Source organism: Empidonax traillii, unplaced genomic scaffold (assembly GCF_003031625.1).
Source record: "Empidonax traillii isolate 1590-97213 ecotype Southwest subspecies unplaced genomic scaffold, ASM303162v1 scaffold626:size867168, whole genome shotgun sequence".
Classification (NCBI taxonomy): Eukaryota; Metazoa; Chordata; class Aves; order Passeriformes; family Tyrannidae; genus Empidonax; species Empidonax traillii.
Genome location: NW_020955819.1, coordinates 427,051 through 497,659, shown reverse-complemented (window position 1 = coordinate 497,659; position 70,609 = coordinate 427,051). Strand labels below are relative to the sequence as shown.

The 70,609-nt window shown below is 39.0% G+C and overlaps 1 protein-coding gene and 2 long non-coding RNA genes across 7 annotated transcripts in view; 2 read left to right on the top strand and 1 right to left on the bottom strand.

Annotated features, from left to right (window-relative positions):
- Positions 1–4,171, top strand: part of LOC114065180 — a 21,887-nt gene extending 17,716 nt beyond the window's left edge. Inside the window, exon 3 of the long non-coding RNA XR_003572886.1 lies at positions 4,159–4,171. This is a non-coding gene — a long non-coding RNA (uncharacterized LOC114065180). The remainder of the gene's footprint in view (positions 1–4,158) is intronic.
- An 11,943-nt stretch (positions 4,172–16,114) lies between these two features.
- On the bottom strand, positions 16,115–21,022 carry LOC114065184. Of its 2 annotated transcripts, none has more exons than XR_003572888.1 (3): positions 20,984–21,022; positions 18,822–18,943; positions 16,115–16,556 (listed from the first exon to the last, which is right to left on the bottom strand). It is a non-coding gene; the product is annotated as an uncharacterized LOC114065184 (long non-coding RNA). The 2 variants fall into 2 exon arrangements; XR_003572889.1 differs by lacking the exon at positions 20,984–21,022 and adding an exon at positions 20,270–20,310.
- Positions 20,569–65,924, top strand: RMDN2 (regulator of microtubule dynamics 2). Of its 4 annotated transcripts, XR_003572887.1 has the most exons (12): positions 20,910–20,975; positions 21,478–21,944; positions 28,312–28,507; positions 29,529–29,631; positions 31,708–31,768; positions 42,634–42,709; positions 44,405–44,482; positions 53,006–53,104; positions 54,849–54,902; positions 54,991–55,071; positions 55,439–55,527; positions 64,777–65,924. XR_003572887.1 is itself a non-coding variant. In XM_027898868.1 (11 exons), the coding sequence occupies exons 2-11, from the start codon at positions 21,490–21,492 to the stop codon at positions 64,828–64,830; spliced, it is 1,257 nt and encodes a 418-aa protein (XP_027754669.1). In that variant the 5' UTR covers positions 20,569–20,685; positions 21,478–21,489; the 3' UTR covers positions 64,831–65,924. The 4 variants fall into 4 exon arrangements, 3 of the variants coding, with proteins under 3 accessions (XP_027754669.1, XP_027754668.1, XP_027754667.1); XM_027898868.1 differs by lacking the exons at positions 20,910–20,975; positions 55,439–55,527 and adding an exon at positions 20,569–20,685; XM_027898867.1 differs by lacking the exon at positions 55,439–55,527 and having other exon boundaries at positions 20,908–20,971.
- Positions 65,925–70,609: the final 4,685 nt, after the last annotated feature.

Below are 70,609 nucleotides of genomic sequence, written 5' to 3'. Positions count from 1 at the left end.
CCAATCTCTACCAACCATGACAAAATGACTTAGGTACCCCTCATGCAGTGCTTTGGAAACTACAAGCCAGCAGAAGGATGGCAGAAGGATGGGCTGAAGCATATCCATTTTCCTTGCCTCTTCTGGGTCTTTGTGCCAGAAAATAGCACTGCAGAGGTCTGGAGAAAAGAAACTGGCCAGGATTGACATACACCTCCTGCATGACCTTCCCATGTGGTAGCTTAAAGAAAGGAGTGAGATACCACTCCATCAGAGATCCAGGTATTTTCAGCTCCCTGTCTAATTATCAGTGGACTGTGCCTATAGCTATATTCCTCCACTGGGGAAGCACACGTGCTTGCTTTGTTTATAGTTGGGATAAGGGAATTGCTTCGCTGCTCTGCCAGGAGCTTGACTCGGACAGTCTGTGAACACATTTTCTAGACCTTCATCTTGCCTTCAAACACCCCAGCTTCAGTTAACAGACATGCCTTTAACTGGCATCAGAAGGTAACTTCAGGTGTTGACTGCCTTCAGCTCATTCAAGCTGTCAATACAGACCCTGTTCATGAGTTTGTCTCACCACTGTGGTTTCTGTTCGCCATCCAGTTTTGTCTTCCCAGTACAAGTAAAAGCTGCTGGCAGAGAATAATGTGTGGAGAAATAAGAGGTTCAGAGTAGACAGCCCTTCCTACAAGGCACATCATTTCATTAGGCAAAGGGCCCAGTCAGGCTGAGCAAATACAGTGTAATTAAGCTGCTTTAGCCTAATTTTTATGTTAAAGGGACTCATCTCTGCTAAAATGGCAGCAATTGGAGAAACCTCAAGTTTTGCCTAAAAGAAACCATGCTGAGGTCATGAGCAGAAATACAAAGTGTGGTGAGCAGGTCAGATCTCTGCCTGGGCACACAAAACACTGCACATAGTTCATCTTCAGAGCACATAAGGGTATCAGCACGTATCACCAAACATGGCTGTGGTTTAAACACTGGTAATTATGATTCTCAGACTTATGAGCCAGATCTACAGCTTTAATAAAGTAGCACACTTTCCTTCAGGTCATAGTGTGAACCCATGCCTGATTCTGATAAAAGTTCTGATACTTTATTTTTTTGCTGATCACAAGTATGAAGAATTTTGGTAATAATGGTCAAACAGTCACACTGGCCAAAAGCACAGCTAGCAAATCCTTTATGCAGTCCATTTTTTCTCAGTATTATTAGTAAAACTATTTGAAGTTTAATCTGTCTTTTCAGTTCTTGGCTAGGCTCTCATGCTGATGTCTGAATGAAAATAAAATTAAAAAACTCTAATGAAAAATTCCCTGCAGACATTTTGTGCCACTAAGCTGATACAGGTGCAATACACTGTCTCGCTAAAGTAAATTACTCTGGCTTTGAAAACCTGAGACTTTTATTCTTAAGTCCAGATTTAAAAATGTTTAAAAACCAAATGTTAGAAGGAGAAACCTGGGAGTAAAGTAAACCAAAGTCTGCATAAGTTAGTTTTGGCTAAATTAGTAAAGAAAACATAACAAAATAAAAAATGATCAAGGAAGGGGAAACCTGAGAACAGAAAGGCACTCACAGTGTAATTTTTTCACAGTGGATTTTCACCAAAACTTGTACATAAACTGAAAACTTCATTAAAACATAAAGTTTAAAAGAGTTTAGTGGACAGGGCTCTTGTTTATTATGTGAGACTGTGATGTCAGTCCAGGTGGAGGCTGTAATGAAAATAGTTACATGATTTCAGTCCGGTTTCTTTGAAGGTTAACCTAACATCACAAACCCATCATGTCATATAACACCCAGGGGCAAGGCCAGGGTTCCTTCCATCCAAAAAGCCATAAGAATGTATGGACAGAACATACATAATAATTTGTGAGACTGTGGCTCAGTAAATAAATTAAAATCTTTTGATGCATATTATCAATGGTTGGGAAAAGATGAAAGGTCAGATTTTTTCAGAAACATGCATGTGTCTGTTTTGAGAGTGAAGAATATTCTCTAGGTGTGAATGGACTCAATATTTGCATAAAAAAATACCTGAGGGCACCTGATTTGCAGGTTAGTCCTGAGCGCTGTGCACACTCATGTCACACATGATGCAGACCATTTAAAGAGTAAAGCAAACAGAACCTCTGTAGGAATATGCTATAAACTGAGAATGGAGAAGGTGGAAAGAGGAGAATTAATCTGAGACAGGAAACTCACCCACATACCAAAAGCTTGACAAGAGTTTTATGAGATGCTGAAGAGAAACTCCTTTCATGAGGCCCCACCATGGGCCTGAACCAGGCTCCACAATCCAAACGTGTCACAAACTTCTTTGCATGAGCCTGTTCCTAAAGAAGATAAAGGAGGGAGAAAGAAAGAAAGGCCCAACTTTGATTTGGAAAAAAGGGAGCATTTTCTTTCAAGACAGAAGATTTGTGATATGCTGCCTCTGTCTGTTGCTGCAGAGAAGTTCACTATTAACTGGCTGTTATAACTTTACCTGGCTTAAGAGAATTACACTGGGCCTTTATTGAGGCTCAGCCACTGTGAGCTGAGGTAACTGTCACACACATGCACATAAAAGGCTGCCTTTATTTATTATGTGAACCACAGCCTTAGCAAAGTACCTGGACTAAATGCAATGCCTTGCTAAGGAGCTCTTTATTCCAATGTTTGAGGAAGCACACCTGTCTCTTGCAAAGCATGCATTTCAGATTTCTAACTCAGGCTGTCAGATGGGCTCAGAGGGGTGCTCTGTGCTCCCACAGAGCACATTTCCTCTTATGTCCTGCACTAAAAGCTAACAGGAGAGTGGGTGCACTGCTCCCAGTTAGTGCCTGGATACCTTGTCAGACACTGTGTAAAGAGTTCTGGGAGTCTCCTGGAAGTTGAAATGCTAGTTGTGAAGCCAGTGGAAGGTGCTGAGGGTCAGAGCAAGACTCTGGGGCAGGTGGGAACCTATGTTGGCTGGATGCAGCGTTCATCACCATGTGCCTTTTCCTCAGAACAGGTACCGAAAGCAAATCAGCCCCTTTTCATGAGAAGAGGGCAGTGCCATTCTTTGTTCTACATATCCTGAATGTCCCTTTTCGGGGAGGTGGGGGTTAGGTTCTCCTGTCTTCCACAGGTTTCAGTGGTTAGATGAATCATGAGGAAACACCTCTGACACTGTGTGTGAGACCCTATGACAGCACAAACAGAAAATGCCTGAGAAGCAGACCTGCAGGCAACATAGATCTGCTAATAGCTTATTTAAGAAGGGCTTAAACATGTAACAGCATGGGCATATCCTCACTTCAATACTTATGACATGCTAAGAGGCAGTAATTTAGGCAGGCAGACAGATCCAGTGCCTCCCTGGGCAGGTGCATTGGAAAAGCTGCTTGGGGATTTGAGGGCTGAATTCAAGTAGCCAAAGTGGCCTCAGCCCCTCTGGGACCTGATCCTCCCATGGTTCCTAAATACAGAGTAGGAAACTGATATTTTTCTGCATCAGTTCAAGAGAAATTGTGCTGTTAGTGAAAAAACCCCATACTGTTACAAGTCTTCATGATTTCTGCAAGGGAGACATTGTCCCAAGCCCAGGCAGCTGTATCCCAGTGCAGCCTTTAGGGACAGATTTATTCAGCTCTACCACTGCCCTCCAGTGCACATGAGCTCTCCAAGTGCCTGTGTAGTACTGTGGAGCACATTTGGACTCCAGCTAGGCCCCTAATACCCAACTCTAGATGTATTTTCCTCACCCACATTTCTCATCACTGTGGCAGTCTTTGGCTCTGGTTTGTAAAAGCTAGCATCAGAAGAAACCATGTATTATTTTTTCTCTTTTCTGAATTTGTTGGATATTTTCCCATCTGTCAACACCAGTCCCCCTGCAAAGCGGCAAGTTAGAAAGACTTCTGCTAAATGCTGCCACCTAAATAAGTAACCACTAAATTCCGCTGACTGAGCATTTTTGCATGATGTATGAGCAATCCAGACGTGCCTGGTGGCTGGAATTGACAGTCCAGGTTTCCAGGCAAGTGCCGACTGCCTGGGCCGTGGTCCAGGCCTGAGTACTAAGTCAGGCCTAGGCTGAAATAGTCAGGAGACCACATGATGTTGTGGTGCTTTGTTTTGGGTACACACAGATTCAGCAAGTCCAGGGACACAAGGAACATGCCCTAATAACAAATGCAGAAGAGCACAAGTCCTGAGGTCTTCCATAATTCAACAGCTCTGTAAACATAAGGACCATTGATAAGCTGTATAGACATTCCTTGAATTTTATTTAGAATTAGAAATTTTCATGGACTTAGAATTTGGTTGGTTAGGACCTTCAAAGACCATGAGTAAAAGGATTTACATTTGAAAGCAAATGCCATAAACCATATGCTAATCCATCAAATCATCTTCTCTGGAGATAAGTAGCAAAAGTATCTGCGGTTCTAAGACAAAGGAGAAATGTATGCTATTTTCAAATTACTATTTTATGATTTATAAACCAAGAATGATGGCAGAATGTCACTTGTGTCATGCAAGTGGAAAGGAGTGATTGCCCTGTGCAGCATACCTCTACCTCAGAAGTTCTCTGAGTCTTGAGAAGGCCCCCAGAGCTCTCCTTCTCCTAAAACAATAATTAGTTTGTTGGTATTGTCATGTATTTAGTTTTTCTGAGCATCCAATAGCAGGTATACATTTGCTATTACACCTTTGTTGGAAATTTAATCACTGCTGTTCTGAGACTGAACTATTGTTTCAGTTCCAAATAAATAGCCTTAAGAAAGAAAGTATCTTTTTAGCAAGATTATTTTTTAATAGAAAACAAATACAGTTTTTAAAATATTCTCTACGCTTCTAACCTCATTTTTATGTTTCCTGTCTTTGAACCAATTGCTCACTCCTGACCAGTTCTGTTTCCCAGTGTCCCATCTGAAAATCATTACACTGTGGATATATTCAACCACCTTTTTACTATCTCAGAAGGAGGGGCTGATAACAGACAACTTTCTTGAGCTTACTTTTATTCAGAGAAAAGTAATATATTACTATAGGGACCAACTTTCTTTTATTCTGGCTATTGATACTATCATCTCATATCCATCAATGAAGGTTTTTTTATTCTGTATATATCCATATATAATACAATTGTCTGGAGAATCAATGTGAACTTTTAAAAATAATTAAAACACTGTAAAATCTCCTTTCTATGTGATAGCAAGTGAAAACCTTGTGCGATTAAAGTATCAGTATTGGTTTGGTTTAGTTCCCAGATGTGCATATTCCACTTCTCCCACAGCTCTCTGAAGACCCATTTGGCTCAGTATAGCAAGCCTATTAAGCAAGACTCCCCAGTGAAATCCATGTTAGTGCAGAACTTCTTGGCTGCTAGAAGGATTCTGGAGTGTGAATGTATTCCTGTTGGATGCTAGGCTGTGACATCATCTTGTCCCAAATCCTATCTTTATGGTTTCAACTCCTCTGCTTTCCCATGCTTACAGCAGTTTAAACTCCTCCAGCAGCTTTTTGGTTCAGTGGAGAAATTTTTGACTCTTTCATCCAAAGTCTAACAAGCAAACTTTGGTGATGGAGCATGAGAGGAGGGCTTTATTTGCTGAAGTCTGCCTCTCAGGGGGAGTTTATTGGCATATTTAAAAAAATGAGGATGTTTCTGTAGTACAGAAGTCAAGTTGACCGCGGTAAGACCCTATGGGGTGAAACTCCAGGGTATTTTCTGTGTTTAGTTAAACTCTCATATCTGTGAGTAATTTAAAATGCTGATTAGATTTTATTGAAGACTTGTGATTCCATTTTCTCAAGAGGTCTATAAACATGAGGGTCATCTTAGTCTACGAGCAACCCATATTCCAATGCCAAGATCTAAAAGAAACAAACAAAAAACTCCAAAATCTCTCCTAAGATAATAGTAGAGATTCTAAAGACCTATAAATTAAAAAGCTTTCCAAAAGGAAGAGAGGGTGAAGTCTAGGAGAGTCAATGATTTCCCAAAATAATGTGCTAAGCAGGCCAGAGCCTGAGCCCAGGCTTGTTGAAAGCAGTGAAGGGGTGCCTTTCACACCAGCATGAGTCCAAGGACACCGTCACATCCAATAGAACCATGAAATAATGGGAATTATGACTCAAATGTTATGACACACTATGGTCACTTGGTCACAGGACCTGTGAGAGGAGTTACTTATGGACAAGAATAATAGAGGTTGAATTTTATACATGTGAGACTAACTTATAAATCTGTGGGCTAGTTGAAGTTACTAGTGCAATATTTGGTTGAGCAGGAATAGGAATCCTTGCTTTAGTTTGTCTCATCAACACAAAGAACCCACAAATATATAGGGCAAAACTACTTCCAAATTCCTGTCTTTCCTTGCTGAGCTGATGTTTGTATGGTGTGTGCAATGGGTGCAGCAGCATGTTGAGCACATCAACCAACCATTGTGTTGTGACTGCTACCCTGTGGAAACTTCCTTTTCAGTATATAGCTATCATATAGCTAAGAAATATTCATGCTAAACATTACTCCTGTTGGAAACAACCTTCCAACAAACCAGTGTTTATGATAGTCACCGGAAGAACTACAAATGCACAACAATTCCGTACGCTTTGAATCTGAAATACTCCAGAACTTACCGGGAAACCTGCCCTGCTGTTTCCCATTGGCTGACATGACTGACTTTCATTTCCCAACTAACCCAGACTGTTTTCTGGTGACACAGCGAGCAGGCAAACACAGAAACCTCTCTACTTTCTGTAGCAGAGATTGTAATCATCTACGTGCATAAACTATGAAAATACAAATGAAATAACTTACATAATACTTTGCTAGTTGTATGTTTGACCTTTTCCTGTGCTAAGCTTCTCTGCTTCTGTAGGACCATAGTTTCACACCAGCTGTGTATCTGCTTTAAACAGCCACATAAGTAGAGATCCTCTGCAGAGAAGAAGATTGGACTGTTGCAGTTGATGTGATTTTGCCCATCTACGGTGAAGAAAGAATTGCATGTGGTTATGACAAAACAGGATAAATTTGTGGGTTAGATTTGTAGTATTAGTCTAAAAACCTTTTTCCAATTAAGATTGCTTTAAAAAGCAACCTATACAAAGTCTTACTTTTGCAACATCTTCCTCAAAACAAAAATTTGAAACCTAGATATCTAAAGATGCACTTCTAGTTTTCACATATTTGTATCTAAATTCATGAGCACCCATCTGCTACTCTTGAGTATTAACTAAAAATAAGTAATGGTATTAAGAAAAAGCAATTATTTCTCAGTTGTTTTTTTTTTTGAAAATTAAACTTTTATAGTATTCTGAGGGGTTTTTGCTGCATATGCTGTGTGAAGGACTATGAGAAATATAACTTCAAGCATCAGGTTTTTTTCAGTTCTAGAGCTGAGGGATGAAGCCGCCAGCCAAGAAACACCACAGAGGAATGTGTTGAGGGAATAGCAGTTCAGGTAGATGGTTTGGCATGTTTCCTTCTATTGCAGTGTTAAATTCCGGAGGCCTGAGCTTGCCAGGACTCAGTGCAGCCTTCTGCATAAGTTACAGCCCGATGGGGCTCCCAGACTCACTAGATACACATACCAGAAAACTGCCAGCAATGCTGCAGAAAACGTAACTCTTTGAAAACCAGATGCAAGCTGCAGCAGTAGAGAGGCTGGTATTGATATGCTCACAATATGTCCAGAAAATCCCACCTCATCAGCCCCTTGCCATCTTGCCATTTTAAGAAACCTTTCCAGAGTCTGCTATAAATTACTATTTTTCTACAATAGTATGCCTTTCATGGAGTTACATAGTTTTTGTCACAAAAACACAACCCCTAAGAAGTTTTAATTCTCTTTTAAAATGCTTTAGAAATTCTGCAGTAGTTTGCTCAGGTTTTTGATTGCTTTCTGTCTTTATATCCTTATTTAATTTTGTGAAACATTTTCATAAAGGAAATAATTCATTAATGGTGGTAGCCCTTAGCACTGGCCTAAATGAGGAAGGGAAGTCTGGGTTCCCTGTTGCTGGTGATGGCAGTACATAGGAAATCCTTGCCCAATCCTCCCACCCTGTACTTGGCACAGGACACGGTGAGAGCAAAAGGTCAGAGTCTGGGGAAGCGCTATATTGAAAGTGATTACGATTTATTAGGGCTATACACAAACAAATCCTCTGCACTAATTAGGGAGACTGGCAGAGAAGGGAGTAAATTGCAGCTGAAAAGGAGGACAGGAAGGTGAACTGATAAGAGCCTCCCTGACCAGCAGCCTGCAGGCACTGCTGTCAGTGCTGTCCCGTTCTCAGTTCCACACTGAACTAAATGCCAAATTAAAATCAGTGCCACCCATTGCGGGCCATGGTCTCAACAGGGCCCTGGTTTCAACTATCATCTCCACAGACTTTATTCAAGAGGAATGAACTTGAGCAATAGAAAGACAGAGGAACAACAGGGAGATTCCTTAGAGCTCTCAAAAAGTTTATCCAGGGAAGAAAATACAGGCTACATGGCTTTGAAGTACTTGTAGGTTACCTCTGTAAAGAACTGCTTCGAGGAAGAACCAAGACTTCTCAAAAGAGTGAAAAAAAAAAAATCCTTTCTCAGACTCTTTCATTTGTCATCTAAATATTACTCTGTCTTTTGTTTGGAGTGACAGAATCAGGTTTTCCTACTTTCACTGAACCTCAAAGCTCTCTGTGATGGAAAATTGTCTTGTTTAATCTTTTCACAGTGGCTTATTTGGTCTTTGGCTTTACTATTTCACTTCTGATTCTACAGTCTCCATCTGTAAAGCACACTCAGTGTAGCACTGTCTTGAATTTTGTCTGCTGTTCTTGTTACAAGGAGAGTGATTTCAGTGATGAATGTTTATAACACAGCTTGAGGAATTTCATCCTCCCCTGGTAAACTGTGTAGGAGATTGCCTTAATGGACAAAGAAAAATGTCCACTGGACTTTAGCCAGAAGTTTGGACTTGCTTATAAAGAAGAAAATACAAGAATAACCTTTTGGTACGGTGTATAGAAGGCACATTTAAAAAAATACTCATCTCTCTTCTCACAACCTAAAATGGAACTAATGCAATATTAATGTATTTTTCACTATTTTATGGAAAATCACTTGGTTGTGACAAGTTTAATTCTCCCTCTTGATCAGATCTTACAAGGCTGTGCTGCCTTATTTTTTTCTACAAATACCTCTAACTGAGAAAATAAATTACAGATGGCTGTGGAAAACTGAACTTAGAATTATGAGAAGAGAAAGTGATAATTGCCTTTATTCACAGGTGTAAGGAGTCTGATTTGAAACAGCAAATTGAAAGCTGCAGCCCAGTTTTAACTTCCTCGAATAGTTTACTTGAGTGAGACTCGGGACATAAATTCAGCAAAGCCATGATGTTAGTTTGACTTATACTTGTGCAGTTTGTTTAATCGGGGCCTGAATAAAGGATTTGAGCTGTTCTGAAGGCTACGTGAGACAGGGTGTTCCTGTGCTGAAGTTAAATTCCCTGTAGACGAGTTTCTATCCTACAGTGAAGAGAAGCAGAATCACCCCTGCATTGTCTGGCTAATCTGTTGTGTTGCATTTATTGTAAAGGACATGTACACACTCAGAGCTGTATTGAAGAATGGCCACTAACAGACAGAAGCATAAACGTATTCATGCCAAATAGCTGATGAGCATTTCACTGCTTGCTTAAATAGCCTGTAGATGCCTGGCACTTACAAAGGAGAGTTTCAAATAGGGTGTAAGCATCGCTGAGCTAGCAGCCAGAGCGCACTACTGCCTTTCTCGGCCTGAGAACAGTAATTGAAAAGTATGAATCATCCTCTGTGTTTCTTCCCCTCACTCCCTAGTCTAGGTTAAGTGTCCATTAACATGATCCCCGTAGAAAATGTTACATGCTAAGAATGGAAAAGCATAGCAACAATAGTCCCATGTAGCTGATGGGGTGATTAAAAGTTGATGGGTCCCTTCTGCCACTGCCTCTCAAAAAGGGAAGAGAGGATGCCTCTTTTTCTTTAAAGCACCTTATCCCTGCTTCTGATTCTGGGTTGGGGAAGGATGGATGCTCTTTCTGCCGTTGGCATTGCCTGAGGTTCTCTGGAATAAGAGATTGACTGTACTTCATTGGAGCCCTGGAGAACCAGATTTTCTATCCCATATTTCTAGAAAAGACTATCCATCCAAAGCAAGATTAGAATGGAAATGTGGTCTTGAGCCTGACCCCTCCCCTCAGGATCACAGGCTCCCTGACTCATGGTACCTTCCCTATTGAGCTGTCAGGAAGCCCAGAAAGCATGTGAACTGCTGATAGAGAAAGCCAAGTAAGCCTGCAAGGGAAGCAGGCAGCTTGCCATCCTGCCTGGCTTCTGTCTCAGCCAATGTGCTGCTCAGAAACCTGCCAATTACAGTTTTGAAAGTTTTTTCTCCCCAGTGGAGAAATTTGCTGTCAGAAATTTCCAGCCATCTCTGCTCTGTGTTGCTACTGCTGCTCCAAATGAGAAAGACAAAATGGCCTAGAGAGCCTCACACAGGGAAGGTGTAGGGCCTTGGGAGACCCGGCATTACAGCCTGCCTTGCAGTCCTGGCTGCCACAACCCAACCATGAATGCACTTCCAAAATGCCAGATATTCCCTCCAGAATTACACATGCATCTTCACTCTAGTGTGATCACTAAAACAGTGCATGTACCTTGCCAGGGACTTCAAAGGGTTTTTGTGCAACACTGTAGTCTCCTGATAAAAAGTTCTGCTTCTTTTTGGAGTCAGTCCTGGTCAATATTCTTTGAATTTATCATGGATAAAGACTACCATTGCCTCAGTGCTATTAAAGTATTAAAAAAAAAAAATGCAGATAAGAAAAAATGCACCAAGAAATGTGTGTTTGTTTATAAATACTGGCCAAGCTTGTTTGCTGCATGAGTCTGGTGTTCAGTACAACTCCTGAGGAGAAGGCAGCCAAAATAAGCAGGGAAGTCACCACAGCTTCGTGATATTCTGCTCATCTTCCTGTTTTAGTTCAAAATAGATTGCAGGACATCTTGCCAAAGGTTGAAAATAAAGTCACCCTTTTCAAGACCAAAGAGATAATGAGGATCACATGAGCTGGCCTCCCATACAATGCATTCCAATATCTGTCTCAAATAATTTCCATGACAAAGTTGTCTTGCAAGTGGCAGAGGTCAGTATACCCTAGGCACGTAAGAGCAAGACTGCAGTTCTACAGCCTGAAGCAGTTGGACAACTATTGATATCCAGCTTGAAGATTTTTTTCCCCTTTTAAGGGGCCTTTCTCTCCACAGAAGTTACAGAAAACCTATACCTATGTAACCTGGTTACAAATTTAAATTCAGGAGGAAGGAATCCAGGTCATGACCACCTTTGTTGCAGAGACAAGCTCTCTTGGCATTTAAAATCTTACAGAGATTTACTTCACCTTCCTTTATATCTTATTTGTTTCTTTCTCCAGTTTTTAATTGTGATTATTCTACTTCTCTTCTGAGCATCTGTTCTGCTGCTTCCATTTTTCTTTGATTTTTTTTATTTATTTAAGACTTGAAGGACATAACACTGAACTGAATTTTTCTTACCAAGGGTCAGTTTACACAGAACACCCATGAGAATTACTCTAATTTAGATCTACACTAGAAACAAGAACATCCACCACAAAGATCTCTGCTGCTCTCAACTAATTCTGAGATATCTGATATTCTCCCTCTGGTACAGGTACAGGATACAAGGCGTTGTCTTTCCTTTCTGTATTTGTACCTTGTACCCTTTCTCCTACAACAATAGCAATTAGTGGTGCGCTTCCATGAGATGAGCCACATCAGTCGCCTTTCTCCTTCAGCTTCTGGCCGAATGCTCCTGCTTTTTTCTCACAAAGGGCTTTTCCTCAAGCAAATTCAACCCACCAGCCTTGCAGAATAGTAACAACAAAAAACGTGGTTTTTTTCAGCCAAGTCAATGAGTCGAGCGACCCAATGAACACGGGATTGAGCACAAGGGAGGGTGTAATTGTGCTGCTTTAGGTGGCGGCGGCAACTCGTGGCAGGCCGGTGCCATTTGCTCCCTAGAAATGCATCGCGAACACCCGGGCGAGAGAGGAACACCGGGCGATGGGAGTGTGTGAGGACCTTTCCCTCAGGCTCTTTTCCAGCGCCGCCGCCGGGCTCCGGGAGGGAGGGAGGGAGCGCGGCAGGCAGCGCGGTGGCGCTCGGGCGCCGCCCAGTGGCGCCACTGCGGTGCGGCCGCGTCTGAGGGCGCCCAGGGGAGACGGAGGTGGGATGGAAATCCCTCAGGAACAATAAACCGTGTGTCTGCTGGGCGTTTCCCTGGTGTGTGGGCAGAGACTCGGGAACGTGATGGGCTCCGCGCCCCTCCTGCCCTGGGAGCACTCACGCTGTCCCCGGCTGGCTCAGGGCGGCACATCGCCTGCCCCTGCTCTCACACGGGTCACGCCCGCCCTTAAACCAGGCAGCGATGCTGCGTCTCACAACTTCATTGCAAGGCTGTTGTGTGACCCGGCTCCTCTGACGGTTCTGGTCCCCAGGCTGTGCCTGCCCGTGGCTAGCACGGACCGATTTGCTTTTGTGGCAGGTAGAATCGCAGAATCATAGAATCAGATGGGTTGGAAAGGACCTCTGAGATCACCAAGTCCAACCCTTGATCCACTACCACCACATTTACTAGACTATGGCACTAAGTGCCACATCCCGTCTCTTCTTAAATACCTCCAGGGATGGAGAATCCACCACCTCCCCGGGCAGCCCATTCCAATGCCTGGTTACCTTCTCTGTAAAGAATGTCTTCCTAACATCCAACCTAAACCTCCTCTGGCAGAGCTTAAGACCATGTCCTCTTGTCTTACTGATAGCTGCCTGGGAGAAGAAACCGACCCCCACCTGGCTACAACCTCTCAGGGAGTTGTTGAGAGTGATGAGGTCACCCCTGAGCCTTCTCTTCTCCAGGCTAAACAACCCCAGCTCCCTCAGCCTCTCCTCATAGGACTTGTGTTCCAGTCCCTTCACCAGCCTGGTTGCTCTTCTCTGGACCTGCTTCAGCACCTCAATATCCTTCCTGAACTGAGGGGCCCAGAACTGGACTCAGGTGTGTGCTTTGGCACGGCTACCCCTTCTCCCGGCCTCCCCCAGTGCATGTGCGAGCGGCAGCTGTGCCGCAGCTGGGGTGCCAGCATCCCTTGGCAGGAGGGGACTGTTGTGCATTTAGTGTTGGCAGAGTTTGGGATGAAGAGACCCTGGCAAATGGCAGGGTATGGTGTGATTGTGACACAGATATTGTCTCCAGGGTGGTGGCCTTGGGGAAATGATGTGGGCCATGTGTGCCTCAAACTACCCCTGCAAAAACTTTGCTGGTTATGGGGAGGCATTTGGATCGTGGCTTGCCTTGGAGTCAGCCTGTACCTGACTTGTGCCCTGAGCTCCTCAGCCCGGTGCTGCTGGTTGCTTGCTCTCCAACCTCTCGCTTGCAAGCCCTGCATTGGCAGTTCCAAACATCATGGTACAGAGACATAACTGCATCACGACACTTATACTGATGTGATGATGTTTTTGACAAAAATATTGAGGAAGATCTAAATGTTATTGCCTAACATTAGTTTGCAGCCTAACACAAATGAGTAGAAAGTGTCCTGAAATTAAACAGATTTCTTATTCTACACATTTACAAATTCTGCTTGGATGCTCATTTGTGAGAACACTGCACTAACTTTAAAAACAAAAAGAACATTTTTTAAAGCATTCTTTCTGCATTTTGGGACCAGAATCTGATTCAAAATAGTGAAATGGATAACTTATCTACATCATTTGCTGCCTCACACACTGTTGGCACTTCAGAGTAACTCTTGATGAGTCTCAGACTTGTTCAGACTTGTTCAGAATGTAGTGCTAGATTTTATGCTTATTTCAAACTTTTTGATCAGTAGGACTTGTGGGAGGAATGAAGATCTGTAGACACTCTCAAAGGCATTTGAATTTCTTTTTTTTATATAAAATAGAAATAAAAGAAAGGATTGGTTTGCAACTGGAAGATATACCATATTTTGGTATATATGACATATATGCCACAATACTTTTGGAAATTATTTTCTTGCCTTTGAAATAACTGTAAGACCAAACCAACCTTTACATTCCCATTCTATTTACAAAGTGACAGACACAATTCAATTGAAATAAACACAGCTTAATCAAATTGCTTTGACATTAGCTTTTCATTTTTTTACAAATCTGGGACAAGCCTTTCCATTTCTGTATTTGATTTTTCTAGGTGTTTTTGTTGCTTAAGTCATGCTTTCCCAATCAAAGACCATTGGGTAAAATATAAAGTGCCTCCTTTAGGAACACAGATGATCTTGAAAAGCTGCTTAGTAACTTGCTAAAGTGGATTATATCAGTATGCAATAGAAGTGTGTCAAGTATTCTACGTATTTGTTGACATATAAATCTGTATTTGCATGTGCATTCGAAAACAAACCAAGAAAACAGAAAAACATGTTTTGGTTGTTGGTACAATTTCTTCTTAAAGCTGGAATCGTACTCAGAAATAACTGGTATTTCAGTTTGACTGAATTTTCACATGCCAGTGAAAATGCTTTGAAAACAACTGCTCTGGCCAAAAATCTGCCTGTTTCAGAGTAATAGTGCAATATTGCCTGAGATGCTTTTCTAGTTGTTTATTAAATTTGGATTTTTGAAACTTCATATTGAGTAACCATGCAGTAGTTTTAAACAGTCTATAAGAAGCGGCAATAGAAGAAACAGTTTCACTGCTTTCACAGGCAAGAGTAGTGCTTATACATCAGAATGTACCGGGAGGGATCATGTTACTTCTGCAAAAATGAATTACAAAATTCTGGGCATTCAAAACAACCCAAATTATAATCTGGATCACAATGAATAATGATTCCCCATATCATCCACTGGATATTAATCACACTAACACAGTTTTTCTAAATTAGAAAAAATATGCGAACATTCCAAAGGTCATAATTACCATTCTTGACAATGAATCTTAATACCATCTTTTACAAGTGTTGCAGTTGCTGCAGCCATTTTTTTCCACAAGATAGCAGCACTGGAACTACGAATGAGCAAGGGGCTTGTAAGCCCATCTTGCCAAAATTCAGAAAGGCCACCTGGTTTATTTACTCTTTAGCTTTCAGGATTCTGAAGGTCAGAATCAGAGGAAAAGCTTCTTAAACACCAGGACTGAGTGCAAACACCAATTGAACTAATAAAATCTACATTTACATTTTTCTTTAACAGACTCATCTCTTTCTGAAAAAGCACATCACAGGACTTAAAACAATCTGCAAAATTAAAACACTGTGTATATAAATATATTTGTGTGAGTGTATATGTATGTATGTATGTATGTGTGCATTGAATACAGCTATGTATGTATGTATGTATGTGTGCATTGAATACAGCAGAAATCTTGTATATAGCAAAAGAAATCTTGTCTTGCTTCTGAGTTTGTTTATGCTTCCCCTTAACTCACCTAATTTCACCACTTTTCCTCATACTTTTAGCTGCAATTATTGATTGTCATTGTCCTTGTCCAAAAGTGATTCTACAATGAGGGAGGAACCCCTTTACCAGCACGCAGCAATTGGCAAGGGGAGGTGAGCTCCCTCCCTGTATTCACTCTGTCCTAACTGAATGACTGTGTAAGCCTCACCAAAACCTCCTAGTATAATTTTTTGTAATTTCTTTTTATAAGCTCACAAGTTGTAGTACAGAAGAGGGGCAAAAATGATGGAAGAACAGACCACATCACCTGGAGGGTGATTTTTTTTTTTTTTTAATGTGAAATTGCAGACATCCTAGGGCCATGTAGTAGTTGATATTTACTGGAGGGATTGATCTGTGGAGTTCAGGAAAGAGCACACTGCCATTTGCAGATGGAAACAGCTCTTTAAAATACTTTAATATGCTCTGAAATAACATATTGATAGGGAATCTGAAAAAAAAAAAAGACACTCATTCAAATGCAGCATGGAATATGTGTGTGTATATACACATATATTTATAAAAAGTTTGACTCTTTTTGACTTTTGACTCCCAAGGAGCATAAAAAAATACTGTAAAATATACATTTATGCACACATATTGTTTTGGTTTTTACAACTATTCATATGTTTTTTGTCTTTGGAGTATACCCAGGCACTCCCAGGACCATTTCTCTTTGTGAAGAAATCAGACAGCACTGTGGAATTACATCAGATGTAGCCTCGACTATTTATTTCTATTGTTGTCAACACAACATATGCAAATTCTTTTGGGCTGCCAACTCTCATTTCTAACATCAAGGAAACTGAATCATGTACCTTGGCCTAAAAAGCTAACACAGCTTGCATAAATATAGTTTGATAATGTCCTTGAGCTTCCTGAAGACACAAAGAAGCAGTAACAGCATGTACTTTTTTTTCTTTTTTTTTTTTTCCTTTTTTTTTTTTTTTTTTTTTTTTTTTTTTTTTTTTTTTTTTTCCTTTTTTTTTTTTTTTTCTTTTTGAAACGCTATGCCATCATTGACCATTTGTACTTGGCTGAAACTGCAGCACTGGATGCTATCAACAAAATAAATAAATAAATAGATGGTTTATTTATTAGTGCAGTTCAACTAATGAAGCCAGGTTTCCTATCAGGTTATATCTTGTAGTTCAATTCCCTCACGTCTAATGAAATGTGAGCTCTGCTCCTGACCTTGCAAAATGCTTTTCTCCTATGTGGGTTCTCCGTTGTGCACCAAGGGATATGCAATCTTTCCCACAGTGGTGGCACTAATTCAGGGCTTTCTCCTCTAAAAGATCAACTAACTCAAAGAAATTTGTCAGAAGTTCTCTGTTGAATTTGACTGAGATTGGCCAAAAATCCAAAAATATTGGAGAGGATACGGAAATACGCTTAGATTTTTCTGCCCAGAGACATAAAGGCAGCAGCAGTCTCATCTCCCTGGGAACTGTGCTAAGTAGTATATCTTTATTTCAAGAAAACAGAAAAGGTCAGTGTGCTATTACCTCTCATCTTTTAACTTCAATTGGTTGATTCATTTTTCATTAAGGGCACTGGACAATTGTTCGGGGCAAAAGCAGCAGAGAACATAGACAAGTCTGATAGTGAACGCTTCCCTTTGAGGTAAGATATGATTTCATTTTTATAGCAAAAAACTCACGAGAATTCAATAAAACTTGACAGAACAGTAGGTTTTCTGGCAGGCTGGTTGCAAATCTGGTCAAAGGTGTTTAAGCTTTCACAATGTTTGGTAACTTATTAACAATGTTTGACTTTATGCCTACAAGACAACTGCTGAAGTAATAAGTATGAACTGTTACTAATACATTAAAGGTTTCTGTATTTGTTACAAGAAGTAGATTAATCTCCTGTTGGGGGTGGGAGGTGGAGGAGCATTTCAGAAAGAACAGCATACCATAAATGTACAGAAGAGTTACAGCTGAAGAATTTTGTCGATTGTAAAATACGAATGCCTCCCATACAGAAAAGAAACCATCAGTAAATTAAGCTACCCCTTGTCTGAAAACAGCATGAATCAATTACTTAAGATGTGTTCTCTGATCCATTGAACACAATTGCTCAATAATAAGCTAACTTTCCTAATACAAAAAAATACTGCCCAAGTCCAAGATTTCCTAAAAGACCAGTAAACAACATGGCCTGGTTTTGCAAAACCGGTGCTGTAAGAAGGCTGGTGCCCTGTGCAGGTGTGTCTGTGTTGCAGCACTGGTGTGCTAACGTCACGCCTGTACATCTGCCTGGGGCCAGGGATGGAAGGAGGCAGCATGTTCACAGGGTCTTACCACCCCAGAGCTGCTGGCCTTCTTGAAATTACTTGGAGCAGCCTTTCAATACTTAAAAGGGTCTATAAAAAAGAGGGAGAATGACTTTTCACTTACGTAGATAGTGACAGGACAAGGGAAAATGGTTTTAGATTAAAAGATGAGAGATTTAGATTAGATTAGTTAAGAAAAAATTCTTTACTGTAAGAGTGGTGAGGCCCTGGAACAGGGTGCCCAGAGGCAGCGTGGATGTCCCATCCCTGAAAGTGTCTGAAGCCAGGTTGGATGGGGCCCTGAGCAACCTGGCCTAGTGAAGGGTGTCCCTGCCCATGGCAGGGGGATTAGAACTAGATATTCATTAAGGTACCTCTCAACCCAAACCATTCTATGATTCTATGAACTTGACACTTCTCTTCCGTCACAACTGGCTGAAATTAATTCCAGGTTCAGGAGCTAATGGGGGGGGAAAGTGTCATGGTGTTGCTTGACAGAAGGACAGCACACGGACAACCTGGGGGCATAAGCTTTGTCTTCTAAGGAAGTAAGGTTGAAAATACATTAAAAGTATTTGGGGCAGGCCATTTTATAACAGATGGTTGTCTGGATCTGCATGTTTTTAGGCCTTCAGGTACAAAGTTTCTTTTGAACTAGGAAAAATCCACATGTAGTTTTCTAAAAAGTTTATTTCAGTTTTTTAGAACTTCTGTCATGTTTAGGCCAATGGAATTGTGCCATATCTGGGTAAATTCATGTTTAGCTCCTCAGGTTGAAAAGCTGTTGTGTTCTGGAAGGTTACTACATACATGCAATAACTTTGTGTTCCCACACTGCTCTGCCTGGGTAAAATGGCCACAAGTAAAAAGCAAACAAGGACTTTGGGACCAGACAGGGGACCTGATTTTCACACTTGCTGCATATCCAAGCAGCTGTAGATGGCAGTTCTCCTGGGCCATTATTTTTGAAAACAAGTCCCCTTGTCTAAGGCCTGCAACCTGCAACCTGCAACAGTCATTTTGAAAAATCTCTGAAAATACTCACTTAGGTTTTTGCATCCATAGTATTTTGTTTCGGCTTTGAGTTGTGTTTGCCCTTTGATTAATTCTCTTTTTAAAATCCTTTCCTGTTTTAATTGGCTTATAGAAAGATTTTAGCAGATTATACTGGAAAAAAAAAACAACAACAAAATTTAAAGGTTATTCAACACATTTAAATTACCATTCTTGAGCATTTGGAAATTCATGTTGTCTTGTTCCATTTTAAAATACCGATGGATTCTGTAACTGAAAACCATTACTTACAGTGAAATTTGTTAAAATAATTTGAGTTTAGTGAAGTTTCCATAAAATTGAAGGTATTTTCATCCTTGACTTAAAAATCTCAAATTACAAACATGAACAAATGATACTTTGTTGGTGGTGGGTTTGTTTTGTAACTAGGAAATCTGTAGAATACTTAAAGAGTATTCATTTTTCCATTTTAACAAATTTCTGCCTTTCTCTCAGATTGTTGTTTAGTCTCATAATAAGGCTAGTTTCATCTTCAGGTTATTAATGAAGAATTAGTAAGGAGCTGCAGTTACTTTAAACTAAATCTTTGTTTGAAGATAAGTAGACATTAGATTGATTTACAATTGCTAATTTGCAGTAAGACTGAAAATTCTTGAGTTCTTGGTACCTCATTTAGGTAGTCTTTTTGGTTTTTTACAGCACTTTATTTACTTTTTAAAGGTTGTTAGTATGTTTTTTAAGAATTACATAATGTTTTTGATTTCTGATTGATACGGCTGAGGATAATTCCAGCTGTTGAAGAACAACTTCTTTCATTGCACAGATACAGTAGCATCCACAACGGTTTCCTTAAGCCCTCACACACAAGAATATGAGTTTTATGCTTGTAAATCTTGGGAGGATGTTATGTACTGGCACCCTCTTCCCTTCAGGAAGACAAACAGTCACAGCATGTTGTCTGTGATGATCCTTCTTCCATTTAAGGAGAGAAATGGGAGGAAGATCCAGAAAGAAATACTGCCATAAAGGACAAAGAAGGGTCTTGTGAGCATCACTGATAACAGTGATCTCAGATGGGACACAGGAGCAATGCCTTCCACATCCTGTTAACCCAAGTTCTGTCCCTCTACTCTGTTCTGTTGAGACCCCACCTGGAGTGCTGCATCCAGCTGTAGGGTTCCTAGCACATAAGGGACATTGCCCTGCTGAAGGGAGTCCAGAGGAGGGCCATTAGTTTGATCAGAGGGATGGAGCACCTCTCCTATGAGGAAAGACTGAGAGAATTGGGATTATTCAGCCTGGAAAAGAGAAGACTTTGGGGTAACCTAATTGTGGCCTTCATGTTGTCTTGTACCTGAAGGGAACTTACAGGAAAAATGGGGCAAGGCTATTTACAAGAGCATGTAGTGACAGGACAACAAATGGGTTCAAATTGAAAGGGAGTAGGTTTCGATAAGGTATTAGGAAGGAATTCTTTACTGTGAGGGTGGTGAGGCACTGGAAAGTTGGGGATACCCCATCCTGGAAACATTTAGGGCAAAGTTGGATGGGGCTCTGAGCAGCCTAGTCTACTTGAAGGTGTCCCTGTCCACGGCAGGGGGACTGAAACTGGATGATCTTTATGGTCTTCTTCAAACCCCAACTATTCTATAGGTCCCTCCATGACTTTGAGCAATCTATAATGGGCTTCGGTGAAATCAGCCTTGGGCCTTTAGACGGCTGTGTGTCGGGACTGCCCCTCTTCCTGGCAACGGGGCGGGGTTTCGCTGTGATTTTGAAGCTTCAGGTTCTCCACTAATGGAGCGGAAATACAGTTTCTCTGGAGCTTAGAAGTAGCAAAAGGTTAAATTAGCAAAATCGAGCAGCCAACAAACTGAGGACAGACTCATGAACAGGTAGGTACATTTGCCCTAGAACGGCGTAGTCGAGCCACGTGTGTGTCAGGTGCAGCCGGGCTTCCCCCAGCAGCAAGGCCCGGCGGGATTCCCAGCGCTGCGGGAATCCCTCCTCCACAGGGCAGGCCCGTTTCCCGGGCGGCCCGGCCGGCAGAGGTCCGTCCCCCTCGATCCGGGTATCGCCGCCCCGGGGCGGCCCCGCCGCCGCCCCCTGTGCCGCGGCGGGATTGCTGTGGGGCCGCCCGGGCACGACGCGCCGCCGCTCCCGGACCGCTCCGTTCCGGCCGTACGTACGTACCGGGGCGGGCCGCGCTCGGAGCTGGCGCTGCCGGGGCCGGGGTCGGGGCCGGGGCTGGGGTGGGCTGCGGGGCGGCGACCGCGGGGCTCCGGCAGCCCCTCGGTGCGGTGGGGCCGGGGGGAAGTGGGGCGGCGCTCCGGCCTGACAGCTGGGTTTCCGCCTCTGCAGTGGCGGAAAATCCGATTATGCGAGTTTCTCGCATTACAACAAACAAATCCCGGGATGCCCGGGATGGTTGGAAGGGAAGGCTGCGGACCTGCCCGCCTGCCGGCGCCGCTGACACCCCAAACCCAGCTCCGTCCTGGTTTTGCTGTCTGGTGCACACACAGAGCCTTGTGTTGTAGAAACTGCGAGGGTTGTGGTGTAACTTAGTGCCTGCGGCAGGCACCAGCCTGCTCAGCCGTACGCCAGTGGGACGCCAAAGCAAAGCAAGTCGTTTGGGTGGAGTGAGGGAAAACGTCTTAAACTCTGTTATTGTTGTCTCGTAATTTTAGGAGCGCGCAGAAATGCCTCCCTTCGAAAATAAAGGACTCATACTGGGTGTAATGGCAGGGACTGCTGGATTAAGCCTCGTGCTGGTTTGGTACCACAAGATCCGAAAACGTGTGGCAGCTGTGCGAGTACGTGCGTTCCAGGATATAGGTAACAGTCTGAATTCTGTGGGCTTGCAAAATGAGGCTCCTAATGAGCAAGGAGCTGTGATGGTTTTACATGGGAGGCAACTGCAGATACTAGAGAAACTGAATGGCCTGCTACTAAGTGTGGACGAACTGAAGAGAGAGGTGGAATTTCTGAAAGAAGCTATTCCAAAGCTTGAGGAGCTTGTTCGAAATGAGCTTCAAGGGAAAAGTGATATTCAGAGGGTTAGCCCGTCACATAGAGCAACAAGGCGGAGAAAAGCTGAGACAGCTTCTGGTGCAAGAGAAACTACCAGCTCTGAAGAGGCGGACAGTGAAGGAGGGTGAGTTAATAGTAATTTGTATATACAACAGTACACATGCAGTGCAAATTGCATCATTACCTATGCGTAATTGTAAACAGGAGCCCTTTTAAAGTTTAATGTAGATTTTATACTTCTCTATATTCCGTAGGGAAAAAAAAAAAAAAACAACCAGAAATTCAGAATAGTAGTTTTTGAGTCAGAGAAGACTCTTGGTGACCCTGTCTGAATCTGCACTATGGCTGAAGTTGGCTTAATGCCAAGCATAATACAGATTTCTTTTTTTTAGGAGTAAGTTTGGTAATAATCTGATGCAGCATTGCTACATAGCTATGCAATGAGAGGCAAAGTTCAGAATAATGGTGTAATTTTGAAAGTGCCTCTGATAAGAAAGTACTCTTTTGTCTTGGTAGAGTTAGTTCAAACTGTATGAATGCTCTTGTGCTTGTCATGATAATTGTTTTCTATGGGCCTCACAGATGAGTTACTGCAGTGTTTTGCCTGGAGGTATGGCTTACAATGAAGGCAACGTCCCAGTGCAACACACGTACAAGTGACAATGTTTATGTGTATTTGTCATTGTATACCCTTTCTCGTGGCTCAGAAAGTAATCACGAGTGATTTAGGGTACTGACTCAGTAAGGTAATAAGTTCCTAGTTTTGTCCCCATCTTGTAGTCCCATTGTGGTTAATGGGATCTTTTATACTTGTGAGTTGAGGAACGTACTGAAGGATCAGATGTACCTGAAGTCCAGGGGAGAGACTCTATTTTTGTCTTTTCGAATGTTAACTAATATACCCTCCAGTAGTAATGTAAAAATGGTGATGACATTACTTTCCTCTAATTATGGCTTTGTTTTGGTATAATCAGATTGGATGCTTCTGTGCAATTTAATAAGTGTATGTTTATTTCAACTGAGTTTTTTGAACCATTTCCTCATAGTGTCTTACATATCTGCATGGGCAGCATTATGTCTGCAAATTGCCTACTTATGTCACCTCTTTTTGTTAAAGATATATTAATTAACTGTAATATTCTGAAGCCAGTAACATAGTGCATATGATAATTAAATGGAATTCTGGTTTTAAGAGTTTCTCCACATTAATTTTCTGTTCCTGTGAACAGAATTTCCTGTTATGTTACATCCCAGCCCACATGCTTCACAAGTCTCAAATTTGGTAACATATTTTAAGACTTGTCAGTTCTATTATGAACTAGCTCTTTATTTTAAGTATTCAGCATTGGTAGAAGTATTCAAAGATATTCCTCCTTCATCTGGTGTAGAAAAATTTTGGTTCTATTAGTTTCTCAGATTATTTTATCCATTGATTGGTTTGCATAGGCCTTTATGCTATACCTAAAATATTTGGAGATGTAGATGAGGCTAAGGGACCAGTTTATGAATAATCCATTGATGTGATACAGAGGTTATTCCACACCTAGCATTTCAGAAAATCCTGTTTTTTGGTCAGGAGAGGTGTGTTATTCTTTGAGAACAAGCCAAGGAAACTTGCATGTTCAGGTTCCTCTGTGTGACGCAGAAGCTGATGTGATGATCCAATGGAAGTGATTACAGTGTTCAAGAGCGTTGAATGTGTCCTTCTCTGACAAGTATTTGTGTACAGTCGGAAGGAAGGAAGATAGTTCAAGGTTGTAGTTAGTATTACTCATTTGGGGATATGCTTTTCCAATGCTGTTTTTCAATCCCTTTTGAAAAGAGATGGTTTTTTCCAACTAACACCTTTTCCTTGATGTTCTTGTTTTGCATATCTTCTCTAAATTTAAGATATATTTAATGTAAGTAATTTGTATTTGCATTAAGTATTTGTATTTTTTTCTTCCTCCTGCAAATAAGTTGTTAATCCTAATGTGTATACAGTTGCAATGTATATAGCTTTTTCTGAGGTCTTCTGTAACTTTAATGACTGTGATGCATGTTCTGTGAAGTTTACCAGGAGAATCAATAGTAACACGTTCTCTTTCCAGTTAATGTACATCACCACTTCATGTGCTGTAGGTATAACACCACGTGCATCGTTTTATACTGTTCTGATGTGAATTCCATACACATTAATGCATTCAGTTGCTAGATTGTGTACTAGAGAAATGATTTTGCTCTTTGTTACTCATAAAGCATTGTTTCAATTTGTGCACTCCATCTAAAGTGCATGCAACGTGTTTCACTGCCTCAGCAGGATTTTCGTGATATAGAAGATAGCATTTTGCTTGTTTATGCACTTCTGGTATTAACTGACAAATGGCCCGATGCTGGCAATTGACAGATAAAGTAATCTGATGAGTTTTATGGATTTATGCTGGATGACTATACTGGTTTCACTTTGGTAAACTTCTGGAAAAGCTTTTAATGCTTCCACATTTTTTTGTGAAATATTTGAAGGTGCCAGTATCTGATATCACCTTCACTGTTTTGATCTGCTGTGGTTATATTTTCAGTGTCATTGTTGGTATTTAACACCTTGGGAAGAGAAGCATTCTGTTTTGCCTTTCAAAATTACATTTTTTGTGTAAGTGGAAAAATATCATATGCTTTTTAATAATTTTTTTCTGCATTCTGTTCTTGCTGGTTTATTTCAGTTTCCATCATTTACTAGTGAACTTCTAACAGCTGAGAATGGGTAACAAGCATTCAATCATTTACAAATACAATAAATTGTGTCTAGATGATCACCTGGGACGGACTGTCACTGAATTCTCCTCTTTGTGATTTTAAAGTTGTTTCCTCCCTGACATGGCAGTGATGAGCCCTTGACATCAGTGTCACGTTTGTCTCCAGTCTTCAGCTGGCCCTGTGTCCCAGCTTTTCAAATTGCAGTTGCCATCAGTCTCCACAAAGAATCACCACAGTAAATTCTTTTCTGACAGATGTTCTGTTTTTTCTTGAAATAGTTTAACTATTCAACAGGAAGAAACGTTTCCCTTGCCTCCTTCTGAGTGTCACTTCACTTAGCATTTTTTAATTTATTTTGCTACTCATTTCTTTTAAATGCAACCTTCAGTTAACCTAAGAATCCACTTTGCCAAACTCTTCCTCAAAGGCAGCTTACCATTTTTGGTGGATATGCACTTTGCTGGATCATACAGTGCAAATCTGATCCAGATCAGCCTGTGATATATAATCTCCTTTCTTTTGAATTGGCTCGAGCAGATGAGACGGTGTTTGTGTCAGCTTCTGATTTTTCTAAGTTGGCAGGGAGACAACAGATGATATTTGATCTGTCTAAAAGATGTAGTGCTGTGAACAGAGGATACCTGGTTAGGCCCGGTGTCTGCCAATTTGCAGGCAATCCAGCTCAGTTTTTTAACCACCAAAGTGCATTTACACCACAATGGTGTTTTACGCTGTGTGGCTCAGGGTTGTTTTTTTTTTAATCAGGTACTGGGTGCTGGGATTTATTGAACTGCTTAACCATAGTGGGGTGAGCCTCCAGCACAGTTTCCATTTGTTCTTTGAACTTTGAACGGTTCACTATGATACAGCGGAGTCCTGTTGGTTGATTGTTGCTCCTTACACTCTTATCACAGCTTTTCTCTTTTGTTTAAAATCTATCGGTAATAAAGGTGAAAACAAGTTGGCACTGACTCTAGACAATTTTTAAAAGTTCTTCCAGTTTCTCAAATATTGGTCAATGTGTTTATCATATGTAAATACTCACTTTTCTGTTTATCGTCTGATAAAACCTCTTGCAGGAAAATACCAGGTAAAATTGTAGATATCTGTTACATGCAATATTTGTAAAACAAACCATAATGACTCTTCCTTATTTTGTGTTTATTTCCATTTTGGATTAGTGTCATTAGTCCATAGACTGTGTTAAGAAGAATCTCCACTTCTGTTTGGGATAGTAGTGATTTTAAGTGCTTTAGAATGAGTAGATGTGTAAGACTGTTAGTTGCTTTGTTGAAGTCGGTTATCAATCAACAAATAAATTGAAATTTATGGAATGCTCATCAAGGTTTAAGATGGTCTGGTCCATATTTAAATTCTTTGAAGATTCATAAAGCAGATAAATAGAGGAGGTAGGAGAGAATTTCCCAGGACCATGGAGATAAGAGAGACTGGAAAAGAAATTACCTGCACTCTCTGCTCTTTCTCAACACAAATGTGGCCTGGAGATCAGATTTCTGTAGGAGAGATGGGTTTAGGAAAGGCTTGATGCAGTGTGGTCTGATCTTGAAAGATTATTCTTCCTTGATATTTTATAATTAGCTCCTTAGGGGTTCACATCATCTGTTAGATAGTGACCTACTTCACACTTTTTCTATTTGAGTCTACCAGTAAATACTCTCATATGAGTTACCTAATGTCATATAAATTTGATGTTTGGCCTCAATTTGATGTTTGGTCATGACAGTTTGATACAGTGCTGCTGGAAATCTCTGCTGGGCTTGTTTCGACTGACAGCCCAGTGGGCTTGGCTGTCAGCCCAACCTTGACCTTTATATTTTTGCTGGGAGAGTAATGTTTTGTAATAATCACTTTTGTCTATTATCTAACCTTGGAACAGTAGTGAATTTTAGCAGATGTTTACACAGCAAAGATAAAGAAGACAACATCAACACTGACTCCCAAACACTGATTCTGTACTTTCAAATCTACCTGATTAGGTAGCATTTGATGCAGTGGTCAGATTTCTGTAAGGAAGGAAATTGCCTTGACTGCTTAGCTGTTGCTCTTTTATATTGTCTAGTGCACTTAATTTAGGTTGGTAATTGCACAAATCCTCAGTGTAAATTTATCTTTTAATTAGAGAGAATGGGGCATCCAAACCATGGGAGGAAAGATACTTTCCAAACATACTTTGCATCATAGAATTATGCACTGGAGCTAAAAGGCCCCACTCCCAAAGAAATGCCGTGCACTTTTGATAAAGTTAGGGCTCTTACAAATTCAGCCTGTATGTGATGTAGCTCTGCAACCACTTCAAAAGAACTGTGGAAGAACAAGATGCTTCTGAAAACGAAAAGAAATGTTCAGTGACTGAATATAGTCTCTGCAGGATACAGCATAGGATGTGTCATCAACTTCAGCACCATCAAGGTTATGTAAAACAAATCTGTAGGAACTCATGACGTTTCCCATCTCTACTCTGCTCCGTTATGTTTTTCAGTTTGAACAGGCACATGTGGTTTATGTATGTATTGTTTTATATAAAAGTATTTTTGACTGCTCTTTCCCATATTACTGGGTTAATTTTGCAGCAAAACTGTCATGCCACATCTAGCACTTCTGTACCTTGATAAGGCATTGTACTTGTTCATTTGAAGGCTATAAATGTATCTGCTCATGTTTCAGTTACAGACACTTCTGGAAGCAACACAATGAAAAAAGGATATTTAAAAGCCAAGATTAATAACCTCCACTTATACCAGTAGCATTCTGCACTGATTCTATTTCTGAAAAAAACCCCACAGATTTTATATATTTTGACTGTCATGGCCTACTTTGATTATTCAGTTACTTAATGTGTGTAGTACATTCCACGCTTTTTGTGCTCCCAGTAACCACTTAAAAAAGTCTCTGAACCTGATACCTTTACATTATTATTTCTCCCCGGAACAGTATTTTCAAAAGTGGAAATGGGGAAGATGAGGCTTTTCTTTCCATTTTTAGTACATACATGAGCAAAAAGCTACCTTTTAGAAGCAATGCTGTCAGCTGCTCCTCTGTGAAATTGGAGTACTCTAATGTATGCTCCAGCACTTTCGACATTAGGGCCACCTGCTTATCTCTGCATGGTATTTATGCTTTTGTAAATATTTCTTTGTCCTTGGCTGCCTTGTGCTGAGTACTTGTGCACTAGGCATAATTAATTAATATAAGCTCTTTCCCAGTTTGAGATATTCTGAACCTCAGAATGCTCAAAAGAAATAACGAATTGATAGCAGAGGTGTTATTTATGTTGGCTTATATTTAGCTCTTAAAAGTGTTTGACAAAATATTGTATAAATGATTCTTACAACACTTGTATTTTGGTTAGTAAGCTCATTCCTATTTCAAAAATGGGGAAATTGAAGAGTTGAAAAGGCCTATTCAGAGCATGTCTTAAAACACATAGATGATTTGAAGTGTTCTGTGTTTGAAACACAAGGCTACATGTGTTTCTAAGATATATCTGCATTTTTTTTTAATGGAGTATTAAGCAGCAGAACAGTTTAATTGCATGTTATGTTTGGAGTATGATTGTACTGTCCCTTTGAAGATAAAGCTTTTGTAATAATAACAATAAGCTTGATACCCTGAATAAAAAACTCCTTTAAGGTTGCACAATTGGGATAAATTGTGCTCTGAAATTTTTGCTTCTGAATTTAAGAATGCTTTGCCAATATTTTTGTATAAAAATAGTTATTATTTTCTGTGATTTTTAGTTATCTTACAGCTCATACTGATTCTGAAGGAGACTCTGAAGAAGAAAAGAGATGTATGAAACCACCCGATGCCATGGTGAAATCAGAAGAAGAAGAAGAGTTATTTAATTTTTTACAGCAGGTGGACAATTTGCACAAGGGTTCAGAGGATGATAAAAAGGAGGCCTTCAGACTGCTGCTTGAGAAAGATAACGAGGTATTACGGGTTAACTTCACATTGTGTTGCTATTAACTTATGCTCTGCACCACTTTTAAGAACTTAATATGAGCATTAAAATGCACATAAAGATGGAAGATGACATTTCAAGCATATTTTTGAAATACAGTGAAAAAACAGTATTTCAAGATGGTGTCAATATTCATATTGTGTGGGCATAAAAGTTCTACTATTTCATATCCCATTCAGGCTCAATAACTTTGAGGCTTTGTTTGATGTAGATATTCTTGCATGAAACAAAGAAAGATGATGGGCTTTTTTCTATGTAAATGATATTTATTTTTACTGGTTTTGGAATAGTCTATGTGAGAAAATCCTGTGGAATTAAGTAGTAAACAGATATACTGTTCTCAAGAAATTGTAACTATGAGCATCTAGTCTGCTTATCTCTGATATCCTTCATGTGAATTTTCCCTTTGACTTTCCTGTGCACATATGTAACTCCAGATAAAATTTAAGAGCGGTTTGTTTTGCGGTGCTTTATTCAGTGTACCATTTTCTTCTGGTTTGGCAAACATTAGTTCTGATTATATTTTCATTTACATAATGGAATACCCAGAAAGGTAGATAAGAGATTAATTGTGAGTGGGTGTAGTGCTTATGGCCTCCCTAAAGAAAACACACATCACTTCATTCAGGGATCTGTTGTGCTTTACTGGATTACCTTTTAAGTTTTTATATTAAAAATTTTAAAATAATACTTATAATAGTTTATACTATATTAAGTTTTTATATTTATATTTTTAAGTTTTCATATTAAACTGATTCATAAAATAAAACCTCTTTAGACAGCCTAGGGTGTTTCCAAATTCTGTGTTCTTTTTTGTTAATGTAAAATTGGTCAATTGGTTCTCACATAAACTAAAAGTAGTATGTAGATGGACGCAAAATAAACAAAAAATTATACCATGTTCTGAAAACTTGTTTTAAGCTTTACAAAAGTAAACTGTTTAAATCACATTCTGATCAGTTTAATTATGCAGCTGTGATCTACTTTCAGTATGAAAACTGTGTGGACTTCCTGTGGAGACTTGCACGTGCTTATGGAGATCTGTTTGAGATGACTACTGATGCTGAAGAGAAGAGGAAATATGTTATTGATGGTAAGCCGAGGAAAAATGTTTATGTAGAACGCTATCTGAATGTAGTGAGATATGCTTTAAACTTTGGTTAAGTTTTCCAATGGAAGGAATTCACAATCCGTAGAAGTGGGAGCATTTGTACTGTAATAGTGCTTTGTGCAATAAACCACCACAGTATACGACTTCAGTTCGTTTCTTCCTTACTGAGAGATCCAAAATTGGTGAAGGAGAAGTATTGTGCGTCATAATCAAAGGCTGTTGACTCTGGATAGTGCCTTAAAATCCTGTGTTTTGTTGAGAATCAGGTGGCTACAGAACGTGAAAAACCCCAGAAACTGTCAGCAGTTTCTTAATTACATTTTTGGGAGAGCACAAGGAATAAATAAATGCTGAGATGGGTCAAGGTTTGTTTTTCTGCTTTCCCGTGGCAAGGAGCACTCCTGCATATACTGTGGTGGGGTTGGGAAATAAACTTTGTGAATCTGGAGGAACTGTTGACCAGAAACAAGTGTGTGACAACTGGTATTGCTTCTAGACATCTCTCCCTGTGTATCCTGTTTGACAACTTAATCTCCACATTTCTTCTTCAGAGCACTTTTTCTTTGTTGCATTAAAAAGCATTGCCCCTTCCTTTGCTGTCTGGATGCATATTGGCTGGAGGTACAGTTTATGTTTCCCTTTTTTTGTTTTGGACTGCCTTTGTTTTATTACATTAAAACCTACATCTTCTCTACCTGTGTCAGTCTCCTCCAGTCAACGCACTGTACCTAAAATAATCCTTTTTGCCTGGAAGTACTTCTCTCTCTCTTCTGTTTCTTGATTGCCTCTCTCCTTTTTTGCTGCACCAAATCAGGTTTTTAAGTGTATTCCAAGTTCGGGTTATTTTGTCTTTTGTGATACTTTTTGTCGACTTTTTATTCTGTCATCATTGACAACATCACAGACAAAGAAGTCTGGATGCCCTTTGTCGTCCTTAAAGACAGTGTCATGTCTTTGTGCTGTCATCACGTACTCCATAGTCAATCTCAGCTTCTCCTTCCTTATTCCTATCTTTTTGTCATCTGCTCAGGAAAACTTGCGATGCCTTAGCTACTTAATTGATACTGTCTTTGCTTTAGTAGGAGCTTGGTTTTTTTGTACAGAAATCTCTCAGTGCAGTGAGGATTATGATACAAAGTAAATTACAACAGTAAATTCTGTTGTTGTAGCCTTTGCTTTTACCAGTGACTACATGTAGCCTCAATTGATGGAAGATAAGGGCATAGCAAAAGACAGAGAGGTAAAGAATGATGGAGTGAAAGTGGGTCTTAGGTGTTGAGTAACCAGCCTAGTTTGGCTCATTCCCGTGGAGTAGGGGTGGTGGTAGCTTTTGTCATCTCAGTTTTTGGAAGTGGTGCAGAGGGATTGAGGCTGCGGGGGAGCTGGCAGTATTTTTGTGGTTATTTTTCATTCCACTGGGTTGGAGGGCTGTGTATGCTATTCTTTGTTTTTGTGAAGTTAACTTGCAATACCGAAATGTCAGTGTGGCTTAATTGGTTGCAGCTGAGACTCTGCAAACAGCAAGCATCTCATCTGAACTTCCTACTGAGAGCATGGGTTTGATCAAATCACCTACGGTCATCTTTATTCAGTTAGTGGAACATTTAGTCAGTTAAGTGAAACTTGAGGGAAGTCTTTGTGCTATAAAGGAACTTCAGCTAGTTTATTTGTGTACCCAAGTCAGAAAACAGCTTTGCTGGTTCTTCTAACAGGTGCTTCTCCAACCTGATGTTACAGGTCTTCAGTCTTACAGACAACACAGTCTCCTCTGGCAGTCCAATCCAATCCTTCCCTGATTTAACTGCATCTGAATTGGATTTAAATAAAAACTAAAACTAAAATAAAATATAGATATATGCGTGTGTATATGTGCATATATATATGTATGGAAATGTAAATGATGTAAGGCCAGCATGTTACATTGTCCATCTAAATGTTTCTAAGAACAAGAAGCAATTTCTTTGCTGCTAGAGTATATCGGGTGGGTTTGTTCTTGGGAGTCACCTAAACTGTGGAAGAGTACAATAAATCCTTTAATATACTGTGCTCCATTTACAGGAAAGATTAAAGCTGAAAAGGCTGTTCAGCTGGATGACGGGAGTGCTGAGAGTCACCAGTGGTAAGTTTGAGAAAGTGTGCAGTTTGAAAAACTTGTGTGTATTTATCAAATCCTACAAAACCCCCAGCCTTCTCTTGCTCTAAATAGCACCCAGAGCAAGTTACATTTATTATACTGCAGTTTGATATCAGTTTCATAAGTTATTCATTAACATTTTTTCATGACTTTATGGAACTCAATTATCCCCAGTTGCAGCTAAAAATTACATTGAAGTATTCTGTGAAGTATTTACTATAGAATGTGAAACAACTCAATAACCATACTTCAATATGATCATGTATTTTGTCCTTTCATTTTCTTGTAATAATCTAAATTCTAATAATTAAAAATAGACATAGAGGACTACGGAAATTTCAATTAACGTCTCAATTTTTGTTTTATCATATAATTTTCCTCCAAGGTTGAGGAGGTTTATTTTAATTTTGTAGACCTTGCCAGAACTAACAAACTCTGCAAATGTAAATATTTTTTATCAAATCAACATTATCAGGTAAAGGATAATTCTGCTGAGTTCTAGCTGATAGCTTTTCACCTTACTATTTTATTAGTAAATATTATTGAGTTCCTGATTCCTTTTCAAATATTGTTAGCTTTTCCTTTCCGTTTTTGTTTCTGCGTTCTTCACTAATTTTGTCATTACACGAGTAGGATGGGATTTCACTAAATTTTTACATATCTAAACCAAAGAGTTTTATCCTAGGCTCTTTTCACAATAGAAAAGAAAGCATCCAGTTCTGGAGTGCAGTTCATCTGAGTCAATTTTGCCCATTTTGTCTTGCATGAGGGTGAGATGAATTCCTCCTGAGGTTCAGTTGACAGCATTTCCATTGCTGATGAAGGGAGCCCCTGTCAGGTAGCTCAGGTTTAGATACTTGATTAGACATAGATATTTTCGTTCAATTAGGTGACTCTCTGGCTTGGTTTATCTTTCTGAAAGCAATTTACAGCCATTTGTGCTCTTTGCCTGACCACGGTCATGGTCACTTCTTCAGGATGATAGCCCATTTCAGCTAGAGCTATGTGTGTAAACAACCACAAAATCACATGCAAGTATGAGTCCTGCCCTTCCCTTCCTCCTCAGCCCACAAGATTGACAAAATATCCTGTTATAAATAAACTTCACTGGCAGAAACTATGCTGATAAAACCTTACATGTTGTTTAAGGACATGTAGGTGGTCTACTGGACTTCAGATGTGAGATCCTGTACTGGCAAGCACATCTAGCAGGGAAAGAACTACAAGTGTGAGGAGATGTGTTCCAGAAGTTAGCTCAGAAAGCCAAATTGAGGGGTTTAAGAGGAAAATCTTATGTTTTTTAATCTGCTGATTCTTATAACAGGCAATGGATTTCTGTAGGGTTTAGAGTTTTCATCCATTTTGTATCTGGGTTTTTTTAAAATCATTAGTGAAAGATAATGGACTCAGCACTAAACTTTGTGGGACACCTGTAATGATGCTCAGGTTCATATGAATCTAGTTGTGCAACCATCTCAATAGGTGATTTAGTCTAAACAATATTTCCATGAGTGAATTTCTGAGGAACATCAGATAGGACAAAGTCAAAGGCCACATAAATTTCAAGGTATTTGTTGCGTTCCTCTGATATTCCAGACTTGTTTATCTTGTCAGAAAAGAATGCTTTTATATATACGGTTTGTGCACAAAAAACTTGCGTTAACTCTTTTGCATGCTTATGCACTTATAGAATAATTTATCTTGGAACGTTTTCAGGTTATTCTGGTTTCCTGGTAACCCCTGTCCTTTGCTTTCCTTTGTTTTTGTAGATGGCAACTATGTTTGCCTTTTCCCTTTCTCTTGGGCCTTACTACGTTACCCAGGAAACTTTGGAAGTCAGCTAGATGTCAGATCTGGATTGTTTGAGTCTGACCTAATGCAAATTTATCCAGTTTATTTAATCATTATTACACATATAACTCCACATGAACAGGAAATAAGACTTCAGGGAATCTTCCTTGTAGAAACTGTGCTCTCAAAGTTGTATGGGAACAGAATTTTGCCTGGAGTTATAAATACATAAGACTGTGTGAGAACGGAAAACAGTGCAAAACAACTAAGTAATGAATAATTAGTATCTGAAAGTGATATGAAATCCATGGTTAATAAGGATAATAAGAGAGAAAACAACTAAAAAGAAAAAGTAGAACAAATATTTATACAAAAAATGGTAGGATCACTAACAAGTGGTCACTTATGTTCAGAGGCAGAGGGCAGTATCCAGCTCCGGACTGACACCTGAATGTGCTGTGTCCTATGTGTCTGCATGTGAGTGAGGGACTTGCCTTCCACTTACAGGGGATGGAGACTTGAAAGGCAGCATGTGCCATTTGATGTGCCAGCATATTTGCATGGCACGGCAGATATCCCACAGGACCTTTGCGGGTCTGTACACTTCCAGACCGGCATCTGGAGGTGGTGGGAAATCCTAGGACATCTCCAGTGGCAGTAGACACCTGTGTCCAGGCAGGGATCCTGTTTGATCAGGATTGAACAGGATCTCTCTGCAGGCTGTAACAGGAGATTAGATACGCAGATGAGAAGCTCAGCATGAATGCAAGCTCAGTGTGAGAGCAATGATGTCTCAGACTAAAATCCTTCCTTTTCATCTCACTGCCAACATAATGTTTTCTGAGGCTGTATAAGGTAAATAATCTCAGCCTATGAAAGAAGAGCCCATCTGTTTGATGGACAGTTTTCTCATTTTATGTGCAAGGCTGTGGCAGTCTGTGTCAGCTATTGATAAGGAAGCTGGTTTTCTGACCTTGACTGAAGAAAATTTTTGCTGATTTCTTACTGATCTGTACTTTATAATTTCTGTGGAATTTTGATATTTCCAATCGGCACAACTGAGGTTTTAGCTCACGTTTGCTATAGCTGCTATCTGTGTTGTGCACTCATGCATTATTTCTGATGTTCTGTTAAACTGTTTAATATATTATGGCTTACTAAAAGATTGAGGATTAAATGATAGCCTGTTCTTTTCCTGGTCCTGTTCCTTGCTCTCTACTTACGCTTTACCCTTCTGGAGTAGGGGAATATAAGCAAAGAAGAAATTGAATTCAGCTGTGTTGGTTTCATCTTTTGTCATTTCTTCATTGCCAATTTTTCTACACTTTCATGTGTGTTTTCTTTTCCTTCTGGTGTATTTATGGAACCTCCTCGTATTGCCTTATCAATATCCCTAGCTTAGATGTGTGCTCTTGTTTCCATTTTTATAGTCAATTGCTTTTGGTTTTTTAAGTTAATTGAGAGTTCTTCGCTGGAGCTGAATTAATCTTTGAAACTATTCTCTGATATGACTAAAGGGTTATTTGCAGCTGTGCTTTTGAATATTATCACTTAATAATACTTCTACAGAACTTTTTCTAATGTGACACTTAATGATTTAATTTTCTTTGTTAGAAATGTATACCATGCCTGTCAAGAAAGGATTAGCGATATGGACCTATTTGGGAGTTTCTTTTGGAAGCTCATCCATGCTGCTTGAAAGCTCTATTTACTGCATAAATAAATTTTTGTCATACCTTGACAGACACAATTGTCCCAGTGTAGATGGAGTTATATTGGCAAAAACATCCCTGTTCCAGAGCAGGTTTTTCTTCTGTTTTGTGAAAGGTTTCTGGATAAGGGGATTTCTGCTATAAGGTTTCTGGGAAACAAAGCACGTCTTTTGTGTCCACCAGGAGAATTTAGTGGAATGGTTCAATGAGCAAACTTTAGCTAATGCAGGCCTAGAGTTCAGCTGCCTTGCCTTACTTTTCATATTTACTTCAGTTAAGAACAAAAAGATGCCATATATCTTCTTACTATATAACCTTTTTTTTTTTTGTAAAATTGTATCATAAAATATATCAACACTCAAACTGTTTGACTTACTGATCAGAATACTGACAAGTAACCAGAATTCATCCTCAAATTAAATATGATAAAACATATGCAGAAAGAAGGAAGCAAAATATCTTCAAGTAGTTCAGTTAGTTTTGGTGAAGAAATTTTCCAGCTGCGAATAATTTTCTTATCTGAATACAGATATAATCTTGTAGTTGCCTTCAGATTTTTTTGAATAGTGACCTCTAAAAGACTGAAGTCAATGGCAACACTAGAAAGGAAAAACATAGCTGTAACTTTATATTATTTGGAATAACATGCCAAAGGGAGGCAGAATAAATATTCTGGAGTGATTTATGTCTTTGTTCAGTCTGTGTCAATTTTTCAAGGAATTTGCATGCAGAATTTGACATCAGCCAGTTGCAGGTCTTCTTGTGTTTTCCTCAAATTTGGTCTGTAGGCCAGTGATTCCCAAATGACAGCTGTGAATCCTCACAGCTCATCTTGGATCATGGAGCTTCTTTATCATCCAGATTTTAATTGGAAGTACTTTGTGAACAATTCAGTGCTCTAGTTGGCATTATAATTGTGCTGGTTTACAACTTTACAGAAAACACAAAATGTAGGTGCATGTTAATAGGGATTTTATTTAAAACTAAACAATCACTTTTAAATAATTTTGCAAAACAAGTGAGCTTTTATATTTGGGACAGAGGGGTTGTTGCTGCTTTTTCTTCAAGAGTTTGGAAGAGGCCTGGAAGGTTTCTCTGCTGCTGCCTAGATTCCCTCAAACATTGTTTTTTGCTGAGGAAAACTTGTTCTAGGCTTTGCAAAGAGAAGGTTACTAGATGTGGCCAGTTTTCATGACATTTACTTAGAAAGATCCTTCTTTCCATTGAGCTGTGATTTGTTTGCCGCAAACAAACTTCGTGCTGCGGTTGGGTTTGGGTTGCTCTGTGGAACCCTCCTGCTCATGATAGGAGTCATACAGGATGTGCCTCATTTGGATGGAAGTGAGTTAGCAAGTGAAAACCCAGTAGTTTTAAGGGAAGAGTCCTCCTGAACCACATCTGCCCCCAGGACTTTTCTCTATCACATGTATGAGTGTTACCAAGAAGCGCAATGATTTTCACAAGCCCTGGGTTATCCATGAAAGTGGATTTCAGAGCTTAGGGACAGTGTCTCACTGAGAGGCAACACCATGGAAGAGAATGGATTGATTTCATTGAGGATGTGAATAATCACCATTCAGGTGTTTTGGGCATTTTACACAAACTTCCTACAAAAAGGTGAGCGTGCCATGTCAGTAACAGAATTTTAACATATAATTTGTCAGGTTTGTAAGCTGCAATGGCATAAAAATAATTCTCTAGTGAAAGAAAACTCTTCAAAAATTATGGATTATGTTGTAGGATAATATTGTTGTGCTACCAACAACTTTTAAAATTAAATCCGTACCTCTTTCTAACTAACTGCTTTAAACCTGCTGCCCTTAATTATTCCATATTTAGACTTAGAAGAAACAGATAACTTCCAAGCCATAAGCAACTGTTTCTATCATGCAACCTGATTATTCAGAAATTGATAGTTTGTGCAGACATGACAGGTTTACAGTTAGTAATTTGCCCTGTATTTGATTCATGGGAAGACCAAAGAAATTTTACAGCTTAATCTTAGTCGATAATCTTTAAAATACTTAATTATTTTCGTTAAAATAATTTAAAATTTCAAATCCAGAAGCTGTTTCTAAAAAGCTGTAACTTATTCTGTAGTAAGTGGATCAGTGAAACACTGCACTGTCCTCATGGAAGTGCGGAGGAGGTTGGTTTGACATGTGAAAAGATCTGTTTACTACAAGCTTTTTGCCAGAATGGTCACAGAGGAAATAAAACTGGCAACCTAGTGATTCCCTTTACATGTCTGTCAAAGAAAATTGTTGTGTTACTATCTCTGAAAGCTGTTGTTTCACTCTGTTTCCACATTTGTGAAGACTATCCCGCTAATTTCTTCAAGATTGTATTTCTATCTGTAACAACTGCCTGTTATAAAACAAAAAGTTACATTTCTGGAAGGCAGAAATTTAACATAGTTTTGGGTTCCACAGCCTAAGAAATGCAGAACAGGCATCGACGTGTTCTACTGGTGAACTTCTGTGAATACACATTAACACTGGCATAGTATGCTGTATGTGTTGCAATAAATTATTAAGCCAGAATTCTTGAATATACATTAAGGGGGTTTTAAGCAAAATAGAGGTTGTTTCTCATGTTTTTGCAAGTATCATGTAAGCAAGTGTGAACTATACCTGATGTTTCTCTGGAGCTCAGCTTCAGTGCTCTGGTAAATTTTTAATATGAAAACTATATTTTTGCCAATGTCTACAACATAGACTCAGTTGTATTTCAAGAAGAAAAAGAAAAGGGAAAGGGAAGGGGAAAAGAAAGGGAAAGGAAGGGGAGAAGAAAGAGAAAGGAAGGGGAGAAGAAAGGGAAAGGAAGGGGAGAAGAAAGGGAAAGGAAGGGGAGAAGAAAGGGAAAGGAAGGGGAGAAGAAAGGGAAAGGAAGGGGAGAAGAAAGGGAAAGGAAGGGGAGAAGAAAGGGAAAGGAAGGGGAGAAGAAAGGGAAAGGAAGGGGAGAAGAAAGGGAAAGGAAAGGAAAAGGAAATGAAAGGGAAGGAAAGGGAAAGGAAGGGAAAGGGAAAAATCCCCACAAAAAAAACCCCACCTGAACACTTAGCTTCGCACCTTGGCACTTCTTACTTTGTGTGTTGTCAGTCTTACAAGTTCTCAGCCACTGCTTCCATACTCACAACCTAATGAGGATGCTCGTGTCTTTCCATCTCTACCTCTCCATGGAAACTCAGATGCAATTTTGTAGATTAAGTATCTTGGCAGGAAAGGAGTACAATTTAAAAAAGGCAAAACTCTGATCTCAGAAAGGGTTATTCAGCAGAGTCGTAATCAGTAACTTAAGTTGCATAATGTCCCTACCTAGAAATTGAAATATCTCATTGAAATCAGGTTAAAAAGAAGTCTGGCTGCTTTGCAGAGACTGTCAGAATATGTAAGTGTGTGAAACTGGTGAGTGAGTGAGTGAGGGAGTGGATGGCTAAGAAGTGATGGCATGCACAGGACTGAGCCATGCAGAGGTGGGGGGACTTAAGAACACATTTAGAACTGGGATGAAAAGGACCTTTCTTTTCACTGGGTCTCATGCTACCCACACATTAGCCTTTGCTCATACTACCTTGCATGTTAAATGTTGCTCGGGTGAAAAGGAGGGAGGGAAAACCAGGTATGGAACAGACGGATTGTATTCTTTGATATTGGTAAATGTCACAAACTCTCCTCCAATTGGCAAAGTCTTGCCACTTACAATTAAGAAAAACTTTCCTGTTGATACTAGGATGTTAAAAGGGAGATCTAGATTTCCAAATAGCATCCACATTCCTATGCCCACACATTTCCAAAGCCTATATGATATAAGAGGGTTTTTGAGATTTGGTATATATGAAAGGGTATATAGAAAAGTGAGGAGTATACCTGGGAAGGTACGTGTTATTTCTGATTTTGGCTCTGCAAGATTTATCAGGGAAAAGGTAAAACTTGCTGTATTTTTGTGCCCTAGTGTGGCTTATTGTGGATTTGAGACTTCAAAATCTTTTCTGTAAATCCATCTCATATGGAATAAGCTGTAATCACCAGAGTCTTAAGTGTTGGTAGCATTTTTGATATTAAGATTCAAATTGGGTTGATAAAATGTAATGTATCAACCTTCTGCTCTCCGTCTTGCAACAGATAAGGCATGTCCCTTACAATTTTACCTTGCCTGAATACATACAGAAATTCTGGAGCACCAGAAGGGAAAATGTTAAGTCACCTTTGATCTGGACCCCTCTGCTTGAGTGTCATGTAGTCACTTGGTATCCTCCTCTGTCAACTAGAGTTTCTTGCAAGTGAGAGTTTCCATTTGTTTTTAACAAAAGGACATTACACTGACTTATTACTGAGTTTCTTTGATTGTGTTTGTGCTTATTAAAGGAGTGTTAATTGTGGATGGTTGACCTGTATGCTTCTACACCACGTTCAGTGACTTTTATTCCATCTGGGAATGTTTTTTACGCCAACCCAAGTACTGTATCTGCCTTAATGGGGTAATGATCATTATGTTTATTCAGATGAACTCGTCTGGGGTGGGGTTTTTCTTATGTTACCCAGGAGTAGCATCAGCTCAGTAGTTAGGTCATTCCTTGCAGCCCTTGACTGGTATGATGTTTTCATTTTCTCTGTAAAGGCGCTGTAAGCAGTGTTCGAAGGCTGTAAGGCAGGCAGTGGTAGCAAGCAGAGCCAGTATCACTTGCTCTACCAAAATACATGTGCATTTTACCCGTTTCTAACGGTATTTGCGCATTATTTTGTGATAAACTTTTTAGTACTCCCCCCTGCCACCACGAGGTGGGGCAGGTGACCAGTGAGTGGCAGGGCTGGGGCCTTCGAGCGGCAAAGAATAAGGAACAGATGGAAGTGTTTCTGGTTAACTCCTGCCTCGTTTTTTTCTGATCATTTTCTTCCCTATGAGAGCGGTGAGGCACTGGAGCAGGTTGCTCAGTGAAGCTGTGGCTTCCACATCCCTGGAGTTGTTCAAGGCCAGGTCGGATGGGGCTTTGAGCAACCTGACCTAGTGGAAGGTGTCCCTGCCCCACGCAGGGGGTTGGAATTAGATGATCTTTAGGGTGCCTTCCAACCCAAACCAATCTATGATTAACATTAGCCTTTGCATCGCTAAAAATAAAGTTTGCTTTTGTTTTAAACTCTTTGAAGAATATTTAAAATGCCTAAAAATTATCTTCTGGAAACAAAAGACAGTTTTTTGTTGTCTTTGCTTTGGGTTGCTGTATTTTTTATGAAATTAAAATGCCAAAAATTAAAAAAATTATTTTATATCATTTGGCTGCCTAGCCTAGTTCGAAAGTATAAAATAAATTTTAAAAAAAAAGACAAATATGTTAAAGACATTTTTAATTTTCCTTGAAAAAGTAATGCATATTTAAAGTTAGTAGCTTAGCTTACTTTTAATACACTGAAAATTTTATTGGGATTTCCCTCCCCAGAGATTTTAGCTGTAAGTAGAAATTTTTCTTTGAACTAGTTTAAACTAAGGCCCTCTTTCTTGTCACGCACAGACAGGGAAATACTGCAAGATGCTGGATTAGCTTGTTCGCTTTTCATTGTTTTCTTTTGTAGCAGCAATCCGTTTAGCTATGGTATGCTGAGTTTATCTGATTAGCACTTAATGAGTGAAGGGAATAGGGGCAATGTTGCCTGAGTTACTTAAACCTAATAAAGTTTTCAGTACCTTCCCCCTCTTTCTAAATACCTGAACTTTCCTGACCCCCACCCCTTGCTTTTTTCCCCTCAGTTGCAGATCGTTCCCATACGAAATGTGCTTCCGCTTCAGCTCTATCAGCAGTAGAGCTGCCATGAGCTGGATTTTGGCCAGTGCACGTTGGTCACAACATGCATCCTGCCCAGCAGTGTTTGACAGTCTTGTCTGGAGCTCGTACAAATTCAACTGCTGTTGTTATGCTGACTCCGTTCCTTACCTGGGAACACTTACTGACCCAAAAATGTGATGACCTGTAGCATTTCTAACTTCAAACCATTAGGTATAACTGTAAGCAATAAAATAACTTCTTTAGTTGACATTTTAACGAGAATTCATTGGTGCTTGAATAATTATAGGTATAGGGATGTGGGTATAGGGACGTGGATGCCATTTGGAAATCTAGGTCTCCATTTTAACATCCTGGTATCAACAGGAAAGTTTATATAAAGAAATTCAAGAAAGCTGATGTTTAGTAATTCTTAAAAACTGTGTGTGCCATACAGATTGTGGTTCTGTTACCATAATTAACTCGATAAGCTTCTTGCATAACTCATGTTTTCCTCTGGACTTCAGCTTTCCCTCTTCTAAGATTATTTTTCCCTTTGATTTGGTATTGCATTGTAAAATACTTAGTAAAAAAGCAAAATTCTGAAAAAATAGGAAAATAATGTACATGAATTTTGACTACTTAACTATTCCTTTGATGGTTCTGTTAGTTTTGTACAGAAATACAAAGTTACCATAATACCAAGAAAAATAGGTCCAAGGAAAGTACAATTGATGTCTTTGCAAGAGATTCCTTAGGCATAGAGGTTCTATACTTGTTAAAGTAATAGGAGGAAAGCAATGGAAATTTAGGTGGAGTGTCAGTAAAACAGTAGTGTTGCTTAGGAGATCTGAATCTTTATAGATAGGGACCTCTAAAAATATTTTCAGTTATACCTGCTTGAAAATACAAATATTTTATAGAAATTATCTCACATTGCTTTTATCAGTCATTCTGCCAAATTTATGATAATCATGGTAATAATAATGGAAATAATAATGATCTGGTAATATCAGTAGTGATCCTGTTAGAGCAGAATGTGTGTGTGTATGTTTTTAGATAATTTTCAAGTTATTAGAAGAATGCCAGATATGCAGGAATGCACTGAGGTGCTTGAAAAGGGTAGAAGACAACTGTGATCATTTTGTGTGTACAGCTTCCTACTGAGCAATCCCCCAGTATTTGCCTTCCCAGGTGAGGTTCTGCAGCTGGTGGCATTCATGTTCCCAGTGCAGTGCAGAGCACAGTGTGTCAAACTGCTGACAATGGTAGGGCCAGTCTGGAAGTGTCGTACTCTGAACTAAATGGTACAAATTTGAGAGGAGAAACCCCTGTTTTTTCACTTCACTGACAGCCCAGATAGCGTGATTTAAACTTCTTCTTGTTTCTGTTATTATTTTGTTTTGATTTGTGTTTTCGTCTGCTCCTGAATATGTATAGCTTATGCCAAACTTCCATCCAGATATCGAGATGGAAAACAACCCAGGTGTTAATCTGTGAATTAGGTATTGAAATATTTTGTAATTTAATTCAAAGGTTTATTTAAATCACAAAAAGTATGTGTGTGTGTTTTTCTTTTCCCCTCTCAGGTTTGCAATTATGTGTGGCTATATGTCTCAGTTTGAAAGTGTACAAAACAAAATCAGGAATGGTTATCTCTTTAAGGTATGTTTTTGTAGGATTTGGGCTTGTTTTTTTTTTTTAAAGCTATTCCTTCAAGTTATTTCCTTATATAGTGTCTAAGACAGACTTTTCCAACACAGAGTAATTCAGCCTCACAGGTCTATTTTGGTGCTGAAGTTAAAGGGAAAAAGTTATTTTTATGTATGCAAATAGATTATATGCTTACACAATATAAGAACTGAGCTAGGAATTTGGGAACAGCATTAAGATTTCTGGTTTATTTTATAGTCAAAGGGGGGGAGAAAAAGGGAATAACAATTCTGTTTATAAAATCAAAACACATGAAATAGTGATCAATTAACACAGTTCTGCAATCATCCTTCATGCCACCCTTAAGTAATATTTGTTTTAACGCTGTCCTTTCAAAGGTAATTGTGTTTTTTAGATTTAGTAATTTGTGTTACATGTGCTGCTCTCCCCCTCCTTGTCCTCAGCATTGCTTAGACACTTTCCATCCATCCCTTGCCTTCCAAGCTGCTGTCCCCTTTCCTGGGTGTCAGTGAGAGGCAGCAGACATGTTCCAACGCCTGGGGAATGCCTGGGCTGGGTTCCTGTCGCATCATGTCCGTGTTAGTACTTGGGAGTGTGGCGGAGCTTTCCTGTGAGAGAGCAAAAATTACATCTGAGCTGTGCCAAGCGAGCTAAACCCCAAGCACTGGGACAAGCTGGGAACAAAGGGATAATGACAAACAACACAAGTGCTACAGCTGTGTAAAGGATGGAGTTTTAAGAGTTTGTGGTGTTAGCAATAGCCTTTTCAGGGAGATTTTGCTCCTCCCTAGTAAATCCTGAAATCCGTTGAATTGTTTGGAAATGTTAAGGATTTGGGAAAATAGTAGTATGAAAGTGTACCTCCTATCTGAATAGTTTGTGGACAAAATGATAGCATAGAAATCTCTTAGGTCTGTGAAACTCAGATATTTTTGTGACTGGCTGAATTAGCAAGACAGATATCTGGGGGATTAAAAAGAAAGGTTTGAGTGAAATTTATTTTTAGAGGCAAATGGTGGGGGTGAAATAACATACTTATTTTTTCTTCAAACTTTGGTTGAGGGATAAGAGCTTTCTTTAGTAAATTAAAGAGAGGAATAAAGATACTCATGACCTCTAATAAAAATGATTTTGGAAGAAGGACCTCATTAGATACTTCCTAGGTTTTATAGTTTCACTATTAACAGAACCATTTCGTTTTTTGAATTTCACATTATAATAACAATTGGTTGTGTCAAATACCATTTCATTGGAGCAGTCACATTCCAAGGTGGAAGAGACGATGCTTCAGTGATGGGTGCTGACATACAAGATCTATCAAAGAGAATAATTGCTTACTCACTTATTTGATCTGTGAGTTTTGTAATACTAAGTGTAAATGAAGTTAATTTAATTGAAGTTGTTGTTTTTCTTAAGACAAAAGTTCTTGAGTTATTTGATTGAACTTTAGGGTTGCTTAGTCGTGTTCTAAATATGGCAGTCCTTGTTGCATTGTGTGCAACTTCGCTAAACAATTTTGTTTGTGGTTTCCCTCCGTGAGGAAGGGGTTTGCTAGTTAATATATTTTTAGGTTGTTAGAAAACAAGAGAATTACTGAATTTGTTTCTGGCTTGCAGCAAACTACTTAGAAAGTAAACACATTTGTCAAACAAACATCTAAAGTGATACTAATTTTCTTTCCAATAGGAGCACCTAGACAAGGCGATTGAACTTAAGCCTCAAGATCCCTTTTTATATTACCTCAATGGAAGATGGTGCTATTCAGTAAGTTGTGTTTTATTTATCTAATGTATGAACTGAGTGTGCTGAAAAATGATAACACATTTGTGATTAAATATTGGGACTTAAGACGAAGTAGGTGTTTATTTAAGTAGGTGTTTTGAGCTAAGTAAAGCAGACATTTACATTTCCTGAATCAGCCGCCAGAAGGTTGCTGCTAGCAGCACTTATCCTGCAGTATTGGTAGGTAAGCTGTGCTTATATGTCCCTCATTGTTGTGTTCAAGTTTTTTACTGGCATGAATGAATGAGAAGTAACTGATTTGGAGGGGAGGAAGGGCAGTCTCTTGATTTCAGTTCTTTGTTCTGCCACAAAGTTCCTGGGTAACCTTGGACTGCTAACATAGCCTTTTGGTAGCTGTAGTCCCCATCCATAATTTAATATTCTGTAGGATTGTCTGTGGCAGCAAGGCTACCATACTGGCTTTTTTAATTCCAAGAGAATGTCACAACAAAGATTCAGGCATAAAAATCCATAATTCACCAAAGAGTTTTGCAAGAGATGTAATTTGTGTCATGCCAGCACAACAGGTGATTTTAAAGATGATTTTAGTTATATGTTCTTATTTATATATTATAAAGATTTTATTAGATTATAATAGATTACATACTGATAAGTATTCATAAAAGAAAATTAAAATAATTGGTTTACAAATTTACCTGTTAATCAGTTTTTTAGAAAAATTATGCTTGTGCTTTAGTATGAGAGTTGTCTTATTCTTAAGGCCACATCTTTGAGGGATAAGTTGACTACCCTTACTGCTTCATCTCTGGTGCTGTGAGGAATCTTTGGTCAGAAGAAAATGTTCTTCCATAGTCCATGCTGTAAAAGATGACTGTGAGACTTCTCAGAATAATGACTGTTAAGCACAGTGAACACCGGCCCTGCCTTTTTCTTACAGATACTTCCAGTGCTAGTCAATACAAAGTGCCTGCAAACTGTCAAAAAGGAGTTTCGGTGATACATTGCAGACTTTGTCTTTATCTGCAACAGGACTTAATGCAAAGTAATCTTTCAGCAGTTTTTTTTTCAGATTGTGTATTTAGCTTTAAAAGAGCTTTCAACAACTATGTTTCTTCTCCTTTGATTTGAATAAGGGATGACACCAACTTTTTCAAAGAACTTGGCATTTTTCTTTTTGTCACGCTGTATTCTTGAATATCAACATAATTTTGCAGAAATAAGTTGATGAAGATGGTACTGTAGTGTGCTTGCTGTCTTGCCTCTCAGGAGCATCTGTCTTACCAGTGATTGTTTAGCACTTTTGTACTATGCTGTGTCCAACATCTGAACTGCAGCTTCCATTTATGTCAAACACTCCCAGATGTTTCTCATGGCTTACTTCTCATGCGAGCTGCTGCTTTTTGGAGACATATAGTCTCAGTGTACTTCGCTTTGTTCTCACTGCACATTTTGTTACTCCTGTTTCATTTTCATGATAATCACCACTTCCTGACTGAGTAATAGGTGTGGTTTGTTGTACTGTATCATTACAAATTCACGTTCCGCACTTGCAACATCTATGCAGGGCTTCCTTCCTAAACATTAAAACCACAGATTAACATTTGCTTTAGGTAATGACCTGACCTGCATTTCATTAAGTGAAAAAATCTACCTAAACAGATATAGCCCTTGAAATATTTAAGGATTTATTTCAGATTTCTCTTTTTCTTAATTTTTAAAATTCTTGTCTTCTGTGACTGCCATTACCAAATAATAACCTGAAACACACAGAACAGATTTTTGTAGTACAAATAAATGCAAGTATAGGACTGAATAACATTTTGTTTTAACTTCTGGGGCTGTCAACTCTTAAAATCTTACTGTCTTTGCATACTTGCAGTGGCAGGATGAGGTCATTTGAAAACATTAGTTTTGAGGCACTACTATAGAAGCTGAATCTTAATCCTGACCCAGTGAGGCTGGTGATATTCTCATTAGTTTTACCAGACTGTATGAGTAGGTTTCTGTGCTGATCCACTAATAGAGGTTTTGGCCGTGCTTGTGTTATAGGTAGTCATAGGAGCTTGTGGAAAATGTGCCAAATTCCTTGGTCCTATTCTGCAGACTGTGGTGTTTCATGCTGTGGTAATTATCCCAGAAGAAGACTGTTGGCTGTGGCATTGGTTCCAAATACTTTGTCAGGGTATAGGTTATGATAGAGTGCTTGAAAAATTTGATTCAGCACTCCTCTGTACAGGTACCTGTAGTTGGAGTGATAAATGCTCCTCTTAGACCCTCTGTTTTTAATGTTCAGTCTCACGGTGGTTGAGGCTGGGGAAGTTGTGTTTTTCAGTGTGAGAGAATTAAAGAAGAAAAAGGGATGACTGAGGCAGGAAAGTTAGTTTTTACATTTAGCCTACCTGACTTTGGGATCAGGTTAGGATTGGCCCAATATTTGTTCTTTCTCAAGTGTTGCTTCCAAAGATATTTTTGTGTAATTTTCATCACATATTCTTTTACTGAGGCAGTGTAGTTAAAAAAGATAAGTAGCGTTTGATACTTTATAGGCTTTGGTAACACTTCTGTAAAATGTATTTAAGTCTTTCTAATACAGTCCGACATTTCCCGTTCACTCTTTATTTAATGTTAGGGGATCGTATTACTATCACCTAGCACTTTTTTTGGGGATGACAAACTCAAAAATTAGGAATTGCATAAGGGACTGTAAAAGGGGATGCTTCAGGTGTTGTAACTCAGGGTTACAGTTCATTTTCACAAATGAAAACTGGTTGAAAAGACTTTTAGGTGAAAAGTATAGCGGAGGGAGATGGAGAAGATTTATTAATGGCTGAAAGCCATAATCAGGGACTGCACACTGTACAGGTAAAAACTATTTGATTTGTGGAATTTTGCCAGAATTTAGCTCTGACTGCCATTTCTCACCTTCCTGAGTGTAACACAGTGCTTTGCAAAGAGCAGTGGTTCAGCACTGCCAAGTTTCTTACTCATCAGTTATTCTTGCTAGGCCAGAAATGAAGTTGATGCAGTGCTGTAGCGCCTTCCAGCAGAAAAGATGAGCTGTATTTTCACTGCCCTCACAGCAGCTGGGGTCTGTCTGTGATGCAGAGCCAGTGACAGTTGTGCACCACCTTGTCTAGAAGTCGATTTTTGCTGTTTCTTATTTCTCTTACCATTATGAAGTCAATGGAGCTGTACAAAAGAGAAAGATCATAGAATTATCTCAACAGTGTTAGAAAATTACATCTGGTATCACAGTCAGATAGGCAAGATTTTCACTGGTCATGTCATAGATGTCACGATGGGTAAAATTTTTCCTGTGAGACCTGCTGTGTATACAAGAAGTAAATGGATCTGTGCTACATGGTGCATATAGGAGTTAGTTTCATTTCCTTAGACTTTTGAGCACAGTTATCTAATAGACCTTTAAATTGTGTATATGGGGTATTATTTTACTGTTTTAATGTTTCAAATAGCTTATAAAACTGAGTGCTATCTAGTTAAGACTCATATCTATTTGCCATTACAGGACAGGCACAGAACAGTTATCATATACTTGTGAAACTGGATCAGAGTCTCTGGTAAATGCTAGTAGGGTGTTAAAAATAAGATCTCGTGGGATTTTCTTTTTGCAGGTTACATATTGTGTTGGATTTGTCTCTGGTGTATCCCAGTATCTGTTTGGGTTACAGCAGGGAACAAATAGATCCAGTTCCTTTGTATGCTCTGTAAGTCTGCTTCCCTTACTGGAAAGTGGAAAGCCCAATTCAAATTGGATAAATACCTAAATGCCTGTGCAGACCGTCCTGGTTCCTCAGCTGGCAAGAAAGAGAATATTTGTGTTGGAAGCCAGTATTTTAAAACTGGTGTCCTGTTACTTAATCTATTCCAGAAGGCAAAACATTGCGAAATTATTTAATACAATTTTAAATTAATATATTGTAATGAAAAAGAAACTCTCTAGGGATATTTAATTAGGTGTCATTAATATTTTACTGAAGCTGGATCAGTGGAGTGATTTTCCTTTATGGAAGACAATTGTGTAATATGTCTTCAGTGAGCTATTAGCAAGGAAGCATTGGAGGAGGATATCCTACAGGGCTGAAAGTCAATCCTGGATGACTTTTTAATCCAAGTGGGTTACTTTCCTCGGTACCAACATCTTGAATTTGAAAATAACTGTCAATGGACAGGGTTTGCATCTCATAAAAAACAGAAGACACAACCCCAGCCAGTGTTTTAGTACTGCTTATATATATATATATATATATATATATGATTTTTGATGATCTTAGGCTAAGGAAGAGAAAGGGATGTTTGTTAGGAAATCCATTTTCCCAGTATTTAGGGGAGAACCATGTTTTCTGTCTTGGTCTTCAGAGGAACAAAAGGCCTGATAGGAGACTGCTAAATATGACCTTTATGTTCAGCTGCAGTTTAACTCTTTGAGTGCCTTTCTTCCATCTCTGGTACTAATGGAGGTTTAGGTAGAATAAGTGGATGACAGCTTGTTCTTTGACAGATCTATAGGAGAGGTTGGTTGAGACAACCATCTCCGTTTGCTTTGGGATACTGAGGAGTGGCCTCCTCTCCTTGGCAGAGGCCAGGCTGTCATTATGACCCACTCCTCTCCAGTCCTAAGGAAGTTCAGGAGTTGGCTGATGGTCCCTCAGGCCCGTTTTTCTCACTCTTGAGTAAGTGGGACTAACTCTTTGTATGGCAGCTGGGTAGCAATGTTCTTTGAGTGACCCACTACATCAAAACGTGATATTCTGTGGAAACACAGTGTCTCTTGCAGTGCTCCTGTGAATTTTCAGGCTGCTCGCAGGATTGACATCAGGGTTTAGGAGACCAAAAAACCAAAACTCACTTAACATTTGGAAATCATCTGTAGGGCAAAGGCAATCTTCATCCTTTAATTTTGTTGTTGTTGTAGCTATTACTTGTCGCGGTAGCTGTTTTTCTTATTACTTTCTGCTGTCCTTTACCACTTTTGGAACACCCATTAAAGTGAAATCATGGTTCCACTGTAGTTGATGGCAGTTACACTCTCTTTATACTTGATTTTATATGGACCTCCAGATATACTTTGCACTGTTGGAGTAACCTTTACTGTAGAAGTCAAATTTGTGCTACATTAGAGCATGCCAGCCGGGGTTTCTGTTCCCTGTGCTTGCTCATGCACAGAGAATGCTTAATAAAGTTAGTTGGTATAGTAGGAATTACGTTTCCATTTCACTGAAGGTGGTGTAAGATTTACTCTAATAAAGTTATTTCAAATTAAAGACTGTGCTTATGTGCGTTGAGGGGAAGGGTATAATTTCCTGTTCATCATTATTGCTCTGGGACACAGTTCTGTGTATTGCATAAAACAGGTTCTTTTCCATTTGTCCCACCTCAGTGTAGCAGGGTGCAGACAGAGTCAGGTGGGGCACAGTTAAGCTGTTCTGATGGGATTCACCTCACCTGTCTTCAGCAACCCACAAAGTATAATTGTTTGTGCTCCTTTTGTAGTTGAAGGAAAGAAAGAAGAGAAAGAGGGGAGCGTTCATCCCAAGCTAATGTAGGTGAATAGGAATTGCCTAGTGGAATTGCCTCTCTCTTTATTGACCATGCAAGGAAGCTGGACAACTTGCATAAACTAGGCACTTCATTTAGGGATGGCTAGAATTAGCTGCAGTGAATTTATCAAGCCCCCGGCATATCAGTCTGACTGCTCAAAACATTAGAGGACTCTCAGACTATCTCTGAAATAGTCACAAAGTGTAATGGTGGAGAGAGTGCACAGAGCAAAAGACAACTCACTGTTGTCGCAGAATCGTAGAATCATGAAGGTTGGAAAAGACCTCTAAGATTGTTGAGTCCAACCGTTAACCAAACACTGTTGTATTCACCATTAAACCGTGTCCCCAAGAGCCACATCCACACATCTTTTGGACACTTCCAGGGATAGCCATTTACCACTTCCCTGAGCAGCCTGTTTCAATCCCTGACCATTCTTTCAGTGAAGAGGTTTTCCTAATACCCAATCTAAACCTCCCCCGGTTCAACTTGAGGCCCTTTCCTCTGGTCCCATCACTTGTTGCCTGGGAGAAGAGACCGCCCTCCACCTCCCTACAACCTCCTTTCTGTGCAAGTGGTTTTCTGTGCGATGTGCTTACATGCATTTCACTTCTAAGCGTTATCTTGGTGAGATTTGTAAAATAAAAATGGCCAAGTGCATGTATGTTTGGGGCTTTTTAAAAGTTTGAATAGGGCAAAGCAGCACCCACGCCAGACAAAATAAAGACTAAAACCTCAGTAAATCAGTTCTGATTAAATCTCATAAGAAAATAAAACAACTGCCAGGAAGAACTTGTGTTTTCAATAGTTAATTATAACTCCACATGGAAAAACTGCAATTTTGTTTCCTCACTGTTGCATAACAGCAGACATGAGTAGGGTAATTGTATCTGTGCAGTGTATGTGTATCACCAGGGTGTTGTGTGGTCTTGCAGAGAACAGTGTAAGCTTATACATTCCCTTTATTTTTTTTTACTCCTCTCTTCCTCACTCTGTAAGCTACCTCTGTGTTGATGTGATGGACCTAGAAATAGAGACCCCCTTCCTCTTCCAAAAGAAGAAAGAACGCTCCTGCATCAGGAGATTAGTGTGAAGAAAACAGTACTTTTGCAAAAATGCTTTTAATGGCTCCTGCAGAATATGTGCTTAAAACTATAAAACAGTAAGGGAAATGAAATGTAGAAAGAAATTGTATACATAAGTACAGTTTGAAGTTTTAAGCAGTGTGCTGCAGTTTGTAACACAGTGTAAAAGCACTGCAGTTGTAAATACCTTGTTGCTTCAGTAAGAACTCCAGGACTGCTGGAGAGCTTTTGTAAAAAATATTTCCTTAGAAGAAACTTCAAGGGTGGGATATGTGAGAGAAAATGAAAACAAAAGCTTTATTGTCTTAATGTGGTTTCTTCCTGGATTATAATTTTTAGTAGTTTTGTGTGAGATGTTCACTGACAGCATTTAACAATTAAGGCATTGGACCCTGCCGAACAACCAGCCAGACTTGTCCGGGATGCCTTCTGTCTCCAAGCAATGTTGCTCTTATGCAGCTAGAGACATTGGGACCAGATGAGAAAACGTGGTCCTATGAATTTTTCTGTCGCAAGCTAACCTGTATTTCTTGCAATGATATTTTTAGGGCAGTTTGCAACAAGAAATACGTAGAGATTGGTTTCTGTTCAAAAGAGAAGCATTCTGGTTGATGGCTGTGGATAATTCTGTGTGGGTGGATTCTTGTATTTTACAGTTATTAACTGATACCTATTGATAATTGCTGGATTTAGGTGGAGGAGGTTGGGGGAGCAGCAACAGCCCTGCAGATATTGGGAAGCCAGGGAATAAAGCGGGAATAATCTAAAACTATCCCAAACCATTTTAATTTTTACAGCAGTAGGACCAATTTGACTTCAAGACTGAACTCTGTTATTTGAATTGCAGCTCTTTCTGAAAAGAGATATCCATCTGTGACTCATATTTTATGTCCAGGTCTCTGATGAGGGACTCTCTTTCTTCTCCTGTGTGTATCCCTTTTCTGTGTTGCCTCTGCATAGATCAGGCCAGAAAATGCAGAACCCTATTTTTTTCCCTTTTTTCAACTCAGTTGTACTCTGTGACAGGAGCCATCAGTGCAGTGGTTCAAATACTTATGGAAAGGAAAAAAGTCCTGATTTTTTTTTTTTTTTTTTTAAGATGTGATAAATGTCCAAAGAAAAATGGCTTCACTTCTCCATTTAAGCAGGCTCTGCTCTCACATTGCATTTTCTAGCAACTCAACCCTTTGTTACAGATGTGAAGTGTATTTCGCCAGGTTGGGCTGATGGAGCCAAGTACCTTATGGCAGTAACCAGAGCAGTTTCTGTCAGGTGTATATGTAAGGGAAGAAGTCATGTGTGTTGTGTGGAAATATGACAGCTCCCTGAAGTCCTTTCTCAGCAGCCCATCTTGCTGAAAGGAGAAGAGGTCTTAGGCGGGTGTTATTTGTCATATTTGAAGAGTTAAAAGTGAAACCTATCTTCTAGCAGTGGCTGTCACCAGCTTCTGTGTAATAAATGAACCAAATGAACCAAAAGCACTTACGTTTTTACTGTAGCAACAGCTTTTCATAATATTGAAAAGTTGTCAAGTACATAGATTATCATGCTAAGCTGTCTCTTGAAAACTTTTAACAAGTTTCAGGCACTATTTCTAGCCTTCAGTTTTAAAAACAGGCAAGGTCTTATGAAACCTAAAATATAGTTTAAGCTCTTTACATGGGAATAATCTTGTATGAAGGATCTTGGTGTTTTGTCATATATGCACATTTTCCTGTTAACAGAATCCAAAATCCAAGACTGCTTTTAGCTGGCAAGTTGGCAGTATAAAGCATTCCTTTACAGGTTCTTTTGCAAAATATGTTGTGTAAGTAGTACAGTGCACAAGACAGTATTTACTGTAAAACTGAGAGGCAGCCCTGAAGACATCTGACTTTTTAATTTAATTTTTTTATTACAGGTAGCTCAGTTGTCTTGGATTGAGAAGAAGGTAGCTACTGCTCTCTTTGGGACTCCACCAACTTCAACAGTAGAAGAAGCACTGCAGAATTTCCTTAAGGTAACTTGTAGCCAACATTTTTCCTATGTGGCTGTTTACCAGCTGCTGTAGGTGACTCTTGTCAAGAAGTCTGTTGAACAGATTGCGTTCAGTAGCTATAAATCCAGGACTCTTCTGAACACCGCTGAGCTCTCTAATAAAATATTTTTTCTCTTCTTTTTGAAAATGAGTTTGGAGATGACTGGCTAGCACCTTTCTTTTCTTTCTTTTGTTTTAAGGATTCTTCAGTCACTTGACATGGTTAATAGTTACTGAATATAATGTGAGCTGGATATAGATTAGTTATATATGTCATTGAAACAAATTAACCGTAGTGATAATTGCTGATTTGCCCACTTCTATAGGAGGGTTACCATGGGCAAGGAAAACTTAGACATTGCAATGCTTCTGTTTTTCTGATTTGAGGCTTTTTTTTGTTGAGTTTCAGTAGAAGTGTTTCTTATTTGTGGAGATGAAATTACTTTCTGGCGAATCAGAAAAGAAGGCTCTGTCATACAGGTCCGTGTTCCTGGGCATTCTACTTGAGCACACAGTTATGAGAAAACACCACATGAATAAAATAGATCTATCTTTCAGTGTCTTGTATATGAATCAGTTCTACTTCTGGAGCTGTAAAGTGTACAAGTTTTTCACTTGACTGAATTCGAAGCATAAACTTCCATCATTACAATTACTTTCAGAAAGTTTTTCAAAGGATTGGACAGGCATATTTTGGTCATTTTCAGAAGTGCTTGTTTTCTCTGTTCTCAGTCTGTTTAAAGATGGAATGGTCTCCTGAATTTTGGACGATATAATACATTACCATCTTCCCAGTTTAAGAGATTTTATCTTTAAGGTCAAATTCCAAAAGTGGTAGGAATAATTTGAAACATTCACTTCAGCTTCAGGGTATTTTGTGGTAGGCTGCAGAGTGACTGTGGTTTTAAGTCATCTTCTGCAACAAAAATTAAATTACTGTCTAAAAGACAACTGTTTGGGTTTCTTTTTCAATTGTTTGATTCTACACAGTTGTAGTGAAAGCAGCATTGTTTTGGTCCAAGGATTACAGCTACTATAAATTTCACTGCTGTAATTTTTCTCTCCCAAAAGCTGTTTGTTGATGAAAATTGCTTCTTGGCTAGTAGATAGTTGGTAAGGTTTTTTACTCATCTTGCAAGCTTGTATGTCCTTCATGTGTTTTAAAAGGAAGACGTTCTTGAACTTTTTTAACAACCTGAACTTTTCAGAAGACGATACTGTGAAAAGAAATGCGTACCCAGAACTAGAAGATATGGGTCTGTGGAAGAGAAATAATTGTAAAGTTGATTAACACAGTTCATTACTCGTTATGCAAACTGTGAATGGTTGATTGCTTTCTAATTTCTTTGGTGAGGAAATAATAATTAATAATCTAGAGAGAGCAGTGTCATTCAAAAAAAGTGAATGAGTCTGATAGATCTTGTTTGTACAGAATGACCTGATGTCTTTACAAAGCACTTGTGAGAGAGGAGAGCAAGGAGTACAGAACATTTTTGTATGTTCAGTGTCAGCATTTATTCTGCCTGGGCTGGGGTTTGAGGTTTTCGTTTTCTTGTTTTCTTGATGTTTTCTTTGAATTGCTAAACAGATTGCATTACACACAGTAGGGATGATTCCGTCTGGTGTTTGAGGAAGTGTAGTGCATTGCTAAAAATGTTATGCAGACCACATAAATCCCATCACACAAGTTTTAAGTCTATTTTCTTTCCTGTTTTTTATTATTTAGGCAGAAGAAATGCGTCCAGGATATTCCAAATGCAATTATGTGTATTTGGCAAAGGTAACCAAGTTCTTTTAAAAATAATGATTTGTAGACTCTGGTATTCCTACAGTGGTCTGATTGGAAACAAAATGTTTTTTCTTCTCAGTGCTATAAAGATCTTGGCCAGAAAAACAATGCACTGAAGTACTGTGATTCTGCACTGTCAATTCTCTCAGTTACTAATGAGGTGGGTATTGAGAGTGATAACTTGTTCCCTTCTGACTGTTCTCTTGTCTTTGGCATCCACTACTGCACTGTCGGTAATAACATAATGTTTCAGTTTTTCCTCTGAATACAGAACCTTCCTTTTTCCTCCACTCTAGGTTGTCTCATTACAGTTGTCTGTATCAACAGCTTTAAAAAAATCTTTGTTTAGGGAACTGTCAGGGAATTGTCTGTATCAGAAACTGAATTGCACTCTTTGTAATTCAACCTACTTCATTAGACCATCTTAAGCATAAGCAGTTGAGTGTGTCACTCCATAGCTGTGCTGAAATTTTGCCCCAGACCTACATTTTTCTGAGTCGAAAACATTCTGGATTTTTGCCCCACAGTCTCTGTCTCTGCTTCTGAAAGCCTCTGGTTTGTGATTCTTGTCAAGGGCGGTATGTTGACTGCAGCAGAGGAAGATGAGTTATTCAAGATAACTCTCATGCAGTTAAGAGGCACAGTTCTTCCAGTTACATCTGCTGGAACATAGTTTGTTCTAAGAGATTATTAGATTCCTCATTAGGCCCTTCAGAGTATTTTTATGTATGTGGACACAATATTTCGACCAATATTTGAGAGATTTTAAGTTATTTAATTTCTCAAATATAAACCAAGCCATGGCAAGGAGGTTCACTCTGTCTGATCTCTGAAGCAAGTTCCATAATGACTAACCTATGATTGGAAACATCTTACCATCCTAGAGTGTGACAAGTTCAAACCTGAGCTGTCAGCCTAAAGGGCCCCCTTTGAGCACAGCAGATGTGGTATGGAGAGAGAGGTGATTTCAGAGACGAATTGGCCCTATCCCATTTAATTCTTTGAAGTTAAGGAAAAAGACCATTAAATAGCTCTGTAACTTGATTGACAATAAATGCTGTGTGTGGAGCACTAACACGTTTATGTCAAATGTTCCTGCTGGGAAGAAAGACCACTGCATGCCTCACCAGCCGCTCCTCCTGGGTGGCCTTATTTCTTGGCCCAGGTTATACTACGTACCAATCATAAATTAAGTCAATCATTGCTTAAGTTTGGTGTTTCTTTAAATATGTATTGGTACAGATATGACATAAGCAATATTTTAACTCTGCTTTATTATTTACTTACTGTTAAAATATACCTTCAGCTTGCCTATTATAGAACATAGGAAAGACTGCTATAAATTGTCTGTTTAATACCCCATCATGTTTATGAAGTATCAGCAGACCTGAGAAGGAGGGGTAACCCTGAGGTGAGAGCAGAAATTCAGGAGCAGTCTGAGGGGTAGGTGTACGTATTCTGGCAAGCAACAATGGCGATGAGAGTAAGAATGATACTGGTTTTTGAACGGAAGAAAGAGCGTCAAATGGGCCCCAAAAATCTTTTGTCCGCCTGAAGAAGACAAGATGATTTGACCTCTTCTGTTTTGGCTAATTCTATAGATATCACGGATTTGTCTCCTTTATCTTGTTTTGAGTGAAGTTTAGAAAAAAGAGTCCAGATAAATATGGCATTAGGACAATAGTAAGTAATTTGACTTAAAAAAAAAACCAACCAAGCAGTCAGCACAGGGTAAAACCAAGTGCATACTGGAAGGAATTACTGTGAAATGAAGATCTGGAACACAAACCCTGCTGGTGCTAACTGTTACCTCAAATCCCATCTGAATTCAAGTATTACATGTTGTTTTGGTTACTGTGTTAGAGAAAGACTGTTAGTGATTTTTGGGAAATCATGTTGGAAATGGAGTGATTCAGGGCTTAGAGCTGTATGTATGACTAATATTTCATCAGATTAGTTTAAAGGAGGGAAGGGATTGTAATAAGACAGAGGAGGCATTGGGAAGACAGTAATAGATGGATGCTGATAAAGTGCCTGAATTGACTACAGCCTTGTAGAAGATGAGGTTCATGGTCTGAAACAAAAAGCACAGGTCAGCAGCAGTCAGAGGATTTCTTTCAGTTTGCCACAGCACAGGACCTCAAGGTTGTCAGCAGCGTGGTAAGTTGTCAGAGTCATGTGAAACCCATCATTCCCAAGTGTAATCATGTGATTTTTCTCTCTTTCTTTAAGCAGGGGAATTCCTTTATTGTTTTTAAATGTTGGCTTCTATTGAGAAACATGTATTTGTATAAAGGCATAAAATCAGGAGCAGACTGAGAGACAAAGCTGCTGGAAAGGTGCCACACTGAGGAAATGTATAGTATTTCATGATACAAATCATCCTGCAGAAAAATAATCGTAGACAGTGGTTTACTTTATATTGCTTCTGAGCATCCACAGTTTCTAGTGACTTCTGGGAACCAGAGGTGCTTGGCATCAGTAAAGTAGCCCATAGCTCATTTTTAATCCTCGGGTCAAATTCTCAGCTGCTGTAACTCAGGACACTTCTTTGACCCTTTCTCTAGGATTCATTTTGTGTAACATTTTGAATTAAGTGATATTATTGTTGACTTGAATGTTGTATCACATCCAAATATCCCTTCTGTGCATCTGTCCTACTACTTACAGAATATGTTTTAGTTCAAGGGGTAAAGGGGCTTCCAAACATAACTAATTCTTGTTAAAAAAAAATCAGATGACCACTTTCAACCCTTTTATGAGTCTTAAAAAGAATACCACAGAAGTTGTAAAAGAAACAAGTTCTGATTGAACAACTCCTATAAGTCCTGTAAATTAAGATTTACGGGATGATTTTTAAAAATAGGGAAGGTTTTAAAAATAGTTTGGCACATTTTTAACCTAACAGTCAATGCATTATTTTTATTTTAAAAGGAAATTTGAGTTTTGATGCAAATTATATCTGGAAAAACAAAACTGATGTTACAGTGCAACTTAAAAGACCTTTTTCTATCCTCTCTAAACAAAAACCTCCAATGAATCATACAGTTCTTCCTTGGCCATAAATACTGTCATACTGTAGAGTGGTGCTTCACTGCTGGAGGTGCATGGGACGTTAAATTGTCCAGTTTTTCTCTAGTCACTATCCAGGTGGATAACCTCAGGGTCCTGGGAAACATTTGCCCCTTCAGTAAAAGAGATTCTAATGTTCAGGGCTGCTGTGAGTTATTGTGAAGTGCCTCACAGCTGCTCTGTTCATCTAGGGGATGTTGTGTTGCCCTTTCCGAGACACGTTACTTTGTAGTGTGCTCAAAGCCTTGGTGAGTGTGACTGCATGAAGGGCTGTTGAAACCAGATGTGATAGACTACTGAGATGGAACAAGATTACTTTTTTTAAAATTTGAAGACAAAAATGAAATTTAATTTTGAAAACACGAGTGTCTGTCTTGCATATAGGAAGGCAAAACGTGTATGTGTACGTGTGTATGTGATTAAACACGGTGCTTTGCTTGTAAGGAGAATATGACACTAATTTCTTGTTTATAACAAAGATAGTTGGGTACTTTCGAGGCTGGAACTTGAAGAAAATTCAAGTCTCAATGGAGGATTATAACGTGTAATAATCAAGACATTATTTTTTCTTGTGTCTGCTGACGAACGTGGGTATGAGAGTGAACTCTGTGCTTATAGGACCAGTCAGCACACCACAAAGGAATTAACAGCCAGCAGAGAGAGGTTAATATCTCAGAGTTCCAGTCTCTATGACACTTTTTGGAAAATGAATCTATAAAGCAGCAGTTACATTACAAAAAGTGTAGTCTTGGAAGAGATGAAGACAGCAAAGCATGAAAAATGCAAAGGAAATCTATTTGCACTGAGAGTTACTGAAAGTCTTACTTAAAACACAGATAAAAACTTCTCTGAAGCTTAGACTGTCTTTTACAAAATTATTGGTGATTTAAAACACTCTGTCCTTCCCAGCAAGTACAAATTATGGCAATTCAGAGTTGAAATTAACAAGTGAGAGAGATTCAGATATTACAGAAATGGGTTATTATGGCATTCACTTCTTACAGGTGTAGGATGGCAGGAAGCAGAGACTTGGTAAAGACTCTGCCTTCAGCCTCAGTGACATCTGAAACTCACGTGGAGGAGGTAAATGTTGTAATAGGTAGGAACAATGGCTGAATGTTTACACAGGAATGCAGCTGCTGAGGAGAAGTCATGCCCATATGATTTTCTTACACTTTTTTTTACATCACCATAATCTCCCTGGTTATTAATTTCATTTTTAATATTGTCTGTAAGGAAAAGAGTAGGAGTTACAGAGGGATGGAAAGGGGGTCAGAGTATAAACTTCAGCACCCATCAGCTGTTCCTATTACAACAGACCATTTGTATATCTGGATTTTCAAGATTTTTCAGGAAATACTACTTCAGCCACCACAGATCAGTTGTATGTAGCAGACCTTGCTGTGATATTTTCAACAGATATAATTTGAAGCTGCTGTGGTAATCTGTCCTTCTAAGTAAGTTTTTGAGGAGAAAAAAGGAATTTTGTTTTGATTTTAAAGTGAAGGGTACAAATTATGACTTGTTTGTGAAAAAACTACCAATTGCAACTATGTGAATAATATGGTTTAACCTCATAAAAATGTTTTTGTTTCCTCATCAAACAGAACATTTTCTTTTCCCAACACCTTCAGCTTAATACAAAATGACATTCTTTTCAGAGCATACTTGTTGCACATTTGTTTTCCAAACGGCCAGTCGATGGTGTTTCAATTGCAAAATAATGGAAGTGTCAGAGTTGTGTTCATTTTGAATTCTAAGCTATTGCTTTCCTGCTAATACTGTTCGTGGAGTTGAACAAGAACTTCCTGATACCTACCACTAACCAAAAATTAAAATATCTTTTGAATATACTTAAAATATTCCTTGATTAGTGGTTTTGTGTTCTCTGAATGTGAGTGCTTCAAGCTCAGGGAATATGCTTTTTAAAATCTCACTAGGAAGAGATCAGATTTCAAACTGTAAAGTGCTGGGGGAAAATGAGACATTTGTTAACGAGTTGCTAAAAGAATTTGAAACTGCCTATATTTGCACTTCAAAGAATACAGTCTATATTTCTCTAGCTTAGTGATTAGACCAATTTTCTATCTGCATGTTTTTGAAGCTTTGCCAAAAGGTTTGTTTGCACTGTCTGCTTATTCTTTCTCTCCCTCCAAAAACAATTCCAAAAAGTGATGAAGATATTTTTTGTGGTGTCATAGTTTCATATGTAAGGATAAAGTCTATCCTGATAAGTACCAAGCTTATCATATTTATGATTAAACTGTCTATCACAAAGCATTCATTTCGACATCCTATCAAAGGTAACACAGGTTTAGCATAGCTTTTGCTCCAGCAAGACTGGTCAGCTGATGATTCTTCCATATGGTGAGTGTTATCTCCTCTGCTGGCATGCGGGGCAGGGGAGTGATGCAAGGGCAGAGAGGGAGAAGTATTCACAGAGGTAGTGGTGCACTGCAGGATTGCAAAAACCTATTTTTAATTTTTGCAGTGTAGGTGGGCCAAGTCATGCTAGTAGGATCTTGAAATATATGGTCTTGGAGTCAATATACAGGGTGAAGGAAAGCCTCGACAGGCATCTTTCTGAAGGGCCTGTTTCAGCAATAACTGTGCAGAAAGAAAAGCTGAAGCCTCCATCGTGGTAGGGGCAGCAGCCAGACAGAAAGAGAAGGAGGAGAATGTCTTGAACACCAAAAGCTCCACATTGTGTGCAATAGTAAAAGAAAGCCGGATTATAGGTGAAACTTCATCTTTTAAATCAGAAAAGAACTAGTGGATTAAAATTTTGCATAACTGTTTATTATTCTAAATTGTATTATGCTGTTTTCTAATTTTTCAACAGCAGTCCTTGAACTAGCTGAACTGTTTATTCACAGACTTCTGGGTGTTAAAGAGTATTTTTTTCCTCTACTTGAAGTAGTATCCAAAAATGTGTAATTATTATCAGCTACATATTTTAAAGTTGTGCTTGCCTTCATCCTAAACACCTTGCGAAGTCACGGTTAATCCCCAGAGAAAGATTCTAAAAATGTGAAAGAGCATAAAATGGCCGAACTTGTGGCACACCACAGACATATAGAAAGTGGCAAGTGGGTGATTGCATTGTGTATCAAAATATCTAAGGGGAAAAAAATGGTATTATGCAATTTTTTAGTGCCTACTACAGTCACATCATCTGTGACAGTCGATCACGAACCTGAGAAGGGATCGCATTTAGCTTTGTGTGATTTATATTGTCCACAAAAGCTTTTGCTCTCTAACTAACAATCCTTGTGCATGTTTGGGAGTCTCTTCCGTTGCAGTCCAGGATTTCTCCTGGAGGTGCAAAGGAATGATACAGCTGTACCCGAAAGCAGCAGTGTCTCTCAGCACCTCATTGCTGTTACTGCGTATCAGAGTACAGCTTTGGACCACCCTTGCAGCCCAGCTCGTTTAATATACCACGGTGCCCCGCTGACTTCAGTGAAACCCTACAGGATGCATGTCAGCTTGGGATTTGGCAGTGGTTGCACACAATTATGTTTTTGTTGGCTGGCGTAACCATTTTGGTTGTGGTCATGGGGCTGTATCGTTTGCTGTTGACAGTTGGGACTTTGTCAACAAGTGCACACATGTGCAGTGCTTGCGTTGAGTGTGTTTAGTGCATAAGGAAATAATTACCAGAGATGTAAAATCATTATCTTTCTGTCTTTGCTTTAATTGCCATTTAATTTTTACATGCTCATTTATATGTGTAAGTCTATGTGTATATGTATTTATCGGTAATTTTTTTTTTTTCAGTTGAAATGAACTGTCAAAATGTGGACCACTTCCAGTTAAGCTAACATTCTCTTTTTCCCACCAGCTCTGTCTTCCTTCTTGTGCTTGTTTTCAACTCCCTCTCTTCCCCTGTTCAGTCCCTGGCCTCCCATGTCTTTTTTTTCCCTGTGAATATCTTCTGTGAATGATGAAACATAAAAGAAAAGTAACTAAATAGGAAGAGGGAAAAATACGGTCCCTGGCCCTGTAATTTGAATACCTTTTGTGTAGCACTCTGCAGAACATTTTGAACTCCTGTTCAACTCTGAAAATGATATAAGTGTTTAATAAATGCAAGCCTTGACAGTAGAAAGTCAAGGTTGAAAATGGCTTCATATTCAGTCAGTGCTGAACTAAGCCTCAGGGTGAACAAATGGGACTGACACAAATGTATTGCATTCCTCCTATGACTTGCACCTCTTCGAAGCTCTGCCTGACACATTCTAAAGGGAGATCAGAGCCTGCTTGTCCTAAAAATAATAATAATAATAATAATAATAATAATAATAAAAAAAAAAAAGCCAAGCTTATTGTTCGTTTTCAGAAAGCCACACACTCAGAAATCAACAAGGAAGAGAGTTGGCCAAATAGAGGATTTATGGCTTTGTCTTTCCATTAACAGTCAAGCTTTGGGCATTAATGAAGTTTTCACCCTTGAACTTGGAAACTGGTTCACTGAACAGAGTCTTAGCTTCTCTCTCCTTTTAGCGTGACACACCTCTTGGTCTGGAAGGACTCTATTCAGAATAAAGGTGACATCATAGTTCCCTTCACTGACCTTTCTCAGCCTTGTTTTTAATACCATTACTGATTTTTTCAGTGCTTTTGCCATATGAGTTCTTACTGACTGGAAGCCGCTGGCTCAATTAATTCAGCCAGTTAAGTAGTTTGCAACAATAATAATTCCTGCTTTTAGTCTTGTTTAGAACTGGCAAACCAGAGGTAGAACACTTTGCACGTTTGCAGTTTCTTCTCCAGACAGTTCGTAGAACAGTCACGGGTTTGTTCCACTCTTTTTCCTAAGCCCAGAGGAAGATTCAGGGAAAGTTGCCCAATATTTTTGAGACCTTTGCAACTTGAAAAGCTCATTGCCCAATACAATCCTTTTCTTCTAAGCAGAGAGATGACTATACGAAGTTGTTTGGAGATATGTTTTTTAAATGCTGTATTCTGCAGAGTGATTAAAGAATCCCATCAACCCATGAAATGCTGAACACCATTCAGATATGAGAAAACCTGAATCTTTACAATTTTCAGCTTAGAAAAGTGTCAAAAGAGTAGGACCAGAGAAAATGAAACTTTTCCATTTTTTAATACCGTGAGACAATATCTGGCTTTCTGCCTTTTTGTTTAATGGAGTTTAGAATAATTTTCAGAAGTCGACCACAATCAGTACAGAAAAGAGTTTATTTTCCCTGAATTGAGCAAGATATTGATACAAATTTAGAGTTTTCCAATTTTTATGGAAAGCAATGGGTTGGTGCTCCGGGCAGCCTGTAGTGACGTGGAGTTGAAGGAGTGCGGAATTCAGTGTGACATTTCCTTCTGTTAGAGTATTTTGGCAAGAGCTTGCTGGCTTTGCAGTGTGTGCCTTTTAAGGCCTCTGATAAATGATTAGGCAGATAGTTTAGCCTATTGTTGCCAGTGGGAGTAAGGCAGTGACTCCAAGAGAAGTGTCCAGCTAATGTATTAATGCCTTTATCCAGACCAATAATATAATGTAGTTTGACGTGTCTGGCATATGGTTTCTATCATCTCAATATTCTTCTCTGTTCCTCCATGACATTTTAGACAACTAACCAAAATAAAGAGAAGCAGGAATTTCTTCACCCATAAAATATATTTTAAAATGTCCTGTATTTTGTTCCAGCTCTTTGGTTGATTGGATAATGAAGTGATTCTGAAATTCAGTGATTACTTCATTGACCGTCTACAATATTTTCTTTCAGAATTGCCTGTGGCATTATCACTACTGCTCCCTATCATTGGAAATACTTGCATTAAATCTGTGGTGTGCAAGTACTTTTCACTTGCACTGTTAAGTACCCATGGGTGCATGTATTGGGTATATGACTTTTGAGAAATGTGGTTTTAAACCAAGGTGCAGTTTGCAAGCTAGAAGTTTTGCAGTGGCGACTAAAGCAAGTGGATTATATCCAGGGCCATTTAAAAATAAGTAGAATAATGGCAGTTTTGTGCTCTGGTTGCATACTTGCATGCGTGTACCCCTTTCCAAACATACATGGAATAGCCAAAATATATGTCACTGGTTACCTGTGAGAGAGTCTCTGGCCTGGGATTGATTTAAAGCCCCATGCAAACTGCCCACTTAACACTTTGGCCTTCTGCCTCAGGAGGTGCAATGTAGTATTGGCTCTGAGCACAGTAGATCACTTCCCTGTTACTGCCCCATTGGCTCCACTCTGCCCTGAGCCCAGCAGCATAGATAGAGCCCGCCAGTACTGGTCTGGAAGATACTGAGGGTGTAGTCAGTCCATGGTGGCTATTACAGGTAGATACGGCTGTATGCACTGAAACCACAGTCTAAGTCATTAATTGCATTTACCAATATTTTCTTCTTGTTTCATAATAAGTTGTGTGCAAACGTCACAGAAATATCTTTAAAAAAACTGCACGCAGTTGGGTTGCAAGATTACGTCAAGTATAAGGGAAGGCAATACTCTATGCAGAGTACACCAATAAAAGTTATATCCCAAGCTGAAAAGCTCACTGGTCTGCTGAGAAGGCTATTTGTGGGCTCACATTTAAAGTGCTTTAACAGAGCTGTAAAGGGAGGGCTGCCACCTGGCTCTTGTTTTTCACTTTATTTTTGTATTCACTGATAAATTACCTTACTATGCAGGCTTTATATTTTGTGGCTGTTGCAGTTTTGTGTTATGTCTGTTGTGAGTAAAGAAATGTGGATAGGCAAATATTAGGCGAATGAAGGGATTTATCCTATCTAAGTTGATGCATGATTGTCTGTTTCTTTCAGGATAAAGAAGCCCAGAAAGACTTAGAGGCTTTACTTCTGGCTCTGAAGCTCTGATACCACATACTTTTTAACTCTTCATGCTGTAACAAAATTGCAAAACTAAAATGAGAATCTACAGGATCTGGAAACTGCGGGTGAATTTCGGCTAAGTCAATGGGAAGACAGTCATTGATTTTGGTTGGCCTGGTTCACAGCCTTTAAGCATTTGGTGATTATGATATGAAAATAATACATTGATTTTTGATTATTTATAATCTTGTTCTGAAGTGTAATTTTAGATTTCTGACACTGTGAGTCTGATTCTCTGAGCATGAAGTCCACTGCTGGCAATGGACATACTGGGGGTTAGAATGCAAAATGCATAAATCTCACTCTTTGAAAGATTAATCAACTAGTACGTGATGCCAGCATAGAACTGTATGTAGCATAAACAGTGTTTCCATAGTAAATTATATTTATATCAACTAATTTACACAGATGTGTACAGAAGAAAATCATGAATATTTATGTTTACACATTTCTCTACTCTTATAAAATTATAATCTTGTTGAAGTTAAAGAAAGCTGTTGCCTCCACAAAGCTCTTTTTACTTTAAACCTACTGTTCATTTTTCATTGAAATGGGAACATTTTATAAATTAAATATTAAAGTTATAATTTATTTGTAACATCAAGTACAATATTAAAGATCAGACCAATGAAATTAAGTGGTTTAGATTAATACATGTGATGTTTAATGGATTAATATCAGGACTTCCATCAAGCTTGTGAATTCTGACTCTTTGTCTTTGAAGAGTTGCCTTGCGGGGCAGCATCAGCGTGTCTTTGGAAAGCCTGGTCCAACGTGTGTCCATCATTAACCTTTTATATCATTTATATAGCATAACCTGTACATAAAAATAGACTACTTAAAAACCTACTACTTTTGTTGAGTGTGTAGGACAGCAGTGCTTTCAATAACATGTAACAACTGGGGAAAGAATTTCCATTCACCACTGGACTGATCCAGAATTCACAAAAGTCTGTAAAAGACTAAAGGCCAGTTTTCATTGGCTTTTAATTCAAGATGTGAATTTAGATGCAGGGAATGTGTCTGGAATAAGTATGCATTTCTGTTAAAGGAAATAAAATTGGATAATGACAACTACATGAATATCCACGATCCACTTGATGTGTAAGATAACATTAACCAGTTTATGGCAAAACCAGGGAGATCTTCACAAATTGAAATACGCCTTTGAATTGGTGTTAATGTTCATTCTGCGGAAAAAATAGTTTCTATACATTTTTTTTAATTCAAGAATGCTTTTATTTTCATACACAATTTCAGAGAGAAGGGGAGATAAATCCTTACAAAGAGTTTCCCCATGACAGAATGTTTTGATTCACACAGAATAATTGACTTATATAATAATAATAGAAGCTGGAAAAGTGACACAAAAGACTTTACCAAAAGGGCTTTTGGTAAAGTCCGTTTCTGACATTTTCAAAACCAATGTAGAAAGCATAGTTTAAATTCATCTACAAGAGTTATTTGTACTTAGGGTTGTTCTTAACAATTCACTCTCACCTAGGAAGATGTAATAAGAAGGTCTTTGCTTAAGTCAGTTTTATGCTAATTTTTATACTTTATAAAAGAAATTGGGTTATGCAACAGATGCCTCATTTACAAGTAATGATTCATTATAAAGCCTCAAAGTGTATCAGAGGAATAGATTACAACAAGAAGTTATTTAGTCACTGACATAAGGTGACATAAGTAGGATTTGCTTTATTAAGAACAAATATAAAGTGTTGAATTCCAGTAAATAACAGAAAGAGGATGGAGGAAACCTAACTATTTGTGGCAATTCTGTGGAAAAGGACCTGCAAATTCCAGTGAATGGCAAGTTAATCATAGGTCAATAATGTCACGTTTTTGTGGAAAAGCATATTTCATACTATACTGAATAAATAAGCATACCCCATTAAATTCACATAAAATAACCTTTTATTCTAATTAGGCCTAATAAGGTCTAGTGAGGTCTGAGCTGGGAAACTATATCTGGTTTCAGGCACCACACTTCAGGGAGGTTAGGGGCTAATTGGAAAGAGTCCAGTGGAGAGAGACAAGAAAGATGAGAGTGCTAGACAATATTATTTTGTGTGTAGAAATTGAAAGAATTTGGTGTGTTTAGTCTGCAGGAGCAAGGACTAAAGGAGTATTGACATTTCTAAAAAGCTATTGCAGAGAAGACAGTAAAAAAACAACCCCAAACCTTGTTCTCCAAACTCCCTGTTCATAGAACAAGAGGTAACTGCCTACCTTTAGATTAGGCATTAGGAGAAAATAATCCTGGCGGTAACTTTTCAAAGCCCTGAAATACATTTTCTGAGAACATTATAAAATCATTCATTTAAGCTTTAATATAAAAATGAAATAAGACTTTAAACATTGGCAGTGCTTTAGACACAGTTCATCCTCTGGCAGAGGTTGGACTAGATGACTTCTTAAGATCTCTCCTGGCCTTGACATCCCTGGGGATTGCACGACTCCAGATCCCTACAAGCCACAGGCACTCCTGCTGGGGTTCAGGAGTTGGTGGGCTGTTTGCACACACTGGCTCTGCATTTGGGCCCAGACTAGGGAATGAGTTTGTGCTCTGAAACATTTACCAGCATGTTTCAAGACTTGAAGTTAAAGACATGCATCATGTCTGCCCTTGACTTTGTTTATCACAAATGTAGTTTAAATCCTCAGGGTCACCCTTTTAAATGAAATTTCTGATTTTATAAGTTCAACTACCCATCTTTCTTTCTAGCCTTGTGAATTAAGCCTATTCTTCTGATATAATTTGTCTCACTACTAATCTATGTGTAGAATCACCAAATAACATCTGAGAGAGAAAAGACTGGCTTTAATTTTTCATTCTAAGTTGTTTTTGATAGTTCACAGAAATATTCCTCACACAGGTAAGACACTGCTGTTCATGCAGCTAAGATATTTTGTGCTTTTAAAAGTTTTATTAGTTAGTGTACATGAGCATTCTCAGGTTTTTTTGTTTCCACTTTGCTGATCTGAGAACTTTTAAAATTGAAGCATGTTCCCTAAATTGTTCCCTAATTGCTCCTTGGAATAAAGCTTTTACATTTAGTTGTAGGCCTAGGCTATCTGTTCTCTGTGTCATACCAGCTGGAAAAAAAGCAAGCATAGCTCCAGAGGGCCATATGTTTTCTTTTTTCTTTAAAATATCCACAAGCAGACAGTCACTTCCGTAGTTTTGTCTCCATGGAGGAACTAGATTCTGTGATTCTCCGAATCTGTATTAACCCCTGTGGGCTTTTAAGCCATATGGAGCAGATGGGACTACAAGCTTTCTGAAGCCACTGTGCCTGGGCTGTGGTACCCTCAACTTCTTCAGTTCTTCTGCTGTGGCATCTGGTTTGGTCTCTGCTCCAGTACAAACACTGTAAATTACCTGGCGGAATTCGTCTCTTTACATACTTGTGCAAGGTGAGTTCTGGGGGCCTTGGTCTGGTACCAGGATTCGTGTGCTTCATTACAGTTAAAAGTACTGTGTTCCTTGATAACTGACATCATTTTTATTTCTTGTGAAGCTAAGATCCCTTTGTGATTGCCCCCTGCAACAGCAGGTAATCACGAAACAATTTTTGCAGCAATTGGCCACAGACACTTTGTGGAAATGGTTACAGTGATACACTCTCGTACTACATGTTTTAATTACTGTCTTGTCTTTTGCTGAGTCTTGGGATGAGATACTTCTTTCTGTGTCGTAACATCAATACACCAACTTCTGAATTGGGAAGCTGTCTAACAGTGGTGAGTAGCTGGTGACTGAGAAAAGAAAGTGACAAGTCCTGTGTCTGATGAGAAAAAAAACAAACAAACACCTAAATCCACATCTGCAATCCTGTTATTGTGGTAGTAAAAGCCTGAACTAAAAAAACCCAAACAAACAAAAAAGCAAAAAAACTAAACCAACACTGAAACCAAAGCACCAACAGAAGAAATCAATGAAAAAGTGGCTACCAGAGATCCAGTCATGTTCAACCCAAACATATCAGTTTATTTGGATCTACTTATCTTCAGCTGTCACTACCTGAACACCTTCCAGCTGAAGTACCTAGGAGTGTAGGGAGCTATTGAGAAGTCCAGGAAGATCCGTGGGTTTTCTGGAATTTTCCTGGACACTCTGGAGGGTAGTCCTGTGGTGTTTTGTTGGTTTTGTGTTTTTTTTTTTTCCAGTGGGCATAATAGTGCATTATATCTACATCAAATCAGAAAATCCTATGGTAGTGTGGCAAAATTGCATTGCAGCATTCATCCAGTGCAAACTCAAGAAGGAGTAGCTCTGAAGGGCCAACATTGTTTGCTTTTTTTTTCCCTCTGTACATGAGGTTATATTCTTATTTTCCAGCACTTCTGCTTCTTACAGACTTCCAAGTTCCTTGGAGAAGAAACAATCAAACTGTCTTGACAATACAAAAAAAATTAAGCTTTTCTGGCCCTGTCTGTGTTTGTGTAACCCATGCATGTGTGATGCTGGGAAATGAAGCACTGAAACTAAGAATGTGAAACATTATTAATTTTTTTGGAGGAAATATTTTACCCATTTCATTAAAATAAACAACCAGTTACTCTAGAAGTATCTGTGGGATCTAGCGTGAACTTGAATATGCTTGGTAGTGACTCATGATGTGACTGTGGGGTAAGCTACTTAGCTACATACCCAAGTTCCACACACGCAAACACTGTCTGTCCACTCTTCATATGTTTTGTTTATTAAGATTAATTATGAGCTGGTTTGAATTGCCTACATGTGTAAGCCAAAAATAGAGCCCCACAATATTGACTGGGAATATTGTAACCTGAACATGTATTAAGGATACGGGCATGAGTATGGATGTACTTTTTAACCTACCAAATTAAGTTCAGGTTTCTAATTCATGGATAAAGGTAATCAACATGGCTGATGAAATTTCAGTCTCCGGAGAGAAATGTTCTTGTTTGTTGTTCATAAAAAATGTGGCAAAGCAGCAAAGTGGATTCAGCAATTTACTTGTGTTTTCCTAATCTTGGAAGAGGATAATTTATGAAGAAATGAAAATTCATTTGTAGAGCTCCTCACTGTGGCTCTGGGTTAAGGATTGCTGGTTTGCAGAATGCTAGGCAACCTTACACAGTGCCCTGTAAAATCATATATGAAGTCTTAAAGGAGTAATAAAATACATGTTTTTCAAATTAGAACAGCAGAATGTTTTTACAGCAACACTTATAAGTGCAGCAAGTGGTTAATACATGAATCCCTGAGCAAGAATTACCAAACAAAAGGCCATAATTGATTGTGTGACCCCACGGTCATTTGACATCATCTTTGTTTTAGAGGTGTTTGTCTTACTAATGAGTAGTTTCGTGGGATTGGTCCTTATAAAACCTACCTGTTGTATTTTGCTGCCATTGAGAACATGGCAGAACAGCCTTTGGACATCAGTGAGTCTCAGGCTTTGTGCTAAAATAGAATTTTTAAAAGTACCTGCATGACCTTGTGTGACATTTGCTTGTGTACATCCTAATACTTGGTTCAGCTTGTTCCAATGGCATGCTGCTTTCAGCCCATTTTACAGCCATTCCTACGTGACCAAATATGTTCATCTGGAAAATTAGAAGGTAGGTCTTTACAGCTGTCATGGGAGAAATTCAGAACAATAGCTTAGGGGGCAAAAAAGCCCCCAGACTACTGGATCTGGATCTGTGTGGTCATTTGAGCAATACCTTTAATTAGTTGTCCACTATACATGATTTCTGTAAAGGCCATTAGTTTATTCTCTAGAGG

What these genes read in the sequence shown, in the direction of transcription:
- RMDN2 (XM_027898868.1), top strand. Translation starts at nt 21,490, where the DNA reads ATGCCTCCCTTCGAAAATAAAGGACTCATACTGGGTGTAATGGCAGGG. An exon ending in GAGGCGGACAGTGAAGGAGG is followed by an intron (nt 21,945 to 28,311) that starts GTGAGTTAATAG and finishes TGTGATTTTTAG; the next exon opens with TTATCTTACAGCTCATACTG. An exon ending in ATGGAAGATGGTGCTATTCA is followed by an intron (nt 44,483 to 53,005) that starts GTAAGTTGTGTT and finishes TTTTTATTACAG; the next exon opens with GTAGCTCAGTTGTCTTGGAT.